This window comes from Arachis stenosperma, chromosome 5 (assembly GCF_014773155.1).
Source record: "Arachis stenosperma cultivar V10309 chromosome 5, arast.V10309.gnm1.PFL2, whole genome shotgun sequence".
Taxonomy (NCBI): Eukaryota; Viridiplantae; Streptophyta; class Magnoliopsida; order Fabales; family Fabaceae; genus Arachis; species Arachis stenosperma.
In genome coordinates this window covers 138700658-138761605 of record NC_080381.1, presented here as the reverse complement: position 1 = coordinate 138761605, position 60948 = coordinate 138700658, and the positions used below count along the sequence as shown (strand labels likewise).

Genomic DNA, 60948 nt, shown 5'->3' with positions numbered 1-60948 from the left:
ATTCATGTTAGTATTTTTTAGAGGTCGAATTAAATCATTAAATTTTCAAAAGTCAAATTAATTGTTTAATTGAGATTATGTTATATATTAACTCCATATTTAATCTACACACCCTTCATGATTCAGCAATTTGCATTAATCTATTGATATTTCATGTATAACTTTCTATGTATGTTCATTCTTTAATTTATTTCTTTTCTAAAATTCACTTTAGTTTAATAATCTCTAATGGAGTTAGACACACAAAAAAAAGTTGTTATTTTATATTCATCGTTATAGTTTTATCGAATTTTTGGTTAGGTTTATTTATTTATTTTTTTTAATTAGATCATTATATCATATTAGATTTTGTAATTAAATTTTTATTGCAATAAAAACGTTAAAATTAACGGAATATTCTGTTAAACTATATAGAATATTTAGTCAAGTGTTAACTATTAAGTATATTTATTTTGTTTAATGGAATATTCTGTTAATTCTATCTTTTTTGTCACGATAGGAACTTATTAATTACTAGAGGTATATTTATAGATCGGATGCGATATGTATATCCGTGATATTTATCCGAATCCTATCCAAAAATTACAGATATCATCCGATTCACAATGCTATCAGATCGGATCGAATTTGCACACTATAGGATCAGATTACAGATTTTATATAAATATTTGCATATCTGCGGATCCGCAAAAATAAATAAATAAATAAGTAAATATTCTTTTTATGTTATATTTCAACTAATAGTTATCATATATGTTGTAATATTTTATTTTTATTATTTAAAAAAAATATGTTTAAAAATATTTTAAAAGTAAACATGTTTAAAAGAGTAGAAAAAAAATTATCGATATTTTTTTAATAAAAGTAAGTTTTTAAAAATATTTTTATGTTTTGCGGATCAGATTGGATCCAAACTAAAAAATTGCGGATATTGGATCTGATCCGATGATTTTAGTGTGGGTCAGTTCAGATAGAGATTTTGGTCATATCCGATTCGATCTGAATTTACTCCTATTAATTACAAAATCTGATATGGTATAAGAGCACAATAAAAAAAATATAGAGACCTAATAAAAAAATTCAATAAAATTATAAAAATTAACAAAATAATTAAAAAAAAAAAACTCTAACAGAGTTTGGATTTCGGCAGTTTCTCACCGATTTTGTTATTCTTACAAAAATTAGTGCTAAAAGTGATTCTTTCTGTGTTGAAGCGTTGAATTTATAGAAAATATAATTAATTCATGCGTGATTTTTTAGAAATGATGTTAACCTAATTTCATAGTAAATAAATGAGGATTTGGAAAACAATAGGGGTGGCTGCAGACTTATATATGGACTAAGCTACGGTTCATTTTGCTTTTTATTTTTTATTTTTTATTTTTTATTTTGGAGTCTGAGATTATTTTGCTTTTGTTTATATATTTTGTATGTTCAGGTAACTTAAAAAAAAAAAAAGTAAAAACATAAGTTTGGCTGTGACTTTGGTGCTATAATAGAAGTGACATTTGAGATATCTGGTTTGATTATTGATTTTGATTACATGTTGTCATGTTGACTTCTAAACCTAATTATTATTATTTTTTTAAATAAAAAATTAAACACAACAAAGTGGAGCATCAACGTTTCAATAGAAAAATACTAAATAGATAAAATAAATTAATTCCTAATCATCTTCGACAAAAGTCATCAACAATCCAAAAGATCAAATATCATTCCACTCTTTGTAACTCTTAATCGACCTGTTAACTACTCCTGCAACACCTGATTCTTAATTCTTGAAAATTCTGTCGTTCTTTTCCAACCAAGTGCTCCAAATGATAACAATGAAACCAAACTCACCAATATTCTATTAATTTGACTGCACGATTGACCCCTTGAACCATGTAAACTTACGGTCATTCAGCTCTATATCCACCAGTTCGATAATACTGTTAACACACTAGCGCCTTTTCTTTCTTCCAACTGCACAACCTCATTGAAAACACCCATGTAGCAAAGAGGAACCTGACATATTTCCGATAAAAAAAACTCAACTCTTCCCACGCAGCAAGCTTCTCTTCCTTTGTATGCGCACCATATACCAAGCAAACAATACAAATAAAAATTATTGTTTGTCAATTCCCCTTCTATACACAACCATCTCTCCCCTTTGTAACAATTACTCAACCTAAACATCATAACATCCCACATTATTAATAAACCTCCAGAAGCACCTTCTGATCCCACAAATTCCAAACTCACCGCATCAATACCCCAAAATTGCACTACATGAAACTTAGAAATCACCTCCTTCTTTGTCTCTATCAATCCTAACATATTCACATTATTTTTACGCTTAAATTTTTTTTTTTTACCATTTTTCACTTTCCAACACCCCCTAAACCCTTCATATTCCATGAACTAAAATCATTTAAAAGTTTTATTACACACCTTATTTCGGTTTTTGGGGCGGCACCTTCTTGCTTTCTCTTTCTGTTTTGTTTGCCTTCTTTTTTGTGCCAATATTTCATTCTGGGCTTGGAGAATAGCCATAATGTCCTCATCCTCGTCATATAACACAGGTCCTGATTCCACAGCCAGATCCCAAGCAGCCCTATTTTCAACCATATCTTTATCCCAACTTCCTCTGTATTCATCTTGATTAGTTTCACCGTCTGCATCCTGCTCTGAGTCCTCCGATTCTTCCAAGTTCCTTACAGCCCCTTCATCATCCAACCCAGTTTTCTGAACCAATGTATTCTCATCCTCTAAATCTGAATCTTGCACTACATCACCCCTCATCAGACATATACCCCTCTAAACTATTGTGGATTGTAACACCCTAATTACCCTAAGCCTTACCTCGCGTCGTAAAGTAAAGGTTAATCAAAGGTTACGACAAGTCTAAAGCTTATACATATGATATATAGAAGAATTATTATATTTCTAGAATCTCGATGAAGGATACAGCTCAAAAACAGGATTTGAAACGCGCAAAACGTACACGCGAAGCTACTAACTTAACGCACATGAAAAAGAGATAATATAACAAAAGATAAGAGTATAATAGCATAAAGATCTAGCCACGGCTTGCGGAGTTTAAGCCGGCTAGCTATATACAGATCATACAGAAACCTGACAGTTAAAACAGCTTATACAAGTTTTTCTCTCAAAGTAAGCCTCTAGGCAAAAGTAAAATACAAAAGTGAGAGATAAAAACAAAATAAATCAAAAGACTTCAAAATATATCCAGGATCCTCCGCTCTGTCACCATCAAAGTAACTCACCGAGGTGGGTTGCGACTTGCATCTGAAAAATAACAACAGAATATGGTATGAGAACCGGAGGTTCTCAATATGGTAACAGTACCCAGTGATGTAAGATATAAGACCCCGGGACACCAAAGGCAATCCTAGAACTTCATATCCATCACAAGATTCATCTTATATCCTACTAAAACAATCAAAGCATAATTAAAACCTTAACATAATAAAGGGCATTCTAACTTAGAGGATTTTCTAATCTACAATTATCCGCTATCCCACAGCCTTCACCAACCTATCCTCCGTGCGATCCTATCGCCACTGCCTTCCGAACCTCCTCAATCCCAGTAGAAAACACAGATAATATCAATGCAAGTAAAGCACAAGTATAGGCATATATGTCAAGTAATTCAAGTAGGCAATTAGGCATGTTATACAATTAGGCAAGCAAGTACAAGTCGGCAAAGCAAACAAACAGGTAAAAGATCCACATGATGAATGCTTGTCCTATTGGCTGTGATATCACATTGTCGGTTCAACTGCCAACCCGACACATCTCCATGGAGATGTTGTCCTTCGAAATCATAATTGGGAACCCCCGAGATATGGTGCTCGGAACACCGTCCAGGATTTTGTGCCTGCACACTCTAGTGATCCGAAGGGATGCGAGCGGGATACTCTTGCCACGGACCTCACATCTCAATGCAAGCGGGACGAACCACCGCCCTTACGCCGCTGCCGCTACCTCGACAGGCGGGATCTAACTGCCGTCCCTGCCGGGCGCATAGCGTCTCAACAATCTCAATATAAAATATTAATTCAGTGGTTTTCAGAAAACATTTTCAATATATCATGGATCCATTATTTCATTCTGAGTCCTCGACTCATCACAACCACTGTCAAATCATAACTTTCATTTCCGAACTCATTAGTTCACCAGTTCTCAATTCATATACCCTTCTTCCTTCTCATTCCACCAAACCCATCCTCAGTACACCATAATCCTAAACCTCCGTTCTCTAACTTTCCAAGAAATACCAAATAGAATCCTCCTAGGACCTTGCCCATGTTTGATACCCAAAAACAAACCCAAGAGTTTTAAAATGGTGTCACAGAAGTTTACAGACTGGTTGGGAATGTGAAATGGTTGAAAACAAAATTTGAGTTGAAAAACAGGGCATGTGCGTACGCACAGGGGTGTGCGTGCGCATGCCCAAGGAGATTTTTAAGAAGTGTGCGTACGTACAAGTGCCAAAATTTACAATTCTGTTCGCTCACACAAGGCGTGCTAGAGCCCTCAACAGAATGCACCTTCCAACGTGTGCGTGCGCACAAGTTGTAAAACTTCATTGGATATGTGCGCGCACAGGTCGTGCTAGCACTCTCAACAGCAATCCTTCCCCTGTGTGTGCGTACGCACAAGGCTGTGCGTGCGCACAGGTTCAAAACCTCACAGGGGTGTGCGTTCGCACACAAACCAGAAATTACAAAATTCTGCAACATTGCAAAATTTTAGATTTTGACACCAAATTTTCCATAATCATATATTTTTCTACCGAATTTGTATTTCCACAAAATTTAAACCATTTTAAAGCTTGTTGAATTTTCTTTCATTTGATATAAAATACATTGAATTTCAAGCACGGTAGTTCAAGATATGATTCATGGAAGTTCACCAAAATTTCAGTTTTACCAAAAGTTCACAAAGTTTCAATTTTCCCAATCCTCAACCAAAATCAAACCAAAACCTTTCCCAACTCCCATTTACATCAAAATCTACCCTTTGTATCACATTCTACCATTCATACCAAATTTTTCTTCACACTTCATTATTCTCAATCTCAATTGTCAAATATATAACATTATAAACAATCCTCCATCAACACATTTATCAATCATAAATCTTTCAATATCAAGCATCACAATAAATATCATTTCATCTCAATCTATATCTTCCACACCATCTTTATCAATTTCAATATCAGAATACATCAACATATTCAAAAATCATCAATTCATCATACTTCATCATAAATCATCATTCAACAATTCAACAACCATTTTAATTCAAACCTATTATATGGGTCACTAGTCTAAGTGTCCAGAAATATAATATATTACATAGAAGAAATTGAAATCATACCTTGGCCGATTCCCAATATGTACTAGATCACCAAAATTGAGTCCAACCAAGCTTCAACTCACCAACAAGCCACCAAGTCTACTTTCAAGCAATTTAAATCACCAATATACTCCACACAACACCAATTCAAGCTAGAAATTACACAAATTTCATAAATCAAACCTAGAGTTTTATATATACACAAAACCACAAGAGATCAAGTATGCTCATCTTACCAAATGTGGATTGGGTCAAAATCCAATAGTAATCAAATGCTAGAGTGTACCTAAACACTCAAAATCACAAAGATCACTTAAAACCCAAACCCAAAAATTCGAATTTCTTAGATCAGAAAACTGGGCAAGAGTTTTCGAGATTCATACCTCTTTGGTTTGATGAAACTAACGGGCTCGGAGAGAGCTTCACGTAACAACTGACGGCACGCGAATTAGAGCACTGTAACTCAAGATATGATGGATTGAAGTGAGAAGTAAATAGTGTTTTCCCTTCTTCTTTCTCTCTTCTCATGCAGCGGGTGCGTTTGTGTAATGGAGGGTTATGAGACTGAATGACCTCACTTAAAGGTATATATATGTGTTGGACTTGGGCCCAATTTGGGCTCGATCCAACTCGTTAGCGTTTTTAGCCCGCGCTAAACCTTTAAAATTAATGCCCGATTTTCCGTTTGTAATGTTTTTCTAAGGTTTTCGACTGTTTTTAATCTTTCTCGCACAGTACTGGGCAGACTTAAATCGGTTCGACCGGTTTGGCTGCCGGTTCGCGGTTTTACTCGATTTTTCACAGAAAATACATTTTCTGACTCAGAAAAATCTACTGAGTCAAAAAATCATATTTAAATCCTCAAATTCTCATTCTAAATTTTCGGATCCAATTTTGGGCAACTTAATTATCTAATTAGGCGGTTAATTAGTCTCGGTTCTTACATGGATCTCATTAACTACACTTGGTGGAATATTTTTCTCCGCTGTGCTGTTCGAACAATTCTCCGCACCTCTGCCAATCTATTTTCTGGCTTGATTCTGCTCGTCGGGTGCATAAGGGGCTTCACGCTCCTCCCTGCCCTCCACCCCATCAAGTTCAGCGGACATTATCACCTCCGCCACTAGCAGCTGACTTCCGCATTGCTCCCAGATCTTCCTCGTCGGCGTTGTTCACAGTGGCATCAACCCCTTCGTGAACTCCATGACCAGCCATGCCCCTCTCTTCACCGTCGCCCGCAGCAGCCAGCAAGGAGGCCCTTTTAAAACACACAATGACGTACTCTCCGTTGCACCACACAACCACTTCGCCGCCACACCCCACTGACATATTGGGCCTTATACGCTTCAAACCAACCCCAACTAAACTTTTGTTCAACACCAGATTAACCCCTTCTTTCCGTTTATCCCCATATTCCCAGGTCTCCGTTCTTTCAAATATTGCTTCGTTACTTATTGTTTGAGATCCCATAGATTCCGCACTCACCATAACTGCCGGATACACGCGTTTTCAAAAAATTCTCATGCCACTCATCCGAATCCTCAACAGCAAATACCTTTCTATCCTTGTCATGCTCTGCTTCCTGTAGCCCTTGTGGCATCATTACCACCGCATCACATCCCAACTCCAACAGTTCCCTCTGAATTTCTAGTTCTTCACTTCTATGGTGTTCCAAGACAACTCTCTCTTTCTCGTTCACATCAATATCCTTTTCTTTAATTTTTTCTTGTTTTCCATCAGAAGACTCTCTGACATCTTCATCGTGCGTAGTGATTTTTTTCCGGATATCAATCCTCCTCCTGTACTTATCCTCACCCACGAAGATCTCTTTTCTCCTTAATCGCATTCCATTCATTTTCTTGATGGCCTTTAATGCCCCTCCTTTTGTAGTATATCTAATGAAAGCAAACAGATGGATCCGGCCATACTTCTCCTTACGTGCCAAATAGATGTCATTTATCCTTCCTGTCCACTTGAACATACGAAACAATTCATTCTTTAAAACAGGTAAATTATCCACAAAAATTGTGAATGATTCACTCTTCAATCAGAGATACGCTTACCAAATGGGGCTGTCTAACTTTATCCCGCCTTACATTAGACATAAATAAAGGAAAATGCTACTTGTACAATAAAATTCAGCCTTTATTCAGCCTTTAAATCTAATATTTTATTATTTTAATTTTTTAATACTTACAACTTGCAATACATTGATTTTTTGCAAACCAAACCATAAAACTTTTAACAACTTTTCGTATACTAATTTTTAAAAAATCAGTAAAATTTTTAAAATCAATTAAACTCACTTCAATTTTTTTTTTATTCAAAACATTTAAAATTCATATAAAAAACACATCTAGAATTAAATAAACAACATAAACACATTTAAAATTATGTATCAACACATATAAATTATCGTCATTGTAGTTTTAAATTACATATTGAACACAAACAAAATTAGACTCAAATATACATTCAAAATTATAAGAATATACTCTAAATATTTTATTAACACATCCAAAACTCATATAAAAAAACTTATATATATACATAAGAACATAATAAACAACATAAACACATCTAATATTATAAGAATGTACTCTAAATATTTTATCAACACATCCAAAACTCACGTAAAAAAAACTTATACATATACATAAGAACATAATAAACAACATAAACACATCCAAAATTAAGTATTGACAAATCTAAATTAAGTTAATATTACAACTTTCAAATCAAATATATGAGTGAAAAAAAATTATAATCACAAACACATTTAAAAAAAAATAAAAAACAGACATATTCAATATTATATATAAATTGAAAAAATAGAATTTTTATTAAATGAAAAAAAGGATAACATACCTCCATGAATGAACTCAACCAATTTTTTTTTAGAATTTTGCCAAAAACAGAGAAGTGTGATGTAGAGGAGGAGACAGGGGAGGCACAGGAGGAGGAGGAGGAGGCAGTTGTGCGTGGTGCGAGGGAGCACACCAGGGACGAGGAGGAGCCCATCGATGGAGGAGGTGTGTGCTCGTCGCGAGGGAGGTGCGTGTCGTCGAAGGAGAAGATCGTCACAGAGGAGGTGCGCAATGAGGGAGAAGATTTTACTAGTGATGAAAATCTGATTTGGAATATTTAATATCTTATTTGGGATTTGTTAGGATTTATAAGTTTTAAATTTAAAATTTGAATTTGAATTTTAGTTAATCCATTTATGTAGATTTGTATTTAAATAAAAAAAAACTAAATCTATTTTGATGTGTTTATTTTAATTTTTTTAAATTAATGTAATAAAAAGGCTGAATAAAGGACACATTTAAAAGTAGGGGTGTTCGTGGTGCGGTTTGGATCGGTTTTGAGTAAAAAACTCATCCGATCTGAACACTAATTTTACTTGCGGTACGGTTTGGATTAGATGATGTTTTTAAAAAAATTCGATCCGATCCGATCCAATTTCAAGCGGTTTGGATTGGATTGGATTTGCGGTTTTGTAAATTAAAAAATTAAATATATATAACAAGTCTTAACATCAAATTTTAAATAATTAGCAATGATATAACAAGTCTCAACAATATCTTAAAAAGCCAACGATAACATAACATAGAAATAAAATTATAGGTTAGTTAAAATAAATAATAAATACCATTTTGAATATAAACTATTTATTAAATAATAATAATATATGAATAATATAAAAATATATAATAAATTAAACATGTTATACGTATAATTATAAATATAATAATAAAATAATAATATTATAGCACATTGTGCGGTTTGGATTGGATTGGATCGGTTTTGAAAAGTAGATTCGAAATCCGATCCGATCCAGCGGTTTGTAAAAAATAAAATCCAATCAGATCCAAATTAGTGCGGTTTTAATCGGTTTCGGTTTGGATTGAATTGGATGAACGGTTTAATTTGAATCGGTTTGGATTTGAACACCCCAATTTAAAAGATATCTAGTTGAATTCGATAGATAAATTATAGTGTATAAAGAGTATTTACTCTTATATTTTTATTGAAGCACCATTCTACCACTCTTTTTCAAACCTAATTAATTTTGTAATCATTTTTTTTTAGAATCAGTATATATGACATTTCGTTAGTGGTAACTAAGTTATTTTAGTAACTAAATTAAATCAAATTAGTTTAATAATTTATTAAATAATCAAAAAATATAATTAAAAAAAGAGAAAATACATAAAAAGGAAAAAAATTAATTATACTTAATTAAAAATAATTTATTTATCTAACATTTCTCTTTCACTAGAGTCAGATTTTTTTTAACTAAAGATAGGAGACTCGAACCTATGACCTCTTAATTAAGTATGAAGAGACTATGTCATTTGAACTATAACTCATTGGCACTAGAGTTAGATTTTTAAAAGTAAAGAAAGTCAATGTTTAATTGTTTACAAATGATTTATTATTAATGACTCTCTTGTTATAATTATTTAACATTTTCACATAAAATTTAATAAAAACAAGAGTAATGATTTTTAAATTCTGCTTGTGAAAGGAGTGGACATGATGAATCAATGAATAAGAATGAAAATTGATTTTAGAATTTAGAATTTTAGATTGTTGGTTAGTGGAATACGTGGTACGTCTGAGTCCACGTCGTATATCTATGGTGCTTACGTGTCGTAACACAGCACGTAAACCAAAGTCCACGTCACATGCACATGAATGAATTCAGATTCAGATTACAGAATTCAGAGTCATAACACGTGATCCTCACTTTCTTCTCTCTCGATTATTGTTACTACCAACTACCTCATCATCGTAATCATAACAATTGATCTGCACACACTCCAACAGACACTACACTCACTGAAGAGTGAAGAAGCTACACACTCTTCTGATTTGATTAATTAGGGATTGGATTTCAGAGAGAGAGAGAGAGAGAGAAGCTAAGCCAATGCCTTGTTCTTCAATAATCACTCCTCAACATAACGATGATGATGATGCTTCCTCCGATTTCAAGCTGAACGAGTCAACCTTCTTGGCCTCACTCATGCCTAAGAAGGAGATTGCCGTCGATCGATTCCTCCAAGATCACCCTAACTACGATGGCCGCGGTGTTCTCATCGCCATCTTCGGTATTCTCTTCCTCCGCGTTGACCTTATTCTCATTCTCACTTTCTTCAACTTTTTCTGTTTAATTTTATTTTTAGTTCCTTTTTGTTAATTTTCAAATTAATTAAGTGTATAGCACTTTGTTTTTCTTCATTACTACTAAGAGTTATTGAGCTTGCATGAGTAGTTTGTTGTTAATGGTAGATAGTGTTAGTGATGTGGTAGTTAGCTCTGTTTGCAGCATTTGTTGAGCTATGCTATAAAAGAAAGCTGAATACAGCAATGATATTGAAATAAAGGAGGAGAAACAGAGTATTTTGTTTCGTTTAGTGCTTTTAAAAAAGGAACATTTCATTTCTTATTAGTATTTCTAATTACTAAAACTCGATGTTGTTGTTGTGTTGCGTTGTGTCAATAACTCAATATACACATATATGTGATGAATGTATCATATACTTGCTTTCCGTGCTGTGTACTTCATGAGCCATGCTACAATGCACTATTAAGCTTGCATTACTATTGCTCTTCTTCTTTTTCCTGTTGTCTTCATGATCAGATTCATCTATCCTGTTTCCTTATATTAAATGATGAATTTTACATACTAGTAATAATGTAAAGTTGTTTTGGTGGCAATCTAATTTTCAGCTACTGGATCTGTGGGATCTAGTTTTCCAGTTTTAAAATGCATTTTGGTGTGCATGTTCTGGTGTACTTGTATGTTCTGGTGTTATTTGTTACAGTTTCACATGATAGTGCAAGTTTGTTCAATTATTCAATCTGCATGTTTACAGATTCTGGCGTAGACCCGGCCGCTGCTGGATTGCAGGTTACCTCAGATGGGAAACCCAAAATTCTTGATGTCATTGATTGGTACAAAGAAAACCTTTTGTTGTTGTTGTTGTTGTTTCTTAGCTGATAACTTTTGAGTTTATATTAGTTTTTAAAATAAATGTATGTTGCTTTTTTGTATCTTCAGTTCTGGCAGTGGAGATGTTGATACCTCAAAGGTGGTGAAGGCTGATGCTGATGGTTGTATTTGCGGTGCATCAGGTTAGTGGTTTGGAATATTAAATACCTTTATATACAAGTTATGATGGTCTGACATTCTTCAACTAGTGAGGCTATATACCATTTTTATAGCCTTTATATGCAAGTTATGATGGTCTGACATTCTTCAAATAATGAGGCTGTATACAATTTTAATTTTTTATCACAAGATATCAATTTAAAACTTATTAACAATGCTCTTGTTCATATTTTCGGAACACATTTGTTCTATTGTGTTTTAATATTAAAGATCAGAAAATACTCTTTCAAACAGTTTTGGTGATTCTTTATTATTTGTTATAACAAGAAGCCCTTTAAGTTTTCCTCCTCCAAATTGTCTGCATTCTTTCTTTCTCCATTCTGTTTTCCCTCTTTGTAACTTTGTGTGCTTGCATGCAATTGTCTTTTTCTTTTTTTGCACAACTTTTTTTCTTGTTAGTCAATGAACTTAAACTGTTCAATTATTAAGCTGTTGTCTGAGGTTAGAGTTCCATGAAAAAATGTTGAACAGGGGCATCTTTGATCATCAATACTTCATGGAAAAATCCTTCTGGTGAATGGCATATTGGTTACAAATTTGTTTATGAGCTTTTTACAGAAGAATTGACTTCTCGTTTGAAGGTAGAATCACAATCTTGAGAAATATTGAGTCTTCTTTTTGGTTTCTTACCCTTGGTAAATGGATCTAATTTCCCTTTTCTTCTTATGAAATGTTCACTGGCAGAAAGAAAGAAAGATAAAGTGGGACGAGAAAAACCAGGAGGAAATTGCTAAGGCTGTAAAACAGCTTCAAGATTTTGATCAGGTTAATCCTCTTACACATGCTAGAATGGTGGAATCTGAATTTGATATGATCTACTCATACCCAGCATTGGGTTTAGTAGGTATCACAGGAATACAGTTCATGAGTTGTGTGAAGATTTTCTTATTTCATTTTATTAGCTTAATATATTTTTCTTGAATTCCATTGTATTTGGATTTTGGAAAATATAAAGTGGTAATTCTTACCTTTATTCTTTCCACATTTTAGCCTGCTATAGTAACCAGTGTTTCTTAAGGGGAAGAAAAAATAAAGAAAAAGAGAGGAACGAAACCAATGAATATAAATAAGCACTATGGACTGCACGATAACTTTCTTCCTACTACTTTTTTTTTTACATTTTACGTTACTATTCCGTGTAACTCAAAATGTTATGCATTTTCTAGCAACATATCAAGGTGGAGGATGCACAACTTAAAAGGGCTCGTGAAGATCTCCAGAATAGGCTTGATCTTCTGAAAAGGCAATCTGAGGTGTGTGTTCAGCATGTTGCATTACTTCATCACTCTTTGGGCATTCCTGCTCATTCCAGTCCTCAAAAACTGGGAATGTGCTATTTATTTCAGTTCATATTCTGTTATAGGACACTAGGAAGTATTAAAATGATGATATTGGTAGAATGGTATATGGTAGTCACTATGAAATGATTTTAGAAGTGCTTTATTTTCACAGAAGCATGGAAGTCATATTTCTTTTCTTTATCTTGAAGGCTCAAACTATAAGATACTTTTATTTTTTTGTTCCCCCACCAAAATGTTGTCATATAATATATAAATTCTTCTCTGACTTTGAAAAGTTAATGCTATTTTTCAGAGCTACGATGATAAAGGACCTGTTGTAGATGCTGTTGTATGGCATGATGGAGAGGTCTGGAGGGTTGCTCTTGACACACACAGTCTTGAGGATGATCCAGACTGTGGGAAGCTTTCTAACTTTGTACCCTTAACTAATTATAGGTACATTTTGTTGCTGGTGTTATTTAAAATAGTAGCCTCTGTTGACGGATAACATAATTATTTTCAAGAAAAGGATCAACATGATAATTTTATTGGGAGAGTTCAGTATGTCCCCATCTTTATTATAGATGAGATGGTCACAAATTAGTTTAGCTAACTACCGCTTAAGAAATAAGATTGTTGTTTGTTTGGCTATTATTATTTTTTTAAATGAGATTAAAATGTTAAGTATGTAAAAAATCACTAACTATGACAACGTATTCTTTCAGGATTGAGAGGAAGTATGGTGTCTTCAGCAAATTGGATGCTTGTACATTTGTTGTTAATGTCTATAACAATGGAAATGTGTTGAGTATTGTAACAGACTGCTCATCCCATGCCACCCATGTAGCTGGTATTGCTTCTGCTTTCCACCCAAAGGTACTGATGTATAATATTACCCATAAAATGGAACTCCTATGCATAACAGGATAACTGTTGATATATGGTGTTGTTTTCAGGAGCCCTTGTTAAATGGAGTTGCACCTGGCGCACAATTAATATCTTGTAAAATTGGGGATTCTCGCTTAGGTTCAATGGAAACTGGCACAGGTTTGATTCGAGCATTGATAGCTGCTGTTGAGGTGCTACGAATGTCCTCTTTTTCTGATTATCCTGGATATTTTGATAATTAAAATGTGATTTTTCTCATTTTGTTTTTTAAAAATAACCATTGTTTTAAGGCTTTTAAGTGATGACCATTTGACATTTCATTTTCAGCACAAGTGTGATCTTATCAACATGAGTTATGGTGAACCAACATTACTGCCTGATTATGGACGCTTTGTTGACCTTGTGAATGAAGTATTCTTCTACACTTGCATTTAAAGTACGCCTGTCATGTATTTTCTTTGCCTTTTCATATTCTCTAAGTTATAAATGTTTTGGTTAGGTGGTGAACAAGCATCGTCTGATATTTGTGAGCAGTGCTGGTAATAGTGGGCCTGGTCTGAGCACTGTTGGTGCACCTGGTGGTACATCTTCAAGTATCATAGGTATTGGTGCATATGTTTCTCCTGCAATGGCTGCAGGTGCCCATTGTCTTGTCGAACCTCCATCTGAGGGGCTTGAATACACTTGGTACATTTGCTTCTCTAAAAATCTTCTAACTGGATAAACTTCTGTACCCTTCTATTTTTAATTTTGTTCTTCTGGTCTTGCATCGTTGCATGATTTATGGAGATAACTTTGCAGGTCTAGCCGTGGGCCAACAGCTGATGGAGACCTTGGGGTGTGTGTGAGCGCCCCTGGTGGTGCTGTTGCTCCTGTTCCTACTTGGACTCTTCAACGACGTATGCTCATGAATGGGACATCAATGGCATCTCCGTCAGCTTGTGGAGGAACTGCATTGCTCATAAGTGCAATGAAGGTTATTTGATATGGTCATTTTGTAGCTTATCTTATTTAGTTGTTGCTACTTTGCACAAATGTATATATAGTTTTATGATGTGTTGGCTCTGCATGCAGGCTGAGGGAATTTCTGTGAGTCCATATACCGTTAGGAGAGCCCTTGAGAACACAGCTGTTCCCATAGGTGATCTACCTGAGGATAAGTTATCCACTGGACAAGGCCTTATGCAAGTTGACAAGTTAGATAACTCTCCCAATATTTACTTTTATGAAATTATAGTAAGTTGTAATTTTATAAGATCTGTACTGACTTAAATGATTTACTCAACGACAGGGCTTTTGAATATATAAAGAAGTGTCAAAACTTTCCGTGTGTTAGATATCAAATAAATATCCAGCAAAGTGGAAAAACATGTAAGTTTAGAGTCTACAGGGACATTTCACCTTCCCTTTTTTTTGTTACAAAGAACGGTATTATCATTTTGGCTTTCCTTTATTTATGGTTGTAGAAAATGCAGTATGTTATTGACTAGAGGTGATTATATTTTCCGGAGAAAATATATGTTCCAGGACCTTATGTTACCTGCGGTGAAGGTTGTCAAAAAAGAATGTGAATTTCCACATAGCTTACATGAAACGAACTTTTTCTTGCCTATAATTGAGTCGGAACTTCCTTTAATTCACTCTATAATTAGTTATAAAGTTACACTGCTATGAATATGAAAAACATGAAAAATTATTTGGCAGAATTAAGAAAGAAAAAATTAAATGGTTAGACTAATCAAGGCCTAAAAATCTCATGTTTGTTAAATGTTGCATGGTTAAAAAATTACTAGCAATCACCGTTAAGCAGTTCAAGATTTCTTTCATCTTTGAATGATTGGTGCATTGACCATGTAGTGTCCCGTGACTAATATGATAACTTGATGCACAATCAAGGTTAAGGGAACGATAAAATTTAAGATAGTTTATGTGTAACTGTCTTGGAGTTAAATGAAGGGCACGTGTTAAATACTGGAAAAAATAATTATATCCTTTTGTATGATTACTGGTGGCAGATCCTTCATCACGGGGCATCTATCTTCGGGAGGCTAGTGTTTGCCGACAATCTACAGAGGTGCGATATTAATTGATTGAATATTTTTTAGTTGTGTTTTTTAAACCTTTAAAATGTGGTGAAACGAAGTACTGGTGACCTATAATTGGATACAAAATTGGATCAACTTGTCCATATTTCATGCAAGTGTAGTAGTCTACCTTGCTTGCAAAGATGACAACTAAAGGCAAAAGAGAAAGTGTACGTAGGAATCTTTTGTGGAGTTAATGAAATTTTATTAACTCCTTTGCATTGATTGATATTGAAACTTGGTATAAAAAATATGTGATTAGTATATTACTCGTGCGTTAGTATAATACTTGCTGTTTAATAAGTATATTGTATATTGTTCAGTAAACAACTGGTAATTGATTTATTTATTTTCTAACTTTTGTTGTACTTATTGACAGTGGATAGTTCAAGTTGATGCAAAATTTCATGAAGATGCCAGCAACTTTGAGGATTTGGTTCCATTTGAGGAGTGTATTGAATTGCGTTCTACTGAACCAGCAGTTGTGAAGGTCCCTGACTATTTGCTGCTCATTCATAATGGCCGTACCTTCAAGTTAGTTTTCATACTACATATATTGGCACAATTTACAATTAAAGTGTTGCTAAAATTATCTGAAATTACTTACATACTTTGATTGCTGTTACATTTTTGCAACTTAGAAGCAGCTGTTTGACAAATTAATAATTATTCATGATGGGATATCTTAAGTTATGCATGGCTCTTTTGGGAGTGGAAATTGTGAGGTGTCAGCCGTGGTTAAAATGCTAATCTCTCTTGCTTGAGTGAAACAATGTTACCATTGTAATCTTTTCAGTGAAGTTAGTTAATCAGTTCATATTATCATAATTTTTATAATTTTATAAGTCATCCTCACCTGAATATAAAAGGTACAAATAAGACATGAAAAGCATAGCTATGTAACATCCCTACTGAAACCAAAGAAATTATCTCATCCCTACTGAAATCAACTGTTGGAAAGGAATGATTAAAAATCCTGGAATTCCTTTCAATTCATATGCACCAGAGCACTGTAAAAAATTGCGGATTGCCATAGAATCTTTGCTTTTTTTACGTGATCCAAAACCTTTAAACTGTGTAAGGAAAAAGTGATGTAAATCCATAGAACAAAATTTTTCATTTGTTTTCTGTTCTTCAATTTCAACTTTCTGCTGAATTATGCAACTTTGTAATTTGTTATGATTACTTACAAGTTATTTATTTTCTCTTTCAGTGTAGTTGTTGATCCTTCCAATCTAGGTGATGGTCTTCATTATTATGAGGTCTATGGTATTGACTGCAAAGCACCATGGCGTGGTCCTCTTTTTAGAATACCAATTACCATAACCAAGCCCCATGCTGTAACTAGTCAGCCTCCAAGAGTTTCATTTTCGAAGATGATATTCCAGCCAGGTGTGAATTAGTCTATTAAATAAATCAGCCTCTGCATAATGCATTCCAACCAAAATATCTTCCCAGTATATCTGATGCTTTTGGAAACTGTAGTGTCTTAGATTGTTTATCACAGCATTCACAATTTTGGCCTAGTTTCTAGATTTTTTAATCGAAGAATTATACTTATTCTCAGTGCATGTGTGTGAGAGATTTGTAACGGGATATAGACTGTAGCAGGAGTGTAATACAAGTTTTATAATTCATACCCATAAGCCCAATCCATATATTAACCTTATCCGAAATAGATAAGCACATTTACAGTACATTGTCTAACACTCATTTGTTTGGTTTATTTTGTTTGTCATTAGGCCATATTGAAAGAAGATACATAGAAGTGCCGCACGGTGCTTCTTGGGTTGAAGCAACAATGAAAACTTCTGGTTTTGATACAGCTCGAAAATTTTATGTGGACGCTGTTCAGGTACAGCATGCAACTTGAAAACAAGGTCAAATTATGGTGATCTTCTTTGACATGTTTTCAATGTCCAGATATGCCCACTTCAAAGACCTCTGTCATGGGAAAAAGTGGTATCCTTTCCTTCTCCTGCCACCAAAACCTTTGCCTTTAAGGTTGTAAGCGGTCAAACATTGGAACTAGTCATTTCTCAATTTTGGTCAAGTGGGATAGGGAGTGATGAGACTGCCATTGTGGATTTCGAGGTAACACAATTATTATTTCTAAGAATATGTTTTCCCCTCCCAGTATTAGGACAGATTTTACTCTTCCTTTTAATAAATTAAAAAATCTGCTTTTCTCTTGAAAGAAAAAATTTTCCCAAGGAACTTAATTATCTTCATATTTCTTTCAGAAAATGATATTGATGATGAATCTTAATTCCTTTTTATTACAGTGGTTGCTTGTACTGTGTAATAATGCTTGACAATTTGAAAACTTTCATCTGTATAATTCTAAAATTCGTCATGGAATTAAAATAGTAAATGTTGAAAAGGTTCAACAGTAAGGGTATAGCAACGTTTCGTGAAGAAGAATGAAACACACACATATTGGACTCCATTGGCATGGCCAAACAATTCATATTCTTTCATATGTTGCACACTCCAGAAAGAATGCATGTTTTATTCATCTGCAAATGGATTTTTCTTGGGCAATATGTGATCTTTGTTAAAGAAAGAATTAAAACCAAGATTATGATGTGTTGTACTTGTATTATTCTTCATTGAGCATCAAATCTTGTTGCTTTCATAAATTTCCAGGTTGTATTTCACGGTATAAAAGTCAACAAAGAAGAAGTCACACTTGATGGTAGTGAAGGACCAGTAAGAATTGATGCTGAAACATTATTGGCATCGGAGGAACTTACACCAACAGCAGCTTTAAATAAGGTTATATTTTTCAAGCTCGATTCTTTTTTTTTTGGCTGTTTTTTCTTTGTGCTGGCGGTTTTAGATGCCAATGAGGTTATCTTATACTCCTAATATATGTTAAACTTGCAGATTAGGGTTCCATATCGACCAGTGGATTCTAAGATTAGTGCACTTTCAACAGATCGTGACAAACTCCCCTCTGGAAAGCAGATACTGGCACTGATTTTGACGTGAGTTATGAATTCTGTTACCTGTATATCACTTAGATGGCCTTCTCTCAGTATTTGGAATTCTAATTCTGCAGCTACAAGATCAAATTGGAAGATGGAGCTGAAGTAAAACCTCATATACCATTGCTCAATGGCCGGATATATGATAATAAATTTGAGTCACAATTTTATGTCATTTCTGATTTGAACAAGGTACTTTAGAGTTTATTTTCTTTTTTCTTTAAAAAATGAATGGGATTGTTTCCATTTTAGACTTTTGTTGTTTCTTTTTCTGTAGTCACATCAATGACAAATTGAGCATAGTTTGTGCTCATATTTTCACATTATTATTTTTTCTTGCTTATTATGTTAAATTACCATTTTGAGAAACAGTAATGATTATTAGTCAGTGACAAGTTGTGAGATATATAACCTATGTATGCTAAAATGATGTTGTTCTTATTATTTCTATATATTTGGAATTTTCTTTTGGTTTACATATATTTGTCGTTTATTTGGGGGATTCAACATCTTTTCCATCTCTGTAACCTTTTTTGTCCTTTCTTTTTTACTTATATTTATCTCTGTTGCTTTTTATCTGTTTGGATTGTAGCGTGTATATTCAACCGGTGATGTCTATCCAAGCTCTTCAAAGCTTCCCAAGGGAGAATACAATTTACAGCTATATTTGAGGTACATGATTTTTCTATAGTATATTTGGTGGGTGAGTAGAAAGGCCGGCATCCCCCTTGTTGGTGAAGGGTTCTGGAAGTTGTTATGTAACTAAATCGTCCATTTTGAGTTGTAAGGTAGCGATTAGAAAACTAATCGTGACCAAGCATCATGTCAAGGAGTTGTAGAAACTAGCAGTTGTATTAGAACTAGTGTATTTCTAGGTTCCTCAACAGATTTATACTTACGATACATTCTATGTTGATGATAATTTATGGTTCCAGGCATGACAATGTGCAAATTCTGGAAAAGATAAGGAATTTGGAGTTATTCATTGAGCAAAATTTGGAAGACAAGGTTGTTTTTATTTAGCAATTTATTTTTTCCCACAAGTTATTAATTGTTGTCAAGTCTATCAATCTTTTCCACTCTTGACTTTTAACTAGCATATGATTATATGACACTCGATAAACTCGGATAGCAATAAGCCATTCCAAGTTAAGGGGATAGTTTATTGAAAATATTTACCTGAATATTTACAATTTGGTGATGTCAATGACATATCCAATCATGCAAATGGGATAGTTATACATAAATTGGAGAAGGTTTCTTTAAAAATCTAAGAGTAGGGGATTTCTCTAGTATCCTTAAATTTTTTTAAGGGCTAAATTTATTTATTTTTTCTTAAGAAAAGTTTTAAAGTTATGCGATAATGGCGTAATGCTTAAAGAATAGTCACTCATTTATTAAAACGTATTGATATTTGATACCCTTAAAATTGTCATGCATATCAAAGGAATCACCTTAAAAAAGTGGAATTAAAAATTTCTCAATACGCATTCGCATATTTAAAAATGGTATGTAATTTTGAGTATTGAATATGCCTCCATATAGGCATATAGTCATCTTTGGTTGTATCATAACACCAGGTGAGGTTAAAGATTTTATACACAGTATTCAAATTCAGATTATACAAACTCCTTGTAGTCATTTATTTTTTTCTTGTCTGTGTTTCCAGGAAATCATTCAGCTATCCTTTTTCTCTCAACCTGATGGCCCAGTGATTGGAAATGGCTCCTTTAAATCGTCATTCTTATTTCCAGGGTATGAATGGGTTTCTATTCCTTCATAACTGCCTACATTTGTATGTTTTCTTTTGTTGTCATGTTGACTTTTGTTTATTGATAGTATAAAAGAAGGATTTTATCTGGGTCCACCACCGAAAGATAAGCTTCCCAAGGTATATTCTCCTTTGTTAACCTTTTGGATATTGCCACTGATAATATATAATCCTGTTTGTAATATTTGTGCAGAATTCTACACAAGGTTCTGTATTGTTAGGGGCAATTTCGTATGGAAAACTATCATTTTCTGAGGGGGAGAATAAAAATCCAGAAAAGCACCCTGCATCATATCAACTATCTTACATAGTTCCCCCAAATAAGGTTACTCTCTACCTTTTGAAGCTATCTTCCTTAACGTCTGTTTTCTTTGTGATTGTGCTTCACATGCACATAAGTTCTGGTTTGAATTAGCAACAAGCTGTGCTGTAGTCAATTTATATATATGAGTTAGCTTAATATCTAACAATACTTTCATATTGTCTTTTGTTAAAAGATTGAAGAAGACAAGGGCAAAGGTTCTTCCAAATCTTCCAAGAAGACTGTTTCTGAACGTTTGACAGAAGAGGTATGAAAGCAAAGAGACCCTTCTTTTCATTTTGTTTTTCCCCTTATTTAATCCAATCAATTGCATTGTTATCCGCATTTTGGAATGTTATATTCAAACTTTGCATTGCATGAAGTAATATTACTTGCTCGCAAATATATTAAACAAGTACAACTCAAGGAGTCAAGTTTAAGTATGTAGAGATGGAATTTGGCAAGTACTTCTTACATAATTATTTTATTGAGTTGCCGACTATTTGATGTTAAGTCAACGGGATTATTTAGTGCAAATTCTATATGTTGATGCCATTATTGAAAACAGCTACTTCTGAATGTTGCAGTATTTTGAATGGTGTTGTATGCATGCATCTTTGTCTTTAAGTATGGTGCATTTACTATGAAACTAAATGTGGCAAATATCTTCTTGCTCAATAATGTATAGTACTATTCCATTTCTTTACAGGGACCTCCGTAGTCAACATTTCCTTATATTTCTAGGTTATCATAATGTTGATTTTATCATGTATGTTACAGATATTTTTTTGTCTTCTTTAGTAATACTTTAATTTTTCCTTGACCTGCCTATCAGGTGAGAGAGGCAAAAATACATGTGCTAGGAAGCCTTAAGCAAGAAACTGATGAAGAGCGCTCGCAGTGGGAAGAGCTAGCTACCTCTCTTAAAGTCAGTAAAGAAACTTGTCTGTTTTTATTTTTATTTTGGTGGTAATCAAATTTGTTTTTTGCCTTCTATTTTATGCTAAGGTTATTGAGTTCTCTGTATTCAGATTAAACAAATTAGTTTTGTGTGTATATTTCCTCTCAGTCAGAATATCCAAAATACACGCCACTGCTTGCAAAGATTTTGGAAGGTTTGGTTTCTAGGACTGATGTCAAGGACAAAATTGATCATGACGAAAAGGTAATTTTTGTTGGAGTTAATGTTTAATATGAATTACCTTCCCTCCCATCTCCCAAACTCAATGTTAATTTTTTTATTAAAAAAAAAGACATCTTTACTCAATAGTTTCCAATATTAAGATGCAATACCATCTTATTGAATATTAGAGGAATAAAACTAATTATAATTAATTTGGAAGCATGATTTAGCTATTGTGAAATTTCGATGCCAGTCCAACTGTTATTTTCATAAGAATTTATCCTATAGGGGTTTTTGCTGTTGTTTACATAATAACTATGAATATCATTATTACATTTTGCAGGTGATTGATGCAGCAAATGAGGTGATTGACAGTATAGACAGGGAAGAATTAGCAAAATTTTTTGCACTGAAAAATGATCCAGAAGATGAAGCAGAGGTGATCAATTCTATCCCAGTATTTTTAGTTATTCCGATAACCAAGTTTTACAGATGTTACCAAAGAAACGTAATGTTAGGAAAAGATCGTATGATGATACACATATGTAATCTGTTGTTTACATAGAATCCGGATTTGAACTGGTGACACGAGGATTTTCAGTCCTCTGCTCTACCAGCTGAGAAGTACAGTAAATTGATGGAGCAAGTCAGAGACTAATCACAACTAATCGGTCTTAAAACAGTTGATGGCTACATATTTAACAATTAGCATATTCTAAATCTCTCAGTTCTTACACCTTATTTTGTATAAAATGCAAGATTGGTGACAACAAAGCCTGGTTGTTATTGGTTTATGAAACTCTCCACAAACCTTAAAAATATAGCACCAGGGATTTAACTACAAATTATTTTAATGTAAAAGTTGGGTGAAAAATATTATTACCATTTTGTTATGTTGATGGCATCAAATATTGCTCGATTGTTTGTCATTCATGTCCCCTATATGCTGAAAAATGAAATTTCTACTCTCACAAGTCACAGCGTATAATGATATTCCAATCTCTCTTCTGTAGGATATCAGGAAAAAGATGGAAACAACTCGTGACCAGTTAGCAGAGGCATTGTATCAGAAGGGGCTTGCGCTGGCAGAAATAGAGTCTTTAAAGGTAAGAGTTTCTTCATTCTTATTCTGATCATGTTTTCTTAAGCAATTACTATACAGTTTCAACTTTCAACATTTCTATCATGCATACTTAACAAAGTGAAGAACCATGCTTATGATTGTTTCATTTCTTTGGTTAACAGAAGGTCAACTCTTAGTGTAAACAGTACCATATATCATGAATGCAGATGGTATTGCATATGTCTGCGTAATCTGTCGCATTGGGTTAAAGCAGTAGTGCTGCATGGCAATTAGCTCCAAGAAGTGAGAGATCCCTGTAAAGCGTGTCAAATTAACTTCTTTTCTTATACATGTCCCGTAGATATCATATGGTGTATGCCATAAATGCTACTTTTCATTTAACCTAAAGATTCAAATAATGTTTTACATAACTATAATTATTATGATCAATTGATGATCATGACGATTAACAACATAGTTTCTTCTTTCTTGAGTCTGCTATGCTGCTATGAAACTTTCTCTTATGTAGTCTACTATGGTTAGTTTCAGTCATCTGCATTATTGTTCTGATGAAAATGTTAAAGTGATTCATTGGCCTGAAACGAGTCACTTTTCCATTATGCTAGTGATGACATTTATTTATTTTTTTTTATAAAATAAAAGTTGGCAGACTTGACGACTTGGTGTATATTGTCAAAGGAGGGAGATACAGAAGGTGCAAAGAAAGACGAGGACAAGAGTGGTGACCAATCTACACATGATCCAGACTTGTTTGAAGAGAATTTCAGAGAATTGAAGAAATGGGTTGATGTCAAGTCCCCAAAATATGGAATCCTGTTAGTAACGCGCGAGAAGCGTGCTCAAAGGCTTGGTACAGCATTGAAGGTATCCTCTCCTTCCTTGTAATGAACACTGATTAAGTTTTAAAACACACAACTTGTGCTGAGATAGATCATTCTTCAGAGAATCTATGCTCATGAAGCAACTCTCTTGTCTATTTTCCAAGCCATTGTCCTCCTTATTTTGGAATATGGTTGTTATAAATCACTAGGGATCCTATTTGAACATTTTTCTCATCTTGATTTCAGGCACTCTTGGACCTAATTCAAGATGATCCAGAGCCTGCTAAGAAGAAATTCTATGAACTGAAGCTGTCTTTGGTTGAAGAGATTGGATGGACACATTGGGTAACATATGAAAGAGAATGGATGCTTGTCCGTTTCCCTCCAACCTTGCCCCTCTTCTAACTTCTACAACCCTCTTAACTGTGGGGTGTATTGTATTTTAGACAGCAATACTGTCCATTTTCATCAATAATATTCTGTATTTGTGAGAATAGAATAATTCATGTAATATTATACGTTTGTACGTGTGTGTATGTAACATCATTTTCATTTTGTAATAAAATTAGCTTCCCCTACCATATAAGGTTTTCTCCTTAACTCCAATAATGATGTAGGGTTTTGTTTTCCCTTCATATTTAGACATCTTATATATGTGCAATTTCTCAATTTCGAACTCCAGTTTAGATATAAATATTTAAAAGTAATGTTACACATCCAAATTTTTTTATGAATTAAGTTTAACTAAATTAAACAATAAAATTTAGAATAATACTAGTCACAACTGATTTTTGTTATGTTAGATCAATTTGGTTGGAGTAGTTAACAAAAAGACTTGAATATATAACATTATTTATATAAATATTAGAACAAACTAAGAATATATCTTCATTCTTGAACAAGCTTAGAATTTAATTATTTTGTGTATATGAATGATAACTTGATAAGTCAATATTAACTACTTTGTACAGAGGTATACGGAATATAACCAATTTGGATATAAATTTTTAGATAATGTAATTAAATTAAATTTATAATTATAATGAAATATATAATATCATATCATATCTAATAAAATCAGCTTATTATTTATAATAAAAAAAGATCTTACAATTATGAGATGTGATATATATTGTATACGCATAATACATATTTTTGTATCGATGATTAATTGGTTAGTGATTTTTTAAAAATAAAAAATAAAAACATTTTTGAAGAAATTAACGTCAAGGAAGAAGAGAAGGAAAGTGGCTAGTACTTGCTCCCGGTTTCCCACACGGCCACACAGATAGCATAGCTTACTTTACTAATCAATTAAGCTTTTCAAATCAAAGGTTTGCATCTTATAATTAATGACTTGACATGGTATTAAAATCTAATTTTGTCTCGGGTACATGATATATTATATAAATGAATTCGCGTGCATAATATATACATACATATACATAAAAGACTAGAGACCATACCATGTGAGAAACCATGGAGTTAGTATATATATATAATTGAGAATGGCTTTCTCATGTAGTCATCTATGTATATACGTAATCTTCGACCTTTTTTTATACTGTGCACTTTTCAACTGTAAGGATTATATATATTTATTTTATTAAACAAATTAAACAAAGAATGTTAGTATCTTGGAGTAATATTATCTTATATAATTTTTTCATTGTATATTTGTATTAAATTAGAACTTAGAAGCAATAACAACTAATTTTAGTTGATCTAGTAATTAGTTGAGCCGCTAGTCTGCTATAAATGCGAAAAGTTTAAATTTCATCTTATGTATACAACAATCTATTAGACAGACAAATCTTAAGATAAATTTTAGATTCGTAACCAATTAATGTTTAACTCACTAGATTGAAAGATATCATGGAAAAAAAAAGTAACAATATTTATTTTATATATAATTTAATTTTAATATATATTTAATTATTTATTACATTTATATATTTAAATAATTATTTAAATTTATATTAGAATAGTTTTTTATATGAAAATATATTTTTATAAAGATATGATTTAGAATATAAAAAAATCTTTAAATATATAAAAATTAAATAATAATTTTTAATTAGAGACATTTTTAACAGATCGTTTACTCACATATTTTGACCATGATTCTAGCATTGGTACAAATTAAATAATAATTTGGAAACATGTATTAATTCACCATACAGGGAGAATGGTACGGTACGGTTAGAATTGGAAGAACTAATATTCAAGGATATATAACAAATTGTTTAAACAAATTAAAAGATTTGAAATATGAAAAGATTAAAGTACACTGACAAAAGCTTAAGGAGTATGAATTAGGGTAACAACCAAACAGGAGGACAAAAGAACTTCACTTCTAACAATACTCTCTGGAAATTTCCATGGTCCAAGTCGAAGATGCCGATATCTTGAAAAACAGGATCGTAAAATGATGATTGCATCGCTGTTTGGTTATCTGTAAACCAAATCTGGTTTCCTTTGCTTAGAAAAGGCATAGGAATTTGAACAGAAGAATTAAAGCCAATCACTAGTATATAGTTACCTAAATTATCTAATGTTGACCACTCTTTTCTGTTTCTTTTTAACTCATAGATATCGAATTTGTAAGTTTCAAAATCCCTGCGTATTCTCCTCAAGAAGGGATGGCGAAGATATCTTACCAACATCAATAAGCTTCCATTGGCGCACCCAATAAGACATTTAGGCTCGTGAGGGCCTACGGGAATTTCGGATGGAGGTCTGGTTTCATGGATTCCTCCCTTAAGCCCTGCTCTTATCTTTGTATCAAATTCATATAGCTGCCCGTCATTGTTTATGGCATATATCTTTTCTTGGAAAAATATTACGTCCTCAAACCTCTTATCTCTGGTTGGAAATTCTACCCATCTCATATTGCCAGGCTTGTAAAAGGCCAGCCTCTGGTTAGGTCCGAATATCACCACCGCCATAAAATTTTCAATGTCATGCTCAGGAGATGAGTTTATAATAACCTTAAAAACTTGGAATCTATGCACGCTATCTCTATCCAGGGTGATCCTAATGTCACGAAAATCCCACGTTGTGTATTCATCCCCATGATTATCAGGCTGGTAATCAATTATAGTGGGTAAAGTTGAGACTGGAGGAAGATCCAAACTACGATTTGTAAATGGATTTAACATTTGCATAGTGCCATCAGATATGGATTGGACAATCACCCATCCATGACCAGAACCGCGGATGAACTTGTTGTCCGACTGCATCTCTGGCAGCATGATATGGTAAATATCTTTCTCTTCAAGGACGCAAGTATCAAGAGTTTCATCATCTGCAGCAGCTAATTGCATGAGATGATAAATCTCCTCGTCTTCGTAGGAATGATTCTTGACAGTTTCGTCAGGTAACAATAACCATGGAATTTTGTTTCCATTGGGAATCTTTGGAAGTTTCAAGCTCCACTCTTTGCAAACCATTCGAAGCTGAAGGTAATCATCGTAGGCATGAAACCGTTTTGAAATTTCTTTCAACAAATCTTCGTCAATGTCTGCCCATCGATTAATCTCGTCCATGTCTCTGACTCGAGCTATGTTGAGTTACAAAGAGTCAGATCTGAAAAAAAAAAAAAAACAGTCAGAATTTGAAAATTCGTAGAAAATAAACGTCAATTCACTCCCACCAACAAATAAAACTACAAACACGAAAAATGATTCATAACAATCGTCAGAACCAAACCCTAGAAAAAAGTCACTCTGTGCTGCACCGAAGAATCATAAGCATAATTCAACCAAATCATGTATCGAACCTAAGAATCATAAGCATAGTTCAACCAAATCATATGAAGCCATATAGGAAATTCAATGCAGAATTGTGGCAATGTTTTTATTTTGAATCAATAACAGCAAAACATCAATTCACCAACACAAATACAACATAGTGGATTTTAAAATCAATATCAGCAGAATTAATAAATTAAACAATTGAATTTATAACTCAATCTTGGGCGATGAGTTTGAGCTCTGAAGTGGGATGGTGGGTAGTGGCGGTTCTTCGAAGAGACGAGAGGATTATGGGTGGTGGCTGTTCTTCCGATTCCAAGAGAAGATTTGGGTTTTCTGCTGAGAGAGAGACAGAGAAAGGGGTGGGGGTGTTATGCGCGGGGTTTTCTCACAACATTCATTTAAAATTTAAGCTTGTAAGGTACCCGTCACTTCGTTTTTTTTTTTTTCTAGTCAGGTACCCAGGCCAAAAACTGGCCCAGACCCAAAGTAGAAAACAAACCCCCCCCCCAAAAAACCGACCCGCAACCCCGACCCGAAATTCAAACATGCGATTCCCTCTTCATGCTCCGCTTGAGACCAACATCAACGCTCTTCAAATCTTTTTTTTTTTTTTTGGACGTGAAACGCTCTTCAAATCTTTAACACAACGAATTATGAGCCATCGAAATATCCCATTTCTAAAAAACAAACAATTATCCCATAAGCCCAATGATTAACTGGGCCTCAATAACCATGTCCGGAAGCCTAAGCCATGCAATTGTTAGGGTAGCCGGCTACAAGTTCCATCAGTTTACTCAACTAAATTTTGGCTACAATTTTATTAGATAAACAACAGAAATGATGAACAATCTAAATAATAGACGACATCTCACATCTATTAAATATAAATAAATTAAAATTAATTTTTTTTAATTTATTATTTACTTTATTCAGAAAAAACTGTTTTTTTTATATTTTTTTAATTTTTATTTGTCTATTTCTATTTTTTGTTTATTCCTAGCAGGATGATACAGATTCATATGTACGTGTTTTTTGAAGTGAGATTAGGAGTGAAAAAAAGTCAGGCGGCCTGCTAAGACCTGCGATCTGGCCTGTGTTTGACCTGGTTTGTTATAAAAGAGGCACAGACTCAGACTCTTTTAAAAGCCTTAATATATTAATAGGTCATGTCCAAACTCACTAATTAGTCTTACCTGTCAGATCTGCCTGGACCTGTTAAAACATAATTAAATATATAAATAATTTTTAATTATTAACAAAATTATGTGATATTTTAAATTCATTATATTTTATTATAAATATTTTTGTATATTTTAAATATTTTAAATGATTAAAAATTCTTATAAATATTAAATATGACATATTACATATAAATATTTTTATTAAAAAGAAATTTTTTTTAAATAATATTTTTATTTTTGTAAAAAAAAAAATACTAGGCCATTTAACAGATTTCAGGCCAGGCTAGGCTGAACAACAAGTCAGGCCTAATACTTTATAAAAAGTCTATAATAGATTGCAGACTAAGCTCAGGCCAATTAGCTACATGAGAGGCCAAACTTGTTAAAAGTAAAACTTGGTCTGACTTGGCCTATTTTCACCCTTAAATAAGACAAAGGAGACACGCAAAATTTATTATATATTTCTTGTATATTTTTTTAAGGCATAGAAGAAAAAGTATTTTATCTTTTCTTATTTTTTATCAATTATTTTAATAAAAAAATAATATATATAATATTTTTCAATTAAATTATCCACTCCCATATTTATCCGACTTGCTCCATGATGCCAAAGATGAGAGAATATAAAATTCTCGCATGCAGTCAAATGAATGCTTATTAATTATTAATCTTCCAACAATAAAAGAGATTAGTAGTTGACATACGAAAGGAACTCCCACGTGGAGCATGCAATAATATATACCCAAAATTCCGCGAAGTTTATTAACTATGATTGAATCCATGTGATTTGTATTTCTACATACAATAATTTCATGTACTAGGTAGGTATGCTTTCATTAGTAAATATGTTTTATTATTATATGAATTTTATATGTTATATTAATAATTAGTGTACAAAGATATGTATGTTCCACGCACCAAACATAAAGGATGACCTTTAGTTTTTCTAGTTGCGGCTTAATTGAATTGAATCGTATTGCAAATTTTTCCCAAATGATAATGTAAACATTCATCTCTTCTACGTTGCGGGTTTAATTGAATTGAATCGTATTGCATTTTTTTCCCAAATTATGATGTAAACATTCATCTCTTCTAAGTTCCTACTTGCGGCACCTCATTTGTTGCGGTTTTCCTTCCTTTTGAATTTTCACTCTATTAGGGTGGAGCTTAGTTAAGATAAAGGGGGATGATCCCAAACTTTTGATAAAAAATTAGTAATATTTTTTTAAAAAATAAAAAATTAATTCAATTGGTTCAAATATTTTGCTATGACTTAAAATACCAAAATTCAATCTTTATCTCTTGTTTTTATTATATATTAATTTTTAGTTTTAAATATTCAAAACATGTTGGATTTGGACTGAACTGAATGTATTCGCATTTCGCAACTCTCTATTCAATAAGCAACACTTTCTCTACCTTTAAGTTTAAATATAAAAAATTAGGTATTTTTTATTTATGTAATTTAATATTATTTTATATTTTGCTGTTTATTTAATTAAATTTTTTATATGATAAAAATATTAGAATATTCAATAAGTATTGATATTATTGTATTTGTATACATTGATTAAAAAATTCAATAAATATTATAAATTTTAATATTTGTCATTCTAACTTCTTTTTTATATATTTTAGAAGATATATATTCAAATTTTTATATAAAATAATCATGAAAAATCAAAGAATTGATGCATTTTTTAAGAAGAAAGCTAATATTTAAGAAGGAGAATATATAACTTTTACAATATCAACATCTGTAGATAGTTCTTCTACTTTAATGAATCACGAAAAAAGTGAGATACAACTCCAAAAGTTCAAAGAGTTGCATCTGATGAGTTTGATCTTAATTTTTTGGAACGAGGCCCTAGAAAACGGCTTTAAATTTGACAATATCACCCAAATTAGAGAGATAAAATTAGACAAATTTATCTTAAATGGAATCCATATCAAAAGTATCTTAACAATTATTTTCTATCTGATCCCTTAAAATTTTGTTTCAAGTTCCGCCACTCAATCCCTCGCACTTTTCCGTTTTGTCACTCACTAATGTAAATGAAGTTATAGATTTAGATTTAGATTTAGAGTTTAGAAAAGTTACACTGATTTTTCTTAAAACTATACCCTTATTCTATTTATACTATTTAGATGATATTGCACTTCAACATTCTTATATTTTCTTTTCACCTCTATAATAATCATATGATACTAATTTATCTTTCCTTTAAATTAAAAAAAAGTTTAATTATTCTGTTGGTCCTATAGTTTCGTGAAATTTTTAATTAGATTCCTATATTTTTTTCTTTTTAATTGGGTCCCTGCACCAATTTTTTTTAATTAGGTTTCTCTTGGCAGTAATTGGCTTAATTTTATAGGAAGCCAACTAAAAAAATAAAATAATAAAATTGGTGCAGGAACTCAAATAAAAGGGAAAAAAAAGCATAAGGACCCAATTAATAAAAAAATTTGGTGCAAGAACTCAATTAAAAGAAAAAAAAGTATAAAGACCTAATTAAAAATTTTGCGAAACTATAGGATCAACAGAGTAATTAAACAAAAAAAAAATCCAAATGTATCATTCTTACTTTGAAGAAGTTTAATGAAATGTACTTACTTAAAACAAAATAATCAATATTCTTGTGGTCTATATAATTGAAGTAGATAGGGTTGACAATGGATAAGGTAGAGTTTGGACTCTATCCTAATCTTATTTGTGGGTTGAAAACTTTTTTAAAATTTAACCATATTTTATTCGCAGATTGAAAATCTCTTAACCCTAACCCTACTTGCACCATAAAGTTCTCAACCCCATCTTATTTGACCCTACCAGTAGAAAAATCAATTTTTTTTCAAATAAATATTAAATCCAATTATTCCATATTTCATACATATTAATAAAATATAAAAATTAAGTTCAAATTAAATTAAAAAAAATTTAACATAAAATTATAAATAACATAATCATAGGTTCTTAATAAACACAAATAAAAATAAATGTCTTGTCATTCTTCTAACTTCTTCAAGTTCTTGCAACATTATTATTTAAATAACAAATTGACTAAATTAAGAAATTAAATAATTAGCTTAGTGGTATACTTCGAGTTTGGGATAAGTACTTTTTTCATCCTCAAGGTCTGGGGTCAAAATCAAAATCGTCCCCAATCTTTTTTTCTTATTAAAATCATCCCCAACGTTCAAAAATACTTTAAAATCATCTTTTTCCGAATTTTTAGACCAAAATACCCTCATCATCATCATTCTCCTCTTCACCTTCCTCACCCCACCACCTCCATTGCCACCACTGCCACCACTACCACCACCACCACCACCACCAACACAACTCTCTCACCTCACTGCGGTAACCCCCCACCCCTTACCCCCACCCACCCCCCCCCCCCACCCCTCACCGCCTCCCCCTCACCCCACTCCGTCACCCCCTCTCCCCCTCACCCCCCACCCCTCACCCCACTCCGTCACCCCCTCTCCCCCTCACCCCCCACCCCTCATCGCCTCCCCTCACCCCACTCCCTCACCCCCTCACCCTCTCACCGTAACCCTTCCCACCTCTCACCCCACTCCCTCACCGTAACCCTCCACCCCTCACCCTTTCACCATAACTCCCACCCCCTCACTGTAACCAGAATTTAAATTTTCAGGCAAACTTGCAACAGAAATCAAAGAATAATAATCACAGGAAAAAAAACACTTGCAACAGAAAATCAAAGAACCCTCTTTGGCAAAAAAAAAAATCACAAAAAAAGTAATCACTTGCAACAGAATCTCATGGAAATTCAAAACCCAGGCAGAAGTTCTTTTCCTCAATTGAATCCAAACCAATAATCAAAATTGACTTACAGCCATAGAAAAATTATTGAATAATAATCCAGAAAAAATACTGTTCATGGTCATCATCATCATTCACTTTGAAGAAGAAGAAGAAAAAGAAGAAGAAGAAGCGGTGGTGTGGTGCGGTGGTGCGGCGATATGAAGAGGAAGAAGAAGAAGATGGTCGTGCGGTGCGGTGCGACGGCGGGTTGGACGCAGGGGCGGCGGCGGGTTAGACGCAGGGGCGGCGGCGGTGAGGGGATGAGAGGGCGAGGGTGCGATGGAGTGATGGAGTGAGGGATTACAGTGAGGGGGGTGAGGGAGGGGAACTGATGAAGATGATGATGATGATGATGATGATGATGGGAGGGATGGGATGGGATTTGGGGGTGGGGTTTGGGGGTGGGTGTAGGAGGAAGGGAAATTGGGGGGTTGGGGGTTGGGGGGAGAGAGGGAAGAGATGCTGATGGGTGTGGGTGTGGGTGGGGGTGGGGTATTATTTTTTTTTTTATTAATAGTTAAGGGTAATTTGGTCCAAAAAAATAGGGAAGGACAATTTTATAACGTTTTGTAACATTGAGGATGATTTTAATAACAAAAAAAGGTCGAAGACGATTTTGATTTTGACCCCAGACTTTGGGGACGAAAAAAGTACTTATCCCCTTCGAGTTTTTACAAAAAAAAAAAAATTATAGAGTTCAAGTAAAGTAGAATAGGTATACTCTAAACCTACATTTAATCATACCCGATAAAATTAGGTACTTGCAGTATTGTCAACTCTAAACAAAAGCGTATATTTAACTAGTAGTTTTTTTTTTTTTTTTTTGGTAGAAGAAAAGTTGTAAAAGAAGAAAGGAGATCAATTTAAAAGGGCAGATAAAATATATAATCTTAGACTCTCACAAGCGAAAAAATTGGCTGTGGAAAAAAAATTATATCTTAAGCATCGATATGCATAATCGTTTTTTTGGGTTTAGTAAATTTTGCATAACTTTTTTTTATGTTATTTGATTTTAATACTGATCACGGATAAAATCAGTTATTTATAAAAAGACACATAAATTATTATATATGTTACTACTATAATCAATCCTCGTATATTCATAAATTGATACACACATTTCTAAAGAGGTTGAACAATAAGAGGAATTCCATGAATAGGCCTAAGTGATAGCATGATAGTTGGAGAATGGTGATAACTAGGAGAAACCTTAAACCTAAACCTAGATAGGAGTAGGGTTAACACAATCTTATACTCCATGAATGACAAGTTCCTACCAACACACATTCTCCCTCCGAATCCAAATGGCAAGTACCCCATTTGGTGGTTGCATCCGCCGTTCGCATCGTCCATGAACCTCTCCGGTTTGAACTCATTCGCGTCGCTTCCCCATAGGGTCGCGTCACGGTGCATGGCTATAAGGTCAATCCAAATGTTAGTCCCTTTAGGCACTATAAAATCATCAACCCTAATTTCTCCTTTGGCTTGTCTTTGCACATTTGGTGATGGTGGATAGAGTCTTAGAGCTTCATTCATCACCCATTTCATCTGTATAGATCAATTGATATATTAGAGTTTAATTTTGATGACTGATGATGTAAAACGTTTTATACAGTCGTACAATTACATTTATTTTTTTAGATAACTATTTACACAATCAATATAAAAGATAAATATTTTTTATTAATGTGACATTAAATAATTAAATAATCAGATACACGTGTGCATCAAAATTAAATTCATAATAATATATATGATCAATATAAAAATTATTTTTCATCATTAGTTTACCTAAAAAATGTACTTTTTATTTTCAATTTTAAATTATATAAAAATATAGATTTCCAACTTTATTTTTCGGCGGATTTACATGATGGAAGGAGTATAAACTAATAAATTAAGACAAAACAACAAAACTAAGATCTCATTATTCAAAAAGTCAAACCCCAAATCAAAGTACACGTGGCAATATGAGACAAGGTCCATGAAGAAAAAAAAAAAAGGAAATGTTGAAAGTTTTGACTTTTGAAGACAGTGTAAACTGGAAAAGAAAATAACAAAAGTCGTAGCACTTTTTATCTACAGTATCTTATTTTATATATAATTAAATTTAGATTCGGACTTTAGTCAGAGATGAGAATCTGTGTCCTCGTTTATTAAGTATCTAATAATGTACGTATAGTCATTAACAAAGAGTCTTACTGGACAAATTAAATAAATTAAATAAACTAGCACATGAGCACACACGTTTATGCTTAAAGAAAATCTTAAGGTTCTAATTCTTGTGAACAAATTAAATAAATAAAAACGAATGCTTTATATAATTTGTTGTTCTAGTACAAGAATCAACTCATCACAATCAAATTTTAATTAGATTTTAGTAAAATTTTTAAATATTAAAAATAATTTAGATATCAAATTTCTAATAATGAAATTTTGATATTAGTGTATATTAATAGAATTTGATTAAGGTTTAATTATTTTATTGGTCTTTATAGTTTTATCAAATTTATAATTAGGTCTTTATATTTTTTTTAATTTTGTAATTAAGTTTTTTTAATATAAAAAGTGTTAGAATTAACTTACTATTTTTTCACAAATTAAATTAAAGGTATTCACAATTAAGAATCTAATTAAATTTTTTTATATATTTTTTTGATAGAAATATTCTAATAATTTTAGCGTTTTTAACACGAAAATGACCTAATTATTAAATTAAAAACAGTATAGAGATTCATTTGAAAAAAAAATAAAAATAAAAATAAAAATAAAAATAAAAACTTAATTGTAAATTTAGTAAAATTATAAGAATTAATTGAATAATTAAATCTTTGATTAATCATCTAACCATTAATTATATATTCACTACAAAAAAGGTCTATACTCACGGTTAGCTAGTGAAAAGGGTGACCATAGGTCTATTGTCACGGTTTTTGACCTATGATCACAGTTTTTTTACTGTGGCCTATTCTGTCGTGGCCATAGACATATGGTCACAATTTTTTTTATCTATGGTCATAGTTTCTATGGTCACGATTTTAGTGTTCAAATTCTAGCACTTTAAGCCACGTTTTTTTTACCGTGATTATAAGTTAATATATGGTCACGCGTAAAAACCGTGATCATAGTCATAACTATGATCACGGTCAGCCTCTATGATTATCTATGATCACCCTACTTAAAACCGTGGCCATATACCCTTTTCAGCCACCATTTTTTTAAAAACTGTGACCATAATCCCTTTTTTTGGCCACGGTAAAAAATCGTAACCATAGAAAATTTATAATTACGATCTTTTACCGTGACAAAAAAAATCTTGGTCATAGACCCAAAATATTGTGGTGATTATAGTGTATGTAGTTACCTTTTTCAAACCATTAAGCAAGTTGAAGTTGACATCACCACCAAAGTCTCCATTATTGCCCATGACTTCTTTGATTTCATCTCTCAATTGGTTTTGCCAATCTTCATGCATGGCTAGAAGGAGCAAACTCCAAATTATGGAAAGTGACGTGGTTTCATAGCCACCAAAGAAAAATGTCTTACACTCATCAATCAATTCTCTCATTGAGAAATTATTTTTTTCCTCTCCATTTACCACTTGATGATTTTCTTGCAACAAATGACCCAACAAATCTTCTTGAGATTTTCCACTTTGCATCCTTTCATTTATAAAAGAGATTAAGAGCTTATCAATTTCCCCACCAATTTTCTTGGCCTCTAGGGTTTTATTGATAGCAAAAAAATTGCCAAAGGGAACCCCCACAAAACGGTGGCTCTTAAATAGAACCATTTGCAATTCTTTTAATTTTCTAAACACTATTTTTCCATTTTCATCTCCCATTCCAAAACTTGCTTTTGCTATGATCTCACCAGCTGTTTCCATAATCTCCCTCTCCACATCAATTTCAGTAGGGTTACCATAGTTTATTTGAGATATCCATCTTTCTATCATTTTTCTTGTGGACTCAACCATCATGTTCGCCATTGCCTACCACATATAAAACATTATTTTTAATTAATTTCATATTAATCAAAGAAATTAATTTCTTTTGGAACCATGTATTCCCAACATGTTTTTTGAAAAAGTAAGGTTACATAACTAATAATTAGGAAAAGTATGAGGAGCCAATGGAATATTTGTACAATGGGTACAATGGAAGTTTATGGAATATTAAAAATATGACTATTAGTATTATCTTTTCTCATCAACTAAAATTTTTAGGATGAGTGGTATCATGACATAGTATTAGAGCACTAGATCCGAAAGGTTCAGGGTTCGATCTTTGGTGAACTCCAAAATCAGTTATTCTAGATAATATGGAGGATGTTCATTTTATAACTCAATAGTCCATTGTACACATTGTACAAATAGTCCGTTGTCTCCCTAGCGGGATCCTTTCAACTAACATCGGCCAATTTTTATAAAATTATTTTATTTATTTTAAATTTAGATTCTAAATCATAAACTCTTAACATTCAATTTTAAATTATAAATTTAAATCCTAAAATGGACTAATTTTTACTAATTAAAAATTAATTTCACATAGTTTTGAATTAAAAACTTTCCTTTCATTTAATTGCAATTAGAGAAAGGATTAAGAAAGAGAATACAATACCTTCAACTTAAGAGGGTTAAATGCTAGAGTTATAACATGGCGATGAAGAAGCCATTGATCACTTTCAGTCATAACCAAACCCTCTCCAAACATTGAGTATCTATCTTCTTCAAGAATTCTGCCTCCGCAATGTACAAAAATGGTTCTGTCCCAAGCCAGTATATGAACACTTTTCCTGTGCAACACATAATTAATCTCATACATTCATAACTCAATGTATTTCGTTGTAATTTTTGTTTAGATTTATTGAATTATTAGACTATATTTGATTTTTGTGATCCATAAAATATAAATTTAGAGAAAAAAATATTTGTGTCCCGTCTATTCTTAAAAAATATGGTGAAAATTCACATATAATTATTTTTATGTGAAAATATTAATTATTGTTCGATATTAATTTAGTCAAATCTATTTAATCAGTTAATAATTTTTAACTAAATTTCATATGAAGTTAACTGCAGATAAACTTTTACTAAAAAATATTTATAAAATACGAATATCGCATCTCATGCTGAACTAAACACGACGTTATAATATACCAAATAAATTTTAACATAACAAATATTTTGAAATAAAAAAATTATTCTATATATTTACAAAAAAGTAGGTTAATGACTATAGATGATGATTATTAGTTGATTACCATAAGAATTTTGCCATGAAGAATAATAAGGAGCAACTATAGATTGTATATCATGAGAGAGATTAGAAGATGATGAAGAAATAGTTGTGGTATTAATAATAATAATATTGCTCTTCTTTCCTTTCATGTCTTTGATGTTTCCAAGAGGGAAACTTGGAGGTGGACCTTCAAAACCACATTTCTTAAGCTTATGAAGCTTTTGATTTGGTATAAACTAGTGTTATTAGTATCATTAGCATCAAGAAGAGACTAAGGCCAATGAGAGCAACAAAAGATAACCCTAAAAATTTCATTATCTCTCTCTTTCCTTATGTGACGTTGCTTTTGGTTTAGATTTTGTTGGTGGAAATCTGATGCAATTTATTTGAGTATTTATAGAATGAGTTATGTATGTATTTCGGTAAGATATAGAGTCAAAGGTTCTATGCTTTGACAACATAATAAAATAGGGAAAGTATGAGGAGCCAATGAAATATTTATACAATGTGTATAATGGAGGTTTACGGAGTATTAGAGATATAATCATTAATGTTACATTTTCTTATCAGTTGAAACTTTTGGGATGAGTGGTATCATGACATGGTATTAGAGCGCTAGATCTGAAAGGTCAAGAGTTATTCTAGATAGTATGGGGATGTTCATTTTGTAACTCAATAATCCATTGTACACATTGTATAAATAATCCATTGTCTCCCAATAAACAAAACAACTGTTTAGAAAACTGTGTGTGTTATTAGAGCAACTCCAATGCTAAGAAATAGAGTTCCTCTTTTAATATATGGGGACTCAATTACCATTGGAGTGAAAAGGGAAGGAGGGCTCTTCACGTGGATCAAGGTTGAGAGTCCCTCTAAACAGGGACTTGCAACAACCAATAAAATCATGCCATGTGGTAAATTAATTAAAAAAATATATATTAAATATATATATTAAATAATTAAATTATAATTAATTTATTAATAATTATAATAATTTATTATATTAAATACTTATATCTCTATTTAATTAATTATTTATATTAATTATTTAATAATTAGTTATATTAAATTATAATTAATATAAATAATTATGTTAAATCATAATTAATTAAATTTATTTTACATAAAAAATAAATTTAATTTTTACATATTATAAAATAATTTTTAGTTGGATTATTTATTTTTATTTATAAAATTTAAAATACTAACCAAATTTAAGTTATTTATTTTAATATTTTATAATATTAAATTATTTTAAATTTATAAATTTAGATAATATTATTATAAAAAATAATAATTATATTAATTTTAATTATTTTAATTAATTAATTAAGTGAGACCACAATAGGAACTAAAGTTAGTTCCTTCTAATGGAGAAGAGAGAGATTCTTTGAGTTCCTATTTACTGGTAATGATGCAAAAGCTGATGTGGAGTTACTTTTTATGACAGGTGGACCATAAATAGGGACTAGAACGAGTTCCCTACTGGAGATGGTTTTAGGAAAGAGAAGATAAAGTAGTGCTAACAAGAACACTAACTTTTCACATTATCCTTACACACCGACATTAATTAAATACCAAATTACTTTATTTGACTACTATTATTATTATTATTATTATTATTATTATTATTATTATTATTATTATTATTATTATTATTATTATTATTATTATTATTATTATTAATTAGTGAGAATAAAACAAATAGTACATGATTTTAGTGTTTTGAATATTTCAATAAAACTAAGTAATTTATTTAAGTTTACTTATTTTTCTTCCCAATAAAAAAATATAATGATGGTTTTATTTTGTAAAATTTCCTTAAATGTAGGCCTATCAATGGAAAACAATAAAAAAATAATTAATTTTAATGTGAAAATTCTATTTAATTTCTTTTGCCTTTTATTGTCTAATATATTTATTTACGAATAAAACTTACAACTCCTAAATATTTAAAAGAGCAATGTTAGGGGCTAGCAATTTTTGTGATTGTTGGCCAGCAACTAACCATCAATGATGATTTGATGGTGTGAGATTGGTGTAAGATTTCATCTAATGGCTCACCTTTCTCTGCTGGTTACATGCTGGCCAAAATTCAATAAAACTGCTGCTCCCTAGACTTTTCCTATTTAAAATACATGCATTAAATAATATGTTTTAAGATTATCCAAAAATTTCCTCAATATATATATATATATAATACCCCTGCCGCCTAGTGATGAATCATCAAACAATATTTGCTTGTCACGCTGGTTATTAGTTCTTAATTTAATTTCAATTCTTTTTTAATTCATTGAGTATAAGTATTCATTATAACAATACAGATTATATACTAGGGTATAGCTAGCTGTATTAGATGTTTCGGGCAAAATGAAACCGCAAACACTCAAACAGGGAAATCATACGTACTAAAGTATACAAATTGAAGCAACATGGATTCCTTTGATTAATTAATTGCTCACCTCTTCCATAATAAAATAGTTAAAATAAACCATGGCATGTTATGTTGTTGTATATATGTATGTGAGAACTTACTATTTTATGCTAATGAAAACGTCAATAGTTGTTGGGTATATTAGTATGAGAAGATGATAAAATTTTATATTTGTATAGTAATTTCAAGGCACAATTAGATCGCTTTTTTTAGAGAGATATTTGTCCCTACACTTAGTTGCTATAGGGTTGATGACAATACTCTCCCACGATTGAAATCTAAGAATTTCTTAATTAGCAATAATAAGAAATTATCAACTCTCTTGAACAAAGAAAAACTCTTAATAGTTGAGTAAAATGTACACTTAGTACTTGTGTTTATGAAATAGTGGATAATGACTTATTTATACATATTGCACAGAGCAATTGTGATTAGTTACGTATACCAATGATTGTGTCTTTTCTATTGCCAATAGATACAATGTTTTGAACATACACAATTCTTAAAGAGTTGTGTCTTTTTAGTCAATAAACACAATGTTTTGAACATACACAATCCTTAAAAGGTTAAGTCCCTTTAACCAAATGGTATTAAACAGTTAGTAACCGTTTATTAATATTAATAATAATATTAATAATAATATCAATAATATTAATAATATTAAGGGGTAAGTATGGTTTTGGTCCCTAATGTTGAGGGCCAAAATCGAAACCGTCTCTCATCTAATTTTCGATTTATAATCATCCTTAATGTTTTTTTCGTATTAAAATCGTCTTTTTTAATAAAAATTTTAATTTAATTCCTAAACTACCCCTACTTTAAAAAAATTATAAAATTTTAAAAAATAAAAAATAAAAAACACGTTTGTTGGAAGGGGAGGGGGTGGGGGAAGGGGGGAAGGGGGGAAGGGGTGACGGGGTGGGGGTGGGGGTGGGGGTGGGGGAAAGGGGAAGGGAAAGGAGGAGGGGGTGACGGGGGGTGGGGGTGGGGGGAGGGGGAAGGGGGTGGGGTGGGGTGGGGTGGGGGAAAGGGGAAGGGGGAGGAGGAGGGAGTGACGGGGTGGCGGATGGGGGAGGAGGAGGGGGTGACGGTGGGGTGGGGGAAAGGGGAGGGGGGAGAGGGAGGGGAAAAGGAAAAAATGGGAGGGTATTTTTGTCCAAAAAAATAAAAAGGACGATTTTAATACGAAAAGAAACGTTAAGGACGATTCTAAATCGAAAATTAGATGAGGGACGGTTTCGATTCTGACCCTCAACGTTAGGGACCAAAACCATACTTACCCCTAATATTAATTAATCAAATTTGTAAATACCCTTCAATCCCCCACTATTTACAAAATTTAAATGTCATACAAGTATATGCATAAAGAATGTGTCACTAAGATTAAACATTCTTTTAGTGTAAATTTTAAAGTTCTAACGAAGTAATAGGTGTCTAATCGATTAAACCTATACTCCATATGCTAGTACCAAAAATCACACACATTACTTATACCCTCCAAATTCAAGAGTTTAAAATTTTAAGCACTTATATGGCCTTGTGCTCATCCTGGTTTCATGAATATTTACGAGAATAAAACCTATAAAATTCTCGATTAGAGCGGCACCACTCTTATATTCATATAGGTGGAATCCTTTGATAGATAATATTATCATTCCATTAAGAGTTTAAACTCACCCTCCTAATTTATTGTAAATAGCACTAAATCCTACACCTTAGTTCTCCAATTGCTAAATAACTTGTTATTACCCATTAAACCTTGAAACTAGTGGTCTACTAGAATAAGGTTGGGTTCCCATTATTTAGCAATAATAGATTTTAATCCCATTTTAGCAGTAGTCTCTTTGATTTTATCCCTTGACAAATCTTTAGTCAAAGGGTCTGCTAAATTTTCTTGAGATCTTATATAAGTGATGGTAATTACACCATCATCTATTAGTTGCCTCACAAACTTATATCTCAAACTTATATGTCTAGACTTTCCATTATAAACCTTATTATATGCTCGAGACATGGTTGATTCACTATCACAGAAGATTGAAATGGCTGTTGTCCGCTGTGGCCACAGCTTTATATCATATAACAAATTTCTTAACCATTCCACTTCTTTACCTGCGGCTGATAAAGCAACAAACTCAGCCTCTATAGTAGAATGTGTAATACATGTTTGTTTCTTTGAAGCCCAACTTATTGCTCCACCACCTATGGTGAAAATCCATCTTGAAGTGGATTTGTTGTCACTAAAATTTGTAATCCAACTTGCGTCGGAATAACCTTCTAAAACTGCGGGATAATCACTATAATGTAATCCCAAGTTTATGGTTTTCTTGAGATAACCAAGAACTCTTGTTATAGCTTTCCAATATTGATTGCTAGGCTTTCCTGTAAATCTTGATAATTTGCACACAGCAAATGCTATATCAGATCTAGTACAGTGCATTGAATACATTAAACTTCCTATAGCACTAGCATATTCTAATTGTGCTATAGGTCTTCCTATGTTTCTTTCTAATTTAAGATTAGGATCATACGGCGTATTGGATTCTTTAATTGTGAGATGATCAAACTTTTCCAATACCTTTTTGATATAATGAGATTGACTTAAAGTAAAGCTAATTTTATTTTTATGCACCTTTATGCCTAATATTGTATCAACTTCATTCAAGTCCTTCATCTTGAATTTAGAAGTTAGATACTTCTTCGTTATACGAATTTCTTCTAAATTTGTTCCGATGATTAACATATCATCAACATATAAACAAATGATTACTCCATAATTTTTAGTAAATTTTGAGTAAATACATTTGTCCGCACTATTATGTGAGAAGCCATTTGATAACACCACTGAATCAAACTTCTCATGCCATTGTTTAGGCGCTTGTTTTAGCCCATACAAAAACTTAATTAATTTACAAACTTTCTTTTCATTTCCAGGTAGCACATAGCCTTCCGGTTACTCCATATAAATTTTTTCATTGAGATCTCCATTTTAAAAAAGCTGTTTTAACATCCATTTGATGTATATGAAGCTTGTGAATGGACGCCAATGCTATAAGAGTCCTAATAGAAGTCATTCTTGCCACAGGTGCGTAGGTATTGAAATAGTCTAGACCTTCTTGTTGTCTAAACCCCTTGGCCACTAACCTTGCTTTAAAGGTTTGTAATGAACCATCAGTGTTATACTTTCTTCTAAATATTCACTAACATCCTATAGACTTTGATCCTGGAGACAAATCAACCAAGACCCAAGTATTGTTAGATAATATTGAGTCCATTTCATCATTTATTGCTTCTTTCCAAAAAGAAAAATCCCTTGAAGCCATAGCCTCTTTGAACGTTTGAGGATCACCCTCTATGCTCATCACAATAGGAATCTTGTTTGTTACAGAATTCCTAGTTCCTTCTACCAAAAAGGTGATAGCCTGAGAAGAAATAAAATCTGGACCCAAGTCCTTTTCTTTTCTTACTCTCAAGCTCTTCCTTGGTTCAATCAACTTTTTGTCGCTTAGACGTTTATTGTTTTGATTATTTATTTCTTGTGAGATATTAGTATCATTTTGGGGATATTCTGAATTAGAAGTTGAATCATTGAAATATCTATTTTCAATAAATTCTACCTCTCTTGATTCAACAACTACATTAGACACTAAGTCTAATAGTCTATATGCTTTAGAATTTTGAGCATATCCTATAAAAGTGCCTTTTATGGCTCTTGGCCCCAATTTGGTTCTCTTTTGATCAGGAACTCGATAAAAGGCTAAACACCCCCACACTTTAAGATAATTTAAATTAGGTTTCCTTCCTTTCCAAATTTCATAAGGAGAAACCTTTCTATGTCTTGATGGTATCCTATTATGGATATGACACGATGTCAATAATGCTTCACTCCATAAATTATAAGGAAATTTTGTATTTAGTAACATTGAATTAACCATATCCACTAAGGTACGGTTTTTCCTTTCCGCCAAACCATTTTGTTGCGGAATATATGGAGCGGAAGATTCATGCACAATACCATGTAATTCACAAAAGTGATCAAATTCATTAGAAAAGTATTCTCCACCTCGATCACTACGAAGAACTTTTATTTTCTTATCATGCATATTTTCTACTTCCATTTTATATTTCTTAAATATTTCAAAAGCTTCATCTTTATTTCTAAGCAAATACACCTAAGTGAATCTAGAACAATCATCAATAAAGGTTATAAAATATCTTTTTTCTCCTCTAGTAATATTTCCATTTAGTTCACAAATATCACTATGAATCAATTCTAATAAATGTGTATTTCTTTCAACTTTAGGAAAAGGTTTCTTAGTAATTTTGGATTGTATGCAAATATCACATTTCTTATTAAAATCCTTGTTACTAAGATCAATATAGTTATTCTTTTGCATATATTCAATTGATTTGTAATTTAAGTGTGCTAATCTACTATGCCATAAATCACAAGAATCAACAACATACAAGGAAACATTCACTTTATTAATACTAAGTTTAAACATGCCTTCAGCACAATATCCTTTTCCTATGAATACATCATTCTTAAGCAAGATCACTTTATCGGATTCCATTACAACTTTGAATCCTTTCTTACACAGGAGACTAACAGAAACTAATTTTTTTTTCAAATCTGGAACATGAAGTACATTTATTAAACTTAATTTCTTTTCATATGTAAAATTCAATTCCACGGTTCCTTGACCACAAACTTTGGTTGAGTTATCATTACCCATCAAGACTTCTCTATTGTTCACTTCTTCATATGTTTTGAATTGGTTGCGATCATTGCAAACGTGAACAGTAGTCCCAAAATCTAACCACCACTCAAGTGATTTTTCTTGTGTTGCTATGTTGACTTCTGTAACCATGCCAATATGCATTTTTTGTACTTTTTCTGCAACCATAGCAATTAGATCCTTCTCTTCTACTAAGTTGGTCTTTGGTGCTTCCTTTTTCAGAAGTGTACATTCTTTGATATAGTGTCCTTTCTTGTGACAATGATAACACTCTCTTTGTCTCTTCTTATCTTGCTTTGAATCTTTAGAGAACTTTTTTTTCTTCTTATTGGTGTTGTTTTCACCAATATGATTCACTTTAGAATTTTGAGAAAGATACACAGCATCACGTTTTCGAGTTTCCTCCTCTATACGTATATGCGTTAGTAATTTCTAAATTGTGAAGTCCTCGCCAAGATGTAAAAGTTTCTTCCTATAACCATTCCAAGATGAAGGCAATTTTGAAATAATTGCTCCAACTTGTAATGATTCAGGGATCACCACTTGTAGATCACGAAGTCTACTTACAAGGATTTGTAATTCATGAATTTGATCCATGACAGGCATAGTATCATTCATAATAAATTTAAAATATTTCATCATAATAAACTTATCTGTTCATTGTCGTTCGGTATTGTACTTTTCTTCCAAAGATTTTCAAATCTCCAATGGTGATTGAATTGACATGTAGAGATCATAGAGTCGTTCGAATAAAGTGTTGAGAATATGACCTCGACATGCGAAAGTATCTTCATCATGTTTCTTCTTTAATTGAACGATCTTTTCTTTCTCTTTCGGTGTGACATTTTCAGCGGCATCGACAATTGGTGTAGTCTTAGGATCAATCACATATGCAAGATTGAGAACCGAAAGAAGGAACATCATCTTGTCCTTCCAACGGTTGAAGTTTGTTCCATCAAAGCGATCTAACTTGACAAACTCTTGATTCATAACCTTGAACATGGTGTTTTGATCTTGTGCCATCTTCAAGTAATATCTCTCTAAAATTGTTGGGTATATTAGTATGAGAAGATGACAAAATCTTATATTTGTGTAGTGGTTTCAAGGCACAATTAGATCGCTTTCTTTAGAGAGATATTTGTCCACACACTTAGTTGCTATAGGGTTGATGACAATACTCTCCCAGGATACAATGAAACCTAAGAATTTCTTAATTACCAATAGTAAGAAATTCTCAACTCTCTTGAACAAAGAAAAACTCTTAATAGTTGAGTAAAATGTACACTTAGTACTTGTGTTTATAAAATAGTGGATAAGGACTTATTTATACATATTGCACAAAGCAATTGTGATTAGTTACGTATACCAATGGTTGTGTCTTTTCTATTGCCAATAGATATAATGTTTTGAACATACACAATTCTTAAAGAGTTGTGTCCCTTTAGTCAATAGACACAATATTTTGAACATACACAATCCTTAAAAGGTTGTGTCCCTTCAACCAAATAGTACTAAACGGTTAGTAACCGTTTATTAATATTAATAATAATATCAATAATATTAATAATATTAATTAATCAAATTTGTAAATACCCTTCAACAGTAACATATAAAGCCATTGATTAGTATAGTAAAATAGCATTTTTTGGTGATGTTTTTTTTTTTTACTGTTTTTATAAGAAAAAATTGAATGTCGTCAGTAGTATACTTAGTGACAATTTTAGAAAACTATCGATAAAAGCGTCGTTAAATAGTTTGTGACAATTTTAAAAGTATCAAATTGTCATAAATCTGCAATAATTATTAGAGTGATTTTTTTTATTATATTTAGCGACAGTTTAAAATTATCGTTAAATTATTAATTTTTGTTTACATTTTTTTACTATATTATTGAACGATAGTCGTCTTTAAACCATTACAATTTTTTAGAGTATAATTTTAAATGTTTTAAATTGCTGTTAATATTATTCTCTATTATATTGATAAATTTTTTAATTTTAAACTAAATAAACTCATTTCTCAAATAAAACTTTTCTACATTTACATAATCAAATATATCTAACTATTATTCACCATATTCATAATTTATGTATCTAGAGAGAGTGTCAAGATAATAAATTAAAGCACAAGTGAACTAAAAGCTCTATTACCTACATTAAAATATAGTCCCACCATATATATAGTGTTGATGAGTGAAATTAAAACAAATTAAACCCCAATAATGTAAAACTTTGCAGCATCCTGCTACAATCGAAATATTCAACTATAAGTCATCATGTCACTCAAAATATTTAACTCATCAGAATATTCCAAATGATGTAACTTTTATTTGTTATGGCACGGAGTGTTGGGTAGTCAAAGGAGAACACGAAATAAGCTGAGTGTGGCAGAGATGAAGATGTTGAGATGGATGAGTGGTCATACGCGATTGGATAAAATAAGGAACGAAGATATAAGAGAGAGAGTTGGAATAGCACCCATTGTGAAAAATATGGTTGAATCGCGTCTCAGGTGGTTTGGACATGTGAGAAGAAGACCGATAGAACACTCAATCAGGAGGATAGATGAGATGGAAGATGAACAAAGGGCGAAAGGCAGAGGAAGACTTAAGAAGACCATCCATACCATAAGGTGGTCAAACAAGATCTACATATAAACGGTCTCTCTATAGATATGATACATGACAGAGTACAATGACATCATTTGATTCATGTAGCCACCTCACCTAATGGGACAAGATTTTGTTGTTATTGTTGTTGTTTTTATGTAACTTTTATTTGTGAAGAGTGTGATGTACAATTATTTATCCTCTTTTTTATTTAACAGTTCAATATTATCCAATTATATATAATATATATGGAGTGCCGGAATATTTCTGTCTATGAGCTAGCTTCAACCCCTTTCTAGATCTATCATTATCATCTATCAAAATTAATTGTTTAACTATTAGTTTTATCGCTTATTATTTTTTTTACTAAACAAAATCCACATCCGCTCATCATCCTCCTAAATTATTGTATATAATTAATGACAAAGATATATCTTTTGTACAATAATACTAAGAAAATAATATCTAAAATTATCTTATATAATATAACATTTATAATTTCATATCTATAATATTTATAATTATATATCTATTTAATCGTTTTTATTACCAGTGATTGAACTGGATATGATAAATACTTACTTTATTTTTATATTGTAGAAAGACAGACACACAAAGTTACAAACTATATATATCGTTACAACATCAACAATAATTTGTGGCAGTTTGTTTTCTATGTAGTGACGGTTTAATGGCGTTTGACTATACAATTACCAAACTGCCTTAAAAACCGTCGCAAAATCATTTGATAGTTTACAAAACCACCTCTAAATGGCTGCCACAATCTATCACTTGTGTGTTGTAGTGTATAGCACCACACTATATATACCACTTTCTATAGGAAGAACCTAAAATAGTAACAATTGATGGATTAATTAACTAAATTAGGGTTTCAACTATGAGAGGAATTCCATGAGTAGGCCTAAGGGAGAGCATGATAGAAGGTTCATGTTGATAACTTTGTGAGAGTTTGAACCTAAACCTAGAGAGAATTAGGGTTAACACAATCTTATACTCCATGAATGACAAGCTCCTACCAACACACATTCTCCCTCCAAATCCAAATGGCAAGTACCCCATCTTGTGGTTGCATCCACCATTGACATCATCCATGAACCTCTCTGGCCTAAACTCATTCACATCATCTCCCCATAGAGTTGGATCATGATGCATTCCCACAACATCAATCCATATGTTGGTTCCACTTGGCACTGTGAAATTATTATCAACTTTAATGTCCTCTCTTACTTGCCTTTGAACATTTGGTGCTGGTGGATAAAGCCTCACAGCTTCATTCATTACCCACTTCATCTGCATGGTATATACATAACATCAATATCGGTAATTCTAGAAAGATAAAATTACCTTATTTAATTTGACATTCAAAAATTTAATGCATATGTAATATTTATAATTATATAATTTATTATTATATTTAATATTATTTAATTATTCCAGCCGTACGTCATTAAAAAATGTAAAATAAGGTGAACAATAATTAAAAAATAATAAAATATAAGATATATCTTTTAAATATATTTTTGGTTCAATAAATGTACATGTAATAATAAAGCAGAAGTATAGAGAGCCAATGGAATATCTGTACAATATGTACAATAGAGGTTTAGGGATATTCGATTCAGTAGAATATCAGATATTTATTATCCCTAATACCCGAGTGGTTATTCTGGATAATATGGGTGTATTGTGTTTGAGAAATTAGTAGTATTTTATTCTAGATATTCATTTTTTAACTCATATTAAGTTAAATAAATAGCCCATTATTGTAGACATTTTACAAATACTCCATTGACTCCGTAGCAAGATTCAATAATAAATATATCAATGCAAATAGATAACAATGTCAAAAAGTTGATATGAATAATCATGCATGCAGGATAATTTTTTATAGTGGATATATATAGTTTTTATTCTGCTTATTTTGTAGTTTATTGTAATTTTTTTTATTCATCCGTGCTTGGAAATTAATGTCTTATTTATTAATATTATTATTGAAACGTTAATCAAGACGGGACATTATCAAAGAACACCTAAGAAGAAACAAAGGAAGAATAAAAAATAGGCCTAATAATAATCTATATGAAAACTATATATAAATAAATATTTTATGTATGTGAATTGGCTAGAAAGGATAATTTTCCAAATGTTTTTCTTATCCCTAATTCTTCAGTTTAATTAGTCATGTAAAGTCAAATTCAAATATATTGTTTTTCATGCTTGCATTATCATCTTTTCTGAAATTGTTCGTGTTTATATTAAGTCGGTTAACAACATTTTTAATTTTATCATCCCATGTCTGCCTTTTATTCAGCAATGAACACGAAAACACAAACAAAAAGAATTAAGAAAGCGAAGTTGATTTTCAAAGTCAATTGGTTGACCAAGTCTCTCAAAATTGTTATACCTTGTTTGTTTCACGTTAGTAAAGTACAATAGTGGTGAACTAGTTTTCTGTGTTTTTTTAAACATTATTAAAATTATTATTTATAGTATATTAATAATAAATATTTATAATTTATCTTTATATTTAAATAAAAAATAATAAATATTTTTATAAAAATCTATATGATAGAAGATATTTTAAGAATAAAAATATATATAAATTATATTAAAAATAAAAATAAAAATTGTATATATTTTTAGAACATACGACACTCTAATAGATTTGCATAGGGTCACACAAGACACGAGCTTAAATATAATAAGGCCATGTTGAGAAAAATTGTGGGGCCTTATAAGTTTTGAATCCATTATTCTTTAAAGAATAAAGAATTAGTTTGTCGGGAACTGTATGTGTACCAATACTAGGTGTTATTAAGGTTCATTGAAGTGTGAACTTTGACCTGGTCAAATTACCTAAAAAAGTGATTCAGCTGCACCCAAAAGTGTAACTGAAACAAAGAGTTCAAATTCTTTTTGAACTACTATTAATCTTACTAGCTAAATTATTTATATCTTATTTGAATGTGAATTAACTATTAACTAAAAAAAATCAAAAATTTTATATTTGTTATTTTTTTTAAATAAATTAAATTTTAATACAACGCAAAAATGAATCTGTGTATTATTCATGTTCAAGTCTAAAAATAACATATCAAATATATTATTATTCATATATTTTTATTTAACTTTAAATTTTAAAAATATAATTCAGGACAGCACATAGATGTTTTCAGGATTTTTTGTTAAAATTAAAGAAAAATATAATTTTGACCAATTGATTAAAATAAGACGAAATAAAATATTAAAAAAAATTCAAATGTTAGGAAAAAAATTATTTAGAATTAATCCAAGCCTTAAAAGCTAAAACATACTTTACTTTTGTGGGATTTGTTTTTATTTTGTCAAGTTATATTTCTTTTATATTGGCCTAGAAAAATAAAAAGAATAATATTAATGAAGCAAGAGTTAATGTTTTAATAATTTTAACAATTAATCTTAATTATATATATAATTGAAATCAACTACTAAAATTATTAAAATAACACTATTATTTCTAAAATATTTAATTAAAGGATAATGCTAGGGATCTAATGGCCTAAGCGTACAATATATACAATGGGCTAAATCTTTGATCCATGAATAAAAAGAACATCACATATACTATCCAGAATACCTTGACCTTTCGAATCTAGAACTCTAATACCATGTCATAAATTCACTCATCCCAAAAACATAACCTGACACGATAAGGTAACACTAATGATCATATATCTAATACTTTCTAAACCTCTATTGTGCACATTGTACGCTTAAGGCATTGGCTTCCTATACTTTCTCTTAATTAAAACTTTTCCCATATTATCATATATACAAGATTTATTGATGAAGCGAGAGTAAGAGTATATTACCTTTTTCAAGCCAGAAAGGGCATTAGTGTCAATCTCTCTATTATCACCCACCACTTCTCTTATCTCATCTCTTAATTGGATTTGCCAATCTTCATGAACAGCTAATAAAAACAAAGTCCAAGAAATAGCCAATGCTGTTGTTTCATGGCCAGCAAAGAAGAAAGTCTTGCACTCATCCACAAGTTGTCTTGTGCTCAATGTCTTCCCTAATTTCCCATCAACTTTTCTATTAGCCTCAAGCAACAACCCTAGTAAATCTTCTTTTTTATCCTTTTCTTTGTTGCTTGAATTCTTTCGGTTAGTTATGACATGCAACAAGAGCTTGTCAATCTCCTTCCCTAGTTTCCATGCTTCTAGGGTTTTCTTTGTGTTGAACCATTTGCCAAATGGGACACCAACATATCTTGTTGTCTTGAAAAGTATCATTTGTAATTCTCTTAACTTTTCACATATTTCCCTTGCTTTTTGGTCTTTCATGCCAAAGCTTGTTGTTGCTATGATCTCTCCTGCTGTCGCTATGATCTCCTTCTCGACGTCGATTTCGCGGTTGCCGGAGTTAATTTGGGTAATCCACCTCTCCATCATTTGCTCTGTGGACTCCTTCATCATGCTTGCCATTGCCTAATAACATCACATTATACAAGATATGTTAGTTTCCATTATATAATAACATTCTTAATTAACCCTTATGGTAAAAAAAATCATGCCTAGAAGAATAAAAAATTATATATTAATTATAGTGTTTATGGTATTTTTAAAAGTGTTGTTAAAATTAAAATAATTTTTTTATTGTTAAATAATATTTTTATAAAAGTATTACTTAAAAAAAGTGTTACTAAAATATAGAAAAAAATGTTATAATTACCATAGTCATTATAGCATAATCATACTAAAATTCATCAGATATATTATTAGTCCAATTAGTATTTTAGAACAATTAATATCAATATATTCCTGAAAGTAGTTTTGTTGACATCAATTTAAATCTATTATATTTGAATTTAACATCAATTTCATTAATTTTGTCAAATAATTATCAATTTTCATAAGATTTTGCTACTTATTAGCTTGATACGTTAATTATTACACCTATGTTGATTAATTTTCTTCCTTAATCCATAAAGGATTGGAAAACAATTATTCTAATTCAAATTGAAATTAGAATGTGGTTGGAAAACAATATTAACTTAAAAACAAAATTTTCTCATTCAGATCTTATTAATTTAAATTTTATATAGATATGTTATCATGATCCGACATTCCCTTCTTGCATCTTTTGACAAAAATAAAGTTAGGAAGCAACTATGATCATCAACATAGGAAATCATTATTGAATGTTAAAAACAAGATTGCCCACTAATTGATGTTCATGACTAATATAACAATAATGTTTGAGACAATAAAAAAACCAGTTTAAATAATCTAAAATTATTTTATTTAATATTTATTAATTACAATTAAAATAAACATATAATTTTAAATATAATAAATATGTAATTATAAATATTAAATTAAATAAAATAATTTTAGTTATTGTCTTTCTATACAACAAAATAAAAACTATGAAGGGAAAAAAAATTCTATAATAATCTTGCTTGATCGATGCTTATGTCACTCATGATATCATCAATGAAGATACTTTACTTTTATTTATTGTAATATTCAATTAGACAGGGATAATTATTTTCGATTAATCAACTCTTGATGGAGTTTTATGGCGGGCCATGTCTAGAAACTTTCTACAAAGTGCTTCAATTTAGAGGGAAAGGAGTTGATAAATTTGAACCCCCAATAAGACTATATTTCCATATTTAGTACCTAAAAACCATGTACTCTTTTTAGATCACATAGCCACAAACCATTATTCAAAAATATATGCATGCTTTTCAAAAATCACCATAATGAATCATGATGCCTTGTGTAGACAAATTTTAATTTGCTAGGTTGCCACAATGGTCAAAACATAAGGTTGAAATTAAATATGGTGCAACCATTGCAATTCAAAATTACTACTTATTATTTACGGTTTAGCTTTTAGATTGAGTTTAAAAGAATGATCATTTCAAGATGTCTTTCTTAATAATATATCAACCTAAAAAACGTAATTATAGATTGTCATACCTCTAAGAAAGAATTTTTAAGTTGATCACTGTTGAGAGTTAGACCGTAATATTATTACAAAAAAAATAGATTAATACATATAAAAATATTATGTATACACAAAAAATTAATCGCTAAATCAACTATTATATATTTATGTATAATATATATGTCTTTTTTAACTTACTTTTTAATGTGTGTTTTGTATTTTAATATATATTTTAAATAAATAAGTAATTTGATAAGTAATTTTTTTACGTACGTATAATATAGTTGTAGTACATAATATATAAACAGTAATGTTATGGAATCAGCATATTTTATAATTTATAGTCATCAATTAGTTATTATTAATATTTTTAAAGTAAAAATTCAGATACAGTTGACTTCACGTGAAGTTGATAATTGAGGGTTGTTAAATGATTTGACTGATTTAACTAAATTTTCATCTAACGACTCTCAGCAATCAACTTCACGTAAAGTTGACTGCATATAAAGTTTCACCTATTTTTAATAATGTAAAATTATATCTAACGATGTAAAATTACACAATTTTTTTCGCTAATTAAATGTTGACTAAATTTTAATAAAAGTGCTGAACTCTTAAACTTTCTTATATATAAATTCTTAGGTATAGCTAGAGAGTTAGAGAAGAATAGGAAGCAAACCTTCAAGTTAATGGGAGAGAATGAAGGGGCGACAACATGGCGGTGATGAAACCATTCATTTCCTTCAACCATAATTAAACCATTCCCAAACATGGGTTTTCTATCATTTTTAAATACATTCGGTTTTCCCCATTTTTTTGCTACAACCTCTGAGGACATTTTCTTCAAGAACTCAGGCTCCGCAATGTACAAAAATGGTTCTGTACCCAGCCAATAGATAAACACCTTCCCTGTAAAATTAAAACAACAAAACATGAATATTATTCTTGCATGCAATTAGGGTTCTACGTAAAAGAAAAACAAATTAGTTTAACATGTACTATAATCTAGCTCTTAAGTAAGAGATTATCATATTATTTGGTGTGACCTATAAAACTTATGTGTTTAATTTGTGTCCATAAAATTGATGGAATAATTAATAATATAAGTTAAATAAGACAAATCATATATAAAAGCTTATAATAATAATAATAAGAAGAAGAAGAAAGAATATTATTCTATATATATATGCATGTATCTAGGAAGCTTAATTACTTACCATGAGAATTCTGCCACCGAGAAAAGTAGGGGAACACGGTGGCGTGTATATCATGGGTGGTGGTTGATGAGTTTAAAGTAGAAGAAGAATTGAGTCTATTAGTGTTCTTCTTTTTAATCTCTTGAATGTTTCCAAGTGGGAAACTTGGGAGTGGCCCTCCAAACCCACATGTTTTGAGTTTTTGATGTGTTTTGAAGGGTGAAACCCACCATGAAAAGCTTAATTTCAAGATTGCCAAGGCAAGTGCACCATATAGTAGCACTAAAATCTCCATAATCTCCCTCTCTTTTAGGTTATTTGAAATTCTTTAATTTAATAAAGATTCTAAAGAGTGTATGTATGTGTTGGTTATTATGGCAAAGCATAGTGAGAAATGGGGTAGTATTTATAGGGAAACATATTGAGGGTTAGACATATGAAATTTAATTTGATTATGACTTAAGAAGAGAATAGTGCGGTTATGTTTGAATGTTTTCGATGTTGCTCTATTAAACCTTTTTGGACTCATCGTTGTGTTTCTCAATCTTTTCGTTTTTGATTTGGACAGTCCTAATTTCCACTTTCCCATTGGTTTTTAATTTGGTCGGAATAATCTATAATACATATAATTCAAACATACATACCACGTCTATATATTTTTATTTCTTTTTTAATTTTTCTTATCTTAATCATTTTATTTCTAGATCGTAGTATTATTTGTGTGTTTTTTTATACTCAATATTTATGAAGATACACTTTTGTGAAAAAAATATATAAACTTTTTTCAGCATCGAATTAATATCACCTTTGTTCTTCTTCTCTACTTTTGTTCAACTTTAATAATTATACTCAAGCTAAGTTAGAAAAAAAACTAGCTTATATTATATTTATCTTAAAATTATTTATATATCCCAAAATTTAATTTTAAATTGTTAATTAATAAAAACATATAAATGGTCATCATTTATTAAATTCTTTTTTGTTTCTTTAGGATGAAAGTATTTCTTTTTAGGTAGCAATGATTAAACTATTATAATTTTTTAATTATACAAATTCTGATACTTTATCATAAAATTATTTATCTAAAAATTTTAATAATTAAATGAAAATATATAAACAACTATATATATCAAACAATATTAATTAAATAGTTAACATGTTGATATGTAACTTATATATATATATATATATATATATAATATTTGCCAATTACACCACTACAAAAACGCAATTTTGCGGAAAATATATATTAGGGGGTTTTAAGTTTCTTTTCATATTTTTTACTCTTAATTAACAGTAATTTTTAGTTTGAAATTACAGGAATTACGGAATTATTTTCAAATTAAAATCCTATTTCTTCAAAATTTTTGTCCTCCTATATTCATAGATACTAGAAGTTTCATAAGAATCACATCAACCAGACAATAAGACACGAAACTGCATCAATTTTTTAAACCGTTGCAATACATTTTGCAAAGGTTAAAAACCGCAACAAATTAAAAAAAAAAAATGCCAATAAACCGCGCCTTTTGCAGTGTACATTCAAGACGGTAATACATAATAATAACTGCATACCATTAGTTTCTGAAATTAATCGGGAGTAAATCAGGTAAGTGATTAAGGTTATCTACTTATATATATATATATATAGGTGTAGTCTATGGTGGCCACAAGTTTTGGTGACTATGGTGGCTATGGACTTCACAAAATGATATTTTCAACTAAATAAAATGAAAAATTAAAGCACTTTTTAGTTTTATTAATAAATAATGACATGTTTATGAGTGTAAATAAAAGAAAAAATTAAATCATTTATCATATTTTTTGACAAAAAAAATTATCTATCGTTTCTTCTCGTCGTCGGAAATGAAATCGTTACCAATGCCCAAAATTTAAAAAATGATAGTATCTAAAAATACTTACATTGCATTAATTTTTTTTTCACGTTAATAAATAATTATTTATATCTTTTATTTTTAATTAAAATAAATCATTTTATTCTGCAATAAAAATTTTGAAGTCTAAAGTTACTGTTATTAATTAAATTTTAATATTAGTAAAGTGAAATTTAAAATTATTAATTACAAAAAAAAAGTATAAGTAGATAATGAAAATATTAACGCAATGTAAGTATTTTTAGATACTATCATTTTTTAAATTTTGGGCATTGATAGCGACTTCATTTTCGACGACGAAAAACCGATAGATTATTTTTTTTGTCAAGAAATATGATAAATAGTCTAATTTTTTTCTTTTATTTACACTCATAAACATGTCATTATTTATTAATAGAACTGAAACGTGCTTTAATTTTTTATTTTATTTAGTTAAAAATATCATTTTGTAAAGTTCATAGTCACCATAGGCACCAAAACTTGTGACCACCATAGACTACACCATATATATATATATATATATATATATATATATATATATGTGTGTGTGTGAAATTTGTAATTTTTTTCTGTTAGTCTTAGTATGTGTTCTATTCCCCTGTAAAGCTTAATTGAAATATCTAATTGTGGTCCTTGTCAATAATATATATTGGGTGTTCACATCGTGTACATTGTTTGTAATGGAAGTGGAATAGTGGAAAGTCAATGAAAAATCACCGTGAAAATTGTACGAAGCTGTTGGAGTGTTAACCTTAGTGTTAACGGCGACTAACGAACACTGAACAACTTACATCTAGATAGTTCCAGCTGCACCAAAGACAACAACAATAATCAGTCTATGTTGGTTTCAATCTTAGCAATCCTTTATATGTAGCAGCACACACATACATATATAATCAATTCATATGAGCAAAGATTATTGTAAATCGCCACAAATAAATTTACTATTTAATAGCAGTTATACCGGTGGTTATTGAAAATTGTTGCAAATCTATTTTGTCACATTTCAAAGTGTGACAATATATCAAACATCACTGAATCACTTAGTTGGTAAATTAAATCTGTCACAAAATTCTTTGAAAATTGTCATTATTAGTTGTTATTGGTGTAGTTCTCAATTTTCACTATATTCATATACTTTAAACGCAGGTAACCCACGTCAATTCACGAGGTTTTTTAAAACTGCCGGTAAGATATACGCGAAATACGTGCAGGATCATCATTAAAACCATCATATTTGCCGACTATTGATGAACAGATCGGATTAACCAACTAAAATTAGCCTCAGTCATTATATATTGAACCGAAGCACAAATCTCAGTAACGGTCGGACAATAATAAAAAATCATAGCAAACTCCGTTACTGCTTGGACTAAAAAGCAAGTAAGTGTAATTCCTACTAAATAATAGAATATATTGACATGAACAGGGACATAAGACACTCTAAAGTTTGGGAAGAAAGCACTACTCAAATTTACAAGTATCAATTTCGTTCCTATCTATTCGGGTTGAATTTTTAGCGAGCGAAATGGCGTTGAATTTAGGTAATATCCTTCTTTATATATATATATATATATATATATATATATATATATATATATATATATATATATATGTTTTGTTTTAATTTGAGTTAATTTAACCCAATAAGAGTTAATATCTTAACTAAAGTAGGGTTATTTTGTAATTAAATATTTTTTAAGATGGATGATTATATAATTTTTGTAAATATTAAAAAATAAATTTATATATTTTTTATCAAATCAGTATTAATTTGATTCGTTCCACCCTTCCATTGAGGAATACCTCCCTTGGTGAGTGAAGAACATTTCCTCTCTTCCACTGTTCTTTTCTACTCAAATTTGTTCCTGCTAAGCTTTGCCTTTGCCTTTTTAATTTTTTCATTTTAGTTATTTTAGAAAATTTATACATGTATTTAACTGGAACGCAATTTATGCACCTTCAATAGTAGATTTTCAGTTAAACAAGTTTTATGGATAGAACTAGATATTTGACCTCTATATGGTGCAAAGACTCACATTTTTTTAGAGAACTTCCCTGCTTAGATATATTGTGAGATTGAGAGGCTATGATTCACTGGTTGTTTTTTTTTTCTCTTTGTTTTTTTTCTTTTGTAAGATAGGTCTGTTATCCTCCCATCTTGTGACATTCTCCCCATATTAATGATACATTTCTTTCCAAATCTGATATAATTTCTTATCACAAATGCTTACAGTTCTGAAATATGACAAGGTAAGAGTGGACCAGAAAGTTGAAATTTGCGAACCTAAATTGGTAGGATTCATTGAAACTAGACATCAAATATTCACTTATTGAAAGTAGAGCAAGTTCTAGAATTGATCTTGCTGCTTCTACTGCATCAACTAATACTTTCCCTGAATTAGGGTTTTTTGGAAGCATGATTTGAGGAAGAAGCAAAGATTTTGTTTTTAATATTGTAGTAAATGATACAATTACTCATTTTGGACTATAATTTAATTTTAAAATAGTTTAATCATAGTTAACATAACAACCAAACAAAGAGTAATTTACCTATATATATATATATGAAATAATTAGTAAATTAATTAATAATATTATATTTTTTAATTTTTATTTTAATTGATGTTATATATATAATAATGATTATATAGATTTTAAATAATTATAAAAATGAGTACGGACAAAAATAAGTTAGAATTCACATTTTACCATTCACATATAAAAGTAAGATAAATTTTATATAAATTATTATAGGACGGAATAATATTAAATAATACATAATTCACCATATCCGCTCCATTATCAACCAGACAAAGAGAAAACAAAAAATTTGAAGAATTATTTATTTTTTTGGGTGCGGCTCGTTAATAACTATCACTCTATCAGTTTATAAAATAACAATTTTTTTTGTAAAGACAGCGTAAATCTGTAATAATTTGAAAAGGCACGAACGACAGTAATTCACTTTATTTGTTGCGGGACATCGCAATTCATTCATTCAATCAATCACATATATCATAATATTTTATAGTCCATTATTGCAGTACACTTTTGAAGCACTCACCATCACAAAATAAAGCAATCCATGCAGATTGCAACAAGCTTTCTCAAGTATATATGAACAATGATATTATTAGTATTTTGTCCCTTCATATACGCTGCTACAAAGACTATTAGTGCTTTATTTACTACTCATCATCAAAGGGGTTAGATTATGAACTAGTTATGAACAAACTACTATTTTAGTTTCTAAAACATTTAATTTTTAATAAAAAAATTTGAAAAAAAAATGTCATTTTAGTTTTCTAATTAGAGTCATCTGATTAATACATAATTCTGTTAATATTTTTATAATTAATGGATGATTTATATATTTGATTCATTTTTTTTGTGAAAATATTTGTATTGTTATTTAGAACATAAATAAAAAAGAACAAATTTTCATATGTATGTAAATCTCTTTTTCAATTTTTTTTTTGTTAGAAACAAGAGACTAAATTGGATAAAGAATTTGTGTATTATTGAGTGTATTCAAGTTGTCTTCGGTAATGTTCTAAAAACTTATTTGAACTGGCCAGTTAAACCGATTAAATCGTGAACTGATGAGAATTACGGTTTGGTTAGATACCAAAACCTCAAAAATTAAAAACCAGAGTTGAACTTTTAAATCGGTCAGTAACCAATCGGTCAAATCGAACTAAGACCCGACCGGTTTTCTTAATTTGCCCAAACCACACCAAAACGCAGCCGTTTAGCATTATGATCCCTAATCAGTAACCCTCCCAACTGTTACCAACCCTCACTCACTCCAGGTCTCCAACGGCGCACCAGCAGCACACACTCTCTCCCCCGTCCCTCTCATCACCCTCGAGCTGGACGTTCCTCTCAACGCCGAGCTCAGTCCCTCCCTTTCATTCAGCCGCCGAACTGGTCTTGACGTCGTCGCAAGGTGGAGCTTCGAAGCTCACTCGGTCTCTCACTCCTGTTCGTGCAGCTAACGTCTCAGACTCTCAGTAGTGGAAGCACAGTTGTCGGGCTCGCCTCCTGTCTCTATCGCAAAGCTCTCTTCCACCATTGTCGGCGCCATCTCTGTTACTCCGTTGCAAGCTTTGCTCCTGCCTCCATCGCTAGTTCTGTTCTATGCTTCATTGCTTCTAGCTAGCTTCTAGTTTTTTTTTTAACAATTGAATAATCTGTGAACTTGTTATGAGTTGAATAAT

General features: G+C 31.3%; 3 protein-coding genes and 1 pseudogene across 4 annotated transcripts; 1 reads left to right on the top strand and 3 right to left on the bottom strand.

The window, feature by feature from the left end:
* Positions 1–10095: 10095 nt before the first annotated feature.
* On the top strand, positions 10096–24433 carry LOC130979359 (tripeptidyl-peptidase 2-like). Of its 2 annotated transcripts, none has more exons than XM_057902784.1 (34): positions 10096–10481; positions 11250–11328; positions 11435–11508; positions 12017–12126; positions 12230–12310; positions 12712–12798; positions 13139–13281; positions 13551–13701; positions 13782–13904; positions 14041–14124; positions 14213–14400; positions 14515–14689; positions 14788–14909; positions 15005–15084; positions 15729–15787; positions 16177–16331; positions 17011–17189; positions 17540–17652; positions 17721–17891; positions 18447–18575; positions 18687–18787; positions 18862–18979; positions 19380–19459; positions 19723–19795; positions 20457–20542; positions 20627–20678; positions 20752–20883; positions 21056–21127; positions 21695–21787; positions 21929–22024; positions 22326–22421; positions 22996–23088; positions 23745–23930; positions 24134–24433. In XM_057902784.1, exons 1-34 carry the CDS (start codon positions 10301–10303, stop codon positions 24290–24292), a joined length of 3921 nt encoding a protein of 1306 aa, XP_057758767.1. In that variant the 5' UTR covers positions 10096–10300; the 3' UTR covers positions 24293–24433. The 2 variants fall into 2 exon arrangements, with proteins under 2 accessions (XP_057758767.1, XP_057758766.1); XM_057902783.1 differs by having other exon boundaries at positions 23709–23930.
* Positions 24434–26202: 1769 nt separating this feature from the next.
* LOC130981524 (putative F-box protein At4g22660) lies at positions 26203–27435 on the bottom strand. The gene has a single exon (XM_057905111.1). It carries the CDS (start codon positions 27433–27435, stop codon positions 26203–26205), a length of 1233 nt encoding a protein of 410 aa, XP_057761094.1.
* A 6339-nt stretch (positions 27436–33774) lies between these two features.
* Positions 33775–45209, bottom strand: LOC130981523 (cytokinin hydroxylase-like; annotated as a pseudogene).
* A 3343-nt stretch (positions 45210–48552) lies between these two features.
* Positions 48553–55148, bottom strand: LOC130981522 (cytokinin hydroxylase). Its single transcript, XM_057905110.1, has 4 exons — positions 54852–55148; positions 54314–54543; positions 51546–52166; positions 48553–48984 (listed from the first exon to the last, which is right to left on the bottom strand). The coding sequence occupies exons 1-4, from the start codon at positions 55123–55125 to the stop codon at positions 48553–48555; spliced, it is 1557 nt and encodes a 518-aa protein (XP_057761093.1). The 5' UTR covers positions 55126–55148.
* Between the last annotated feature and the right edge of the window lie 5800 nt (positions 55149–60948).

Bases quoted from the DNA above. Each gene is read 5' to 3' on its own strand.
- LOC130979359 (XM_057902783.1), top strand. From the start codon at position 10,301: ATGCCTTGTTCTTCAATAATCACTCCTCAACATAACGATGATGATGAT. The intron at 15,788-16,176 runs GTGCGATATTAA...ACTTATTGACAG, and splicing joins TTTGCCGACAATCTACAGAG to TGGATAGTTCAAGTTGATGC. The intron at 21,788-21,928 runs GTCAGTAAAGAA...ATTTCCTCTCAG, and splicing joins AGCTAGCTACCTCTCTTAAA to TCAGAATATCCAAAATACAC.
- LOC130981524 (XM_057905111.1), bottom strand. From the start codon at position 27,435: ATGGACGAGATTAATCGATGGGCAGACATTGACGAAGATTTGTTGAAA.
- LOC130981522 (XM_057905110.1), bottom strand. From the start codon at position 55,125: ATGGAGATTTTAGTGCTACTATATGGTGCACTTGCCTTGGCAATCTTG. The intron at 54,544-54,851 runs GTAAGTAATTAA...TTAATTTTACAG, and splicing joins TCGGTGGCAGAATTCTCATG to GGAAGGTGTTTATCTATTGG. The intron at 48,985-51,545 runs GTAATATACTCT...TATACCATGCAG, and splicing joins CCCTTTCTGGCTTGAAAAAG to ATGAAGTGGGTAATGAATGA.